Source organism: Rutidosis leptorrhynchoides, chromosome 1 (assembly GCF_046630445.1).
Source record: "Rutidosis leptorrhynchoides isolate AG116_Rl617_1_P2 chromosome 1, CSIRO_AGI_Rlap_v1, whole genome shotgun sequence".
Classification (NCBI taxonomy): Eukaryota; Viridiplantae; Streptophyta; class Magnoliopsida; order Asterales; family Asteraceae; genus Rutidosis; species Rutidosis leptorrhynchoides.
In genome coordinates, this window is record NC_092333.1 from 10,895,484 (window position 1) to 10,967,572 (window position 72,089).

Genomic DNA, 72,089 nt, shown 5'->3' on the forward strand with positions numbered 1-72,089 from the left:
TTCGAGTGATAATCTTACTTGAACTTGTTTTCGTGTCATGATTCTACTTCAAGAACTTTCAAGCCATCCAAGATCCTTTGAAGCTAGATCATTTCTTGTCACTTCCAGTAGGTTTACCTACTAAACTTGAGGTAGTAATGATGTTCATAACATCATTCGATTCATACATATAAAACTATCTTATTCGAAGATTTGAACATGTAATTACTAGAACATAGTTTAGTTAATTCTAAACATGTTCGCAAATAAAAGTTAATCCTTCTAACTTGACTTTTAAAATAAACTAAACACATGTTCTATATCTATATGATATGCTAACTTAATGATTTAAAACCGAAAAACACGAAAAACACCGTAAAACCGGATATACGCCGTCGTAGTAACACCGCGGGCTGTTTTGGGTTAGTTAATTAAAAACTATGATAAACTTTGATTTAAAAGTTGTTCTTCTGGGAAAATGATTTTTCTTATGAACATGAAACTATATCCAAAAATCATGGTTAAACTCAAAGTGGAAGTATATTTTCCAAAATGGTCATCAAGACGTCGTTCTTTCGACTGAAATGACTACCTCTTACAAAAATGACTTGTAAATTATATTTCCGACTATAAACCTATACTTTTTCTGTTTAGATTCATAAAATAGAGTTTAATATGAAACCATAGCAATTTGATTCACTCAAATCGGATTTAAAACGAAGAAGTTATGGGTAAAACAAGATTAGATATTTTTTGATTGTTGTAGCTACGGAAAATATTGTAACAATTCTATACAAATCATATCCTAGCTAACTTATATTGTATTATACATGTATTCTAATGTAATATTGGAATACCATAGACACGTACGCAAATGTTTTTACATATCATATCGACCTATGTATATATATTATTTGGAACAACCATAGACACTCTATATGCAGTAATGTTGGAGTTAGCTATACAGGGTTGAGGTTGATTCCAAAAATATATATACTTTGAGTTGTGATCTAGCCTGAGACGTATATACACTGGGTCGTGGATTGATTCAAGATAATATATATCGATTTATTTATGTACATCTAATTGTGGACAACTAGTTGTAGGTTACTAACGAGGACAGCTGACTTAATAAACTTAAAACATTAAAACGTATTAAAAATGGTGTAAATATATTTTGAACATACTTTGATATATATGTACATATTTGTTATAGGTTCGTGACTCGACCAGTGGCCAAGTCTTACTTCCCGACGAAGTAAAAATATGTGAAAGTGAGTTATAGTCCCACTTTTAAAATCTAATATTTTGGGATGAGAATACATGCAGTTTTATAAATGTTTTACGAAATAGACACAAGTAAATGAAACTACATTATATGGGTGAATGATCGAAGCCGAATATGCCCCTTTTGCTTGGTAGCCTAAGAATTTGTAAACCGATCTACTAATTGACGCGAATCCTAAAGATAGATCTATTGGGCCTAACGAACCCCATCCAAAGTACCGGATGCTTTAGTACTTCGAATTCGTTTTTATCATGTCCGAAGGATTTCTCGGAATGATAGGGGATATTATTATATGCATCTTGTTAATGTCGGTTACCAGGTGTTCACCATATGAATGATTTTTATCTCTATGTATGGGATGTATATTGAAATATGAAATCTTGTGGTCTATTACTATGATTTGATAATATATAGGTTAAACCTATAACTCACCAACATTTTTGTTGACGTTTTAAGCATGTTTATTCTCAGGTGATTATTAAGAGCTTCCGCTGTTGCATACTAAAATAAGGACAAGATTTGGAGTCCATGCTTGTATGATATTATGTAAAAACTGCATTCAAGAAACTTATTTTTGATGTAATATATTCTTATTGTAAACCATTATGTAATGGTTGTGTGTAAACGGTATATTTTAGATTATCATTATTTGATAATCTACGTAATGCTTTTTAAACCTTTATAGATAAAATAAAGGTTATGGTTGTTTTAAAAATGAATGCAGTCTTTGAAAAACGTCTCATATAGAGGTCAAAACCTCGCGACGAAATCAATTAATATGGAACGTTTATAATCAATATGAACGGGACATTTCAATGATGGCTCAAATAGAAACAAAAGGATTCGACCCAAGTCACTAGTTACGGCCCAAGATAGAATCGAAATGTGGCAGCCCAGCAGAAGGAAAGGAGACAGCCCAACAAAAGGAAAATGGATTCATGGATTTGTTTATCTGTAACCTGAATTGCGATTAGCAGAAACATAAAAAAATTCGCATAAACTCATCATGCTTTCATCATCATCCCTTCATCATCCATTATCCATTATCCTAATTATTTTAGACAGGTTTCCAGCGAATATGATAAGCTTTACAGCTCATTACATATCATCAACTTTTCTTTACTTAACACTATCATTATTCTTTATCATCATTCATGGTTTCTTAAAAGAAAACAAGCTTCAAAATAATGGATTATCTATCGATCTCTTTGATATCATCCACATCATCATATGTCATTTTCCACTAGTTTAACTAAACATACAAGTTACCGGTAATATAATATTACTTTGCATAAAATAATAAATAGATTGAAAGTATCGACTTTTATAACCTCACCATACAAACAACTATTCATCGTCATCATGAATAACTTTCACCATATTCGTTTAACGGTTTGGAAACAAAAGAAATGCAGCAGCAATAGTAATGGTTGTTGACTGTGTGCTCAGCGAATTAGAAGCAGGAAAAAAAATGAGAGATAGAGAAGAGATGGAAGGGTGGTGATGTCGTGGTGGTTGCTGTAGGTTTTATGGTGGTTATTCCGGGTTGACGATGGTGTCTTTTTGTGGGTTACGATTGAAACAGAAACAGAAATTAACTACGTGTATTGTAGCAGTTTTGATGGCTTTGCAGTGGTGTTGATCATCGAAGAGGAAGAAAGAAGAGGAGACAAGGTGGTGTTTTAGATGGGGTTTGGTTGCGGTAGTCAGCGGTGGACTATGGTGGTGACGGAGGAGATAGAAAGAAGAAGACCAGAGGTGAGGTTGATCAAAAGAAGAAAAAAAATATGGAAACTGTTACCGAGTAGATGGATTATGGTTTTGGGTTGATTTCCTGCCACACAACAATTGAAATGTAGAAGTAGACGCAAACGATTCTAGTAGTAGTAAAAAGATGAGTAGAAGAAGACTTAATGGTGGTTGTGAAGGTGGCGAATTTATTGGTGGTTTGTGTGGTGGTTGTTCATAAGGTGACCTTGGTTTGTGATGGTGGAAGTGGGTTTTAGTTGTCAACGGTTTGAAGGTGGGTACTCATGATGGTGGTGGTTGTTTAGGGAGTAGTAGTAAACTATAATTGGGTTTTTATCATCTAATATGAAATTGTAATTGTATGATCTATATATTCATATGGAGAAAGTTAAACACAGAGAAATAATAATATAATATAATAATAATAATAATCAAAGAATAATTAAACAATCAAAAACGTGTTTAACCAACAGTATAGCAGCCACTTAACTTGTTCTTTTCTACCGACACTTTTTCACGGACTATTATTTCGTACCCCGTTGATAATTAATGGCGGATAAAAGTATTCAGAAAAATCCCAAAATTTTACAGTAATTATATTAATTTATTTTAGTCGTTATGATATAAAATTTGGTCATTAACTATTAAATAAAAATTACATTAACTGTCCCTCTCATTTATGGGTGAAATATAAAAAGTGTTAAAATTAATTAATTAGATCATAAATATACTTTTAATAAGCCTACAACTTATATAACTCATTTTCGTATCACCGTTTATTTTAAAATTACATACGTTTGAATTTAACTTGCTTAATATCAATCGAAACTTCAAACGAGTATTACAATCATTTAATATTTATTTTTAATATACTTTTTTTTATATAGAGATATATTTTAAATAATAATCATTATAATATCCTATTTTTATTTTATTAATTTTTAATAACAACAACATATAATACTTCAAATTATATTTTGAGTTATTATTTATATGTACATACACATATATCTATTTACAATTAATTGTTCATGAATCGTCGAGAGCAGTCGAAGGTCAATTGAATATATGAAACAGTTCAAAAATTTTGAGACTCAACTTTACAGACTTTGCTTATCGTATCGAAACCATATACAGATTAAGTTTAAATTTGGTCGGAAATTCCCGGGTCGTCACACCCATTGCGAGGTTTGCCCTCTATATGATACGTTTTACAAGCATTGCATTCATTTCAAAAGACGCGCTTTCTATATAAGAAAGTTTTTAAATCTGTATACATTTTTAAAGCATGTACATAAATGTTTTCGACCTGTGGTGATTTCTACATATAGATAATCCCAATAAATGATAGTTCATAATAATACATCAGTTGACTAAACAGTCAAAACATAATACATATTAATGTTTGAATGCAAAGTTTTCTTGAAAAATATGCCATGTAAGACTCCATACACATAGCAGTTAAACAGCGGAAGCTTCTTTAATACCTGAGAATAAATAAGCTTTAAAGTGTCAACCAAAAAGGTTGGTGAGTTCATAGTTTTTTCATAAATAATGATTTTCAATAGTTGTAATAGACCACAAGATTTCAGTTTCATAAATAACCATACACTCGCAAGTGTATAAAAGCATTCTATAAGTTGTAGGCACCCGGTAACAAGCCTTAACGTTCATGTTTTACCCTCTGAAGTACACCAGATTAGGCGCGTTTAAATAACCTCGAAGTACTAAAGCATCCCATAGTCAGGATGTGGTTTGTCAGGCTCAATAGATCTATCTTTAGAATTCGCGCCTACCAGTCATACACCAGTAGTTATAGTTACCAAGCTAAGGGAATATTTATGGTTTAAACCCACGTAGAATTATTTTTAGTACTTGTGCCTATTTCGTAAAACAGTTATAAAATACGCATGTATTCTCAGCCCAAAAATATATAATGCAAAAGCATTTAAAAAGGGAGCTATGAAAACTCACATATCAATATTGTGGTTCAATATTGTAAGAAAAGTATGCAGACGCAACGGAAATGATAAATTTAAGGTTGGCCTTTGATTCACGAACAATACCCCCGATCATTATCCATAACCTCCATAGCTATAATCCATAATTTCCTTAGCTTTAACCCATCTGAAAACTCGTTTTGAAATCACCCGAACATAACCCCGTCGTAGTATTTTATGTATACATAACTAATATAAATAATTATGTAAGATTAATAATAATAATAATCTTAATAATAATAATAATAATACTCCATCCGTCCCATAATAAGTGTCATATTTTGACTTTTCAAAGTCAATATTTCGCAACTTTGACTTTAAATATATTTATTTGTATAATATAATATTTGATAAAAATTATATGAGTGGATTGAGTTTTAAATGTACTTTTTATTGGTATGAGTATCGCCAACTATTTTATAGCACAAATAAAGATATTAGAGGTCAAAGTTGAAAAGAATTGACTTTGAAAAGTCAATACAGGACACTTATTATGGGACGGAGGGAGTAATGAATATGATACGGAGTAATATGTGAAGTTTTTATGAATGTCTTCGCAGATGATCGAACATATATATAGATAATAAATATAATAATATAATAAAGTAATAATATAATAATAAAATAATAATATAATAATAAAATGAATCAAACGTGTGTAATCTTAGCCGCCCCATTTTTGTTAGTTTATGCCGACAGTTTTCACGGACCGGTATTTCGTACTCTGTTGCTAATAATTGACGGGTAAAAATATGGATAAAAATTCCACTTTTTATATTTGAATATATATATATATATATATATATATATATATATATATATATATATATATATATATATATATATATATATATGTTTTGGTCTTTAGCTTTATAAAATTAGTTGTAAAAAAGTTCGTTTATAAAGTTTATAAGCGTAATATGTGTTTTCCTAGTTTTTGACTGGACAAAGATATATAATATAATATAAATTTTAATATAATAATATAATATAATAATATAATATAATAAATATAATAATATAATCATATTGAAATAAAATATAATAATAAATTTTAGAATCAAATTTAAAAAGTCGTATTTATTAAATACTTCAGGGTATATTATGTAACTTATAATTAATAATTTTTATTCATGTGAATAGTAAATTAATTAATTTCGTTTCATTTACTATTCATATGAATAGTAAATGAATTAATTTCGATTCAACTATTTAAGCTACACGTTGTTGTACGTTGTGCTTTACAAATTGTACATTTTTAATTTAACTTCGTTTCTTAAAAAAAATTACAAAAATTATATCATAAAAATAAAACGACTTAATACGTAAAATTTTTAATTTGAAATAGCATCGTTTAATAGTAATTTTTTATCGTTTCATATATAAATATTATAAAATTTAGTTTTCTAGAACTAATTATATTCAAAATCATTTTATTAAGAGGTTATAATAATAGAAATTATTATATCATAAAACGTATTCGTTTAAGAAAGTAAAATCATATATAAATCATGATTTTTTCGAGTTTTAAATTATAGGCTGCTCGTGAATCGTAGGGTAAAGTTCAATGGTTAATTAAATGTATGAAAAAATATATTTTAATGCAACACATCAATTTGCTTATCTTGTCAGAGTTATCAGAGTTTAAATTTGACCGAAATTTCCGGGTCATGACAATATGCAGGGAGCACCCAGTAACTAAGCTTAACGATGATAAGTACACTCTGTATATACACGTGGTCAAAGTGTATAAGTTACGAAGTATTAAAACGTCCGTTTTACTATTAGTGCGACTAACCCGTACGGAGTTTTGAAACTCGATAGATCTATCAATATGATTCCCGATTATCTAAACCAGTAATTAACCGTTTATGAGCTAAAGAGTTTTGTGACTGTTAACTCATGCGTATAGTAATTTAGTACTTGTGTCAAGTATGTAGAAACATAAAAGAGCATTCTTATCCAAGAAAAATATGAAAGTTCAAAAATGAGACTATAAACTTACATTTGGATGCGCAACAAAAGTTACACAATTAACATCGTAAACGTGTGACCATAGCACTCAACCTATAGTAGAGTATTCGATGCCAACTATTGTCTTTCCAAAAAAAAAAAATAGTAGAAAGGGTCGTTTATTGGTCATTCAATACTATGAATAATGTATCAATAAAGATGTCATAATCACAAAATTTAAAGATTTAAGTTCGAGTAGGACACCTGTTAAAGTTTTGTTTTCAAGAAAATTATGCCCGAGACACTTTACTATGATTACATACAATTCACTCAAAATAAACGAAAAGTCATCAGACTTTATAGTCTAAAAGGTTATTAAAAGAGCTTTTCGAAAAGTCTCGTCTTGCTATCTAGTTCATCATGAATTTTTAGTTGTATGCGTTTCACTCAGCTGCGTTCCAAAAACTAAATACTGACTTTTAAAATTCATTACTGGATTATTGTATGCGGACAACATAGGTTTTTGGGATGTATCAGAAATCCTTTTAGAGAGTTGGGATTAATTAAAGATTTCAGTTAATACTCCATTGTGATGACCGAATAATCTGTCCAAGACAGTAATCCCAATTAAATTCCAAGTAAACAGGCCTCAAGTCTTTAAATGCCCATTCCAGCCCATATTATCTGCCAGTCTCTGTCATCGTCCTGTTAGTTTCCCCAAAACAAACAAGGGAACATATCCGATTCGATCTGTTGTATACGAATTCGTTTCATTTCCATTTCAATTCAATTTCAATTTCAATTTCAGTTCGTTCTGTTTCTTTGTCTTCCACTTTTACACACAAACATCAAAGAACGCACACGCAGGAAAGTCATAACATACATGATGACAATTGCTATCTTTTGTTCACTTCAAATTCAAATGCAATTTCCATCTGGTTGTCAACAAGAAGCTCTCACAATCATGGATCAAATCTCTTTAAGGTTTCCAATCTTCCCTATACACCCTCAAAGTTACATACTTATTGATTGTTAAAAGAATTAGGGTTTCTTTTCCTTTTATATGAAACTAAGGTTTTGAGTTCGTTGTTTCTAGTTTTATATATTCAATGTCGGGAAATTAAAAAGAATTAGGGTTTCTTTATCTGCTATTTGAAAATTAGGGTTATATTAAATTGAAAATGGCTGGAAATTGTAAGGAATTAGGGTTTTTTTTTCCTTCTTAAATTAGGGTTCGAGGTACTTGATTAGGTTAGAAAAGATAAGAAATGGAGGGAAACGGTAAGGAGTTAGGTTTTAGTAAAAATAATATTTGTCGTGTTAGTAGTTTGAAAGAACAGTTGGCTAGAAAGACGTTACGTAATGTGAGATCGAAAGGTCATGTTTACATCGAACTGAGGGAAGATAAGAAGAAGCCTATATTCTTTTGCGTACTCTGTTTGTCTCCGTGTCATAGTGATTCGGTGTTGAATGATCATCTACGAGGGCATCTTCATAAGAAGATGTATGAAGCTGCTAAATCAACTTTGTTGAAGGACAATCCTTGGCCGTTTAATGATGGAATGCTTTTCTTTCATACACAATGTGACGAAAATGAAAATGAAAATGGCCGTTTAACGACATCAAATGCTAAAGTTGGAAGTAATTTGTTGGATGATGAGAAAAGTCTTGCGATTGTTGCTATGGAAACAAATGAGACGACATCTGATGATGATCAGACTGTAGATGTTGAAGATAACAGTCATAAGTTGATTATTCCTGATGTTTTATATAAAGACAGCGTTTCTGATTTAGAAGTGAGTTTAGTTGGTCTTGGTAAAATTGCTGTTAGGTATTATGTGAAGGACGGGGTTACAAAGAGAATAGGTAGAATCTGGTGTGAATGGCTTGGAGGAAATTGTGATCAAAACATGGAAGATGTAATCCCACAACATGACTTTGCTATTGTGTTATTTGCGTTTAACTATGATATGGGGAGGAAAGGGTTACTTGAAAATATGTTGTTAATGCCTTCAACAAATAGTAGGCCACCATTAGAGAAGAAAAGGAAGTCATTTTCTGATCCCGAAGATGTTAGTGAATCGTTTACTGATCAAACGGAAACTTCCAGGGAAGAATACCCGGCGTCTGCTTGCTCTAGTTCGAAAGATATTGTAAGTGGATATGGTGAAAGTTCACTGCAATTGAAACTTATACCAAACAGAAGTGTGAGAAAAGAGTTGAGGGTACATCGACGTTTAGCTTCTGAAAGATTGTGTGACATATGTCAACATAAGATGCTTCCTGGTAAAGATGTGGGCACACTTGTTAATATGAAAACTGGTAGAATTGTTTGCAGCAGTAGAAATTTGAATGGGGTACGTGTTTCTTCTCATTCTTTGTTTCATCTCATTGAAATATATATATTTATCTTGTTGTAAAGTCTTATAATAAGGGTTCTGTATGTGTTGTTATTTGTAGGCGTTTCATGTATTTCACATTTCATGCCTCATTCACTGGGTACTTTTTTGTGAGTATGAGGTTTGTATGAAACAAATAGTTGGTCCTACAGTAAAAAAGCCATGCAGAAGGAAGAAAGGTGTTGCTAAAGTTACTGAACCTGAAGAGGAGGTAAAAAAGCAAATATATTCACCTTTTTGTCCAGAATGTCAGGGGACTGGAGTAGACATTGATGGAGATGAGCTTGAGAAACCGACAGTAACTTTGTCTGAGGTTGGTAAAAGTACTAATTTGCTTCATTGCGTTACACGATTATATGTAGAGAGGGATAGGAGTAAATAACAACCTAAATATAAGTAAGAACTGTAAGAGCTAAATTTTGACCAATCATTTACAGATGCACAGGTGACATTTAGATGAAATGCATGTGAGTTTGATTCATATGTATTGAGGAGAGTGATTGACTATTAGTTAAAGTGCCAAAAATATTTCACATTAGTGAAAAAATTGTAGATTCTTGAAGACAAGGTCATAATCTTCTTCATATAGTTCTATGATCATTGCATTATCAGTTTTTTCTTTGCTTCATAACTCACAATTGAACGGAACATTGTAAATTTTTAATTTTGTGGAGTTTTTAAAATGCTTGTTAGTGCTGTAATTTTCATGGGACAGAGAAAATAGGTTTAAGTAGAACTTGATTATATTGTGATTCGTTGTATTGGTTTTTAAAGCTTCTTCCATTTGTTTTAGATGTTCAAGTATAAGATGAAAGCCAGTGATGGACATAGAGAATATATGAAGAATCCTGAAATGTTAGAAAATTGCTCAACCGGCTTTTATTTCCCTCCTCAGTCTGAAGAAACTTTGCAGGTTCTACATTTTTTTTGTTTTTTTGCTTTAATGCTGTTGAGGGTTTTCTAGTACTGAGTTAAAAACGATTTGGAATTATGAACATATGCTTATGCATGTCTATTCTTAGATGTTGCAGTTTTGAGTCATTTGTATATAAATGGGTTGATTCAGATTACGTGTGTCTAAGAATGTGTCAAATGGGTTGAATGGGTCACCAAAATGTACTTAATAGTGCTTACAAGATACAACCTTCTGAAACACTTCTATTCACAAATTTTGATTTTTTTTCTTCTACTAATTTTTTATAATTAACCTTAGCAAGTTAAGTTTCATATGTCCCTAAAATGTACAGTACTTCATTGTGGGTCATCCGGACCCGACCAATATATACTTAATTGCTCACACTTAAAGGTTGCATATTTGAATCCAAACCTAGTTTGACCAGTTACCATCGCTATGACCCACCCATTGTGCAATCTAGTCATGTTTATCGTTTATAATAAATAATAAGTGATGATTTTGGGTTACCTTATTGTAGGAAAATGTTTCACCACTGAAGACAATTCGCTTCTATCGTGCTGCTGAGTAGAGTTTGATCAGCAGATCAGATGTAAACCATCTTGTACAAAGAAAGATTCTGTAACAGTTTACATTGTATGTCTAGGTATTAGACTATTAGCTTCTTGTAAATATCATGCTTCTTACATATATGCATATTACTTGGAGTAGAGATTGAACATACACTTGTAGGGTATTTTTGCTTTATATGGTTATCATTGTTGTTTAACATTTTTTATTGCCTCCATTTTATATAACAAATCAATTGAACAAATGACTACAAAACTTTGAGCTTCTGTTAAGATAAAACACAAAATGTCTATTAAGTTTTCACTTTATATCTATATAATCTTATAAAGTATTCAGTTATCACTTTATATCTATATAAACTACAAAATGTATTCTGTTCGAAAAAAATCACTTTATATATATGTCATGCTCATGGGTTGTGGGTTTTAGCTGTATCCGTTCTATCCCCACTACTTGAACTTATACTTGTGTTTGCAACCTTGGATATACGGTTGTATGCAACTAGCAATAAAAGGTCTTTGCTAAGGGAAAACGTAAGGTGCAAGAAGGACAGAAAAAAAAAGGGTGTCAGGCGCATTAAAAAAAAATAATGAAGTTAATTACTAATATGCCCTTAAGGAACAGTGATGGGCCAATCCACAATCCCATGTGAAGGAATGAATATCAAATCCACAAAACAACAATCACATGTGAAGGAACGAATCTCAAAACAACAAACAAAACTTACTGTATAATTTGAAAGCCGATCCACACAGTTTGGTTATTTAAATGTAATGGCCTAATGGTTGCTGATCTTGATTTCGTTCGGTGTTATGTTTCGAAGATTGTTGTGTAACTCTTGTATTCTGCACGCCCCTTGGGTGCCTTTGTTAATATATTATTGTTTTCATTAATTAGTGTTCCATGGATAAAAGATGAAAATTTATACGTCATAGTATTGTTTTTTATTCATAAATAAAACTTTATTACGAGTAGTATTTTATTTAGAAAATGCATTTATTTATTTATTTATTTATTTATTACAAATGTGAAGTTATTTTTTACTCCGTCTTTAATTAAAGTAAACCCTAATACATCCCCTGAATCCTCAGAGCTCATCTCTATTAAAAATGGCACCTTTGCGATTGTTCAAGCCTTATACGTCTAGCAATTCATTACTATTATCAAAATATAGTCCAATTTATAGGGTTTTATTCAACTCCTCAGTTTCCACACAAATTCATGAAGTTCCGAATAAGAAGGTTTCACCGGCGCTAATAAAATGCATGACGATACTTGATCAATGGCGAAATAAAGGAAATGAAATCAGTGATATGAATGTCGATGAGCTTAAAAACATGATTAAAGTTTTCAGGAATCACAACGAATATTCACAAGCTATTCAGGTTAGCAAGACAATAGTCTATCTATGTATATGTATCTATTCTATTTTCTGTATTAAAAAGAGTATAAGAAATGCTGTAAGCCCCTGAATACATTGTATGCAAATTTCATCTCCTTTTGATCTTGTTCAAGTTAAAAATGAATATTACCCCAATCAACCCATATTGAGTAAATGGGTCAAAATTGCCACTCCCAGCTTGTTATGTGAGGGGGTTTAATTAAGTAAATGAGTCAAAAAGCTTCTATGTGTTACCTTTTTATCCTGAATTTAAGATTATATGTTCTTATGATTTCAGCTCTCTGAACTTATAACTGACAAAACACCTGGAAACATTGCTGTTCACTTGGATTTAACTGCAAGAGTTTATGGTCTACAACAGGCTGAGTATTACTTCGATTCCATCCCAGATTCTTTAAAGAATTACAAGGTTTATGGAACTCTATTAAACTGTTATGCTTTCAACCTATCATTGGAAAAAGCAGAATCCACTATGGAAAAGATGAAACAATTAGGATACATGACGTCACATTCGTACCACAGTATGCTAAGTCTATACACTAAAACCAGAAACCATAAGAGGTTAGTCAAACTTGTGGATGAAATGCTTAAAACAGGGGTTCGTTATCACAGAACAACATATTACATGCATTTAACTGCGTATGGTACTTTTGACATAGAGGCAATGGAAAAGCTTCTTGGTTACATGGAAACGAATCCCGATATCACTCTCGATTGGCGTGTTTATCTCATTGCTGCAAAAGGGTACTTAAATTTTGATCAAAAGATAAAATCTTTAGAAATGTTGAAGAAATCAGAAGCATTTGTTTATCAGAATACAGACGGGATTGCTTATGAGTCCCTGATCACCATGTACGCAAATCTTGGTGAAAAGGAAGATGTTTATCGTATATGGGATTTGTATAAAAAAACATGGAGGAAAGTAAGTAATACAGGTTATCATCATATGGTAAGCGCGTTAGTTAAATTAGATGATTTGGAAGGAGCTGAGAAGATTTTGACCGAATGGGAATCTTCAACAAATAATTTTGACTTTTGGGTAGTCAACGTTTTGGTCAATGGGTATAGTAAGAAGGGTTACTGGAAGAAAGCTGAAAGTTATGTTGAAAGATTAGTGGGTATGGGAATGAAACCTCCTACAAGCACGTGGAATTGTTTGGCTACTGCGTTTTGTAATTCTAAAGAGATGGAGAAGGCTGTGATTGCAATGAAGAATGCGATTTTAAGTTATGATAATCGATGGAAATTAAATCAAGTTACTTTGAAATCATGTATCAAGTACCTTCAAGAGAAGGGTGATACAGAAGTAGCAAATGAGTTTGCAGCTGCAATTGAGGGGCATAATGAAAAGAAACCTGTAAGTGTTTAAGCATATGCATCTGTTACTAATAATCTAATTTTTGATTCTTCAAGCACTTGAAAATCATGTCTTTATCAGTTGTCACATCTTAATGGCGTTTAATTAGAGATGACTAGTTTGACCACACAATTTATGAATGGGTGGATTTGGTGTATGAGTATCATAGGTTGTCTAAGCTAAAGATGGAACGGGCCAAAAGGGTTGAAAGTTGCCAAAGTACATTTTTTGGTGCAGAAACCCTTTTTTTATGGTATCATTGTAGTAATTTAGTTTTTGTATATTATGTTACAGTAGTTGATTACTCTTTTATATGATCAAAGACTGCACTCATATATAGGTTAGTATATATAGTGGGGGGATTGGGAATGAAACCAGTCTGCCCATTTTGACCCGTGTGAAGATTTTACATCTGTCATCTTGAGCCCATTTGACCATGTTACTAAACCCATCTATTCGCCACACCACCTTTATAAGTAATAAATAATCATTGGTTTAAAATAGCATTTTATCTGGTTGGCAGAAAATAGAAGGCGCAATGCGACATGTGACGGTGACTTCTGACCAATAGAATTTGAGGTTAAAATACATACGAGTATTTCTCTACATAAAGTGACTCAAAAGGTGATTTGTAGTCCAAAAAGTTGATACACCAAAATTGTACTGTGATGCTCAATCCTAAATGCTGTGGTACACCATACATCGGCATACAACATGCATTTTGATGTTGGCATTGATATGGACCTGCATAAAAGACATGCTGCCAAAGATTTTAGCCTCAAATCTTTGACCCATCAGGATTGCAATCTTGCATCTTCTAAGTTGTAACTTTAACTTGTATTACACCCTGCGTGTATCGTTTAGTTAATATTGTGGGAATTCAATTAGTTCTTTGGTATTTGTATTCAACGTGTGGGGTTTTGCTAACGATAGTTAGAGACCAATAAGTTTTGACATGCATAAACTATTTATTACTAAAATCAGTAGGGACTTTGTTATTGTTGAGATGCAAGTAATTATGTATGTTTGAAGGCATTAAAGGCAGCCTGTAAATTTCCTAAATTTATAGTTGGTATCAATAACTGCTCTTTAAACACAATTAGTAGCATTTTGGTGCTTCATCTGTTGGAACATTAAACACCCACTAGCAGGGGAGGATCTGTTAAGGGGCAACCGGAGTCAGCCACCCCCAATGACCTAATTTTTTAGTGTAGCTATATTTAAAATTCGATGTTTAGTGTATTTTTTGTGTGTTAAATTTTGCTATTTTGGCCCCTTCATTTTGTTTTCTACAAGTTTTCAACGTTTAGCACTCGTCGAAAGAAACTCCTGGATCCACCACCACTACTGCCACTAGCGATAAAAATTACATACTTTTAGGTATGTGTAATATATTTATTTGAATATTTGAATATACAATATTAATTTTATCTTATAAATGCACACATTTTTGGAGAGAATGAAGCAAGTCCATAATAAAAAAACAAGTTAAATAATTCAGATGTTCACAAGGATCTAATCTATTCAAAGACCATTTCACCAATGCATATTAAAAAACACTTTGAACTTAACAAACCAGCATCTAAAACCATTAAGTCATTACTGAAAATGTGTTGTGTGTGAATTGTATTCTTCACCTATATAATTCTGAGCTGGAACTTGCTCAATAGATGACACAATCTCCCCCCTTCTTACTCTGCAGTTTCTTTCTCGACTTTGGTTCTATGGTAGGTCTTGTTATTGGTAACAAAATTAACTTCAGCAATATCCCTCGTAAGGTCTTCATAAAGGATATGAATGAGTACAACGGCCTTGGTAAGAAATCCAAAGGTGTAATGATAAGAAGAGTGGTTAAGAAGTGTCGGATTAATTTTAAGGTGTAAGACAAATCGGTTTGGGTTGGAGCGACCCGCAAACAGCTTTGGGTAGTTTTTAAGGAAGCTAAGACATGGTTACAATTTTTTTTTTTAACATGAATGATATATAATGTTTAAAAAAATAACATAAAAAGCTGCATGTACTCCAAATATACTTTAGGTTACTTTTACCGAGTTTAACAAGCTAAATGTTTTGTATTGACCCATTTGGCATGTTTGAGATTATAAAGAAGACAACCTAAATTGACTTGTCATAAGTATATGGACATTGGACTCAATAAATTCTCCATCAATGTTGCAATCTCGAGTTGCCTGACCACAGTAGCTCGAACTACCTGTTGAACAAATAACAAGAAGCCAAGTTCAAGTCCACTTACATTTATATAACAAAGATCATTTGACAACAAAGAATAACTGCTAAATATTCTACACTCTTGGTTTTGTTAAGATAGATTCAATAGAATTGATCCTCAAAACAGCTATCTTTTTGCACTGGATAGTATCAAATCCGGGAAAAAATTATCCGATAAATTTTTTAATTTTATTACATAAAATCATCATTATATATAGTATAAGCAGATATCTAGATAACATATGTTATATATATGGATATGGATTCATTTGGCCCTGCTTATTCTTGCTCGTGCCAGATGATGAAACTGTAAGAATCCACCTATCCTGATAACAACTTAATGCTCATCTTTACAATTTTCTCATGAACAGTATAAACCATTGAACAAACACGAAGCCAGTAGACTTACCATCTCCTCGGCTAGAAGAAGACCATCCACAAATAAAATCTGGAACGTGTCTAAATATCAAGTACAAGAAAAGAGAAAACATTAATTATTGGAAATAGACTAACCACCTCATAAGTTTCCATAGGGACCCCGTTTAACAAGTTACACCATCAGCTTGCTCCTCGTTATTGAACTTCTCAGATATGTGTTTAGGAAGGATTCTAATGTCTACCACTAATGCACCTTCATGTGTCTTAGTATTGTTGTCAAGTTCAACAGCAGACTAACTTAACGTTATATTATAAATATAAAAAGCATTTAGAGCTGGAAAATCAGTTACACCATCATCCGCCATTTTTACACAAAATCATAGCAATTCCTTCATCAAATCGATTCATCTATGAGAGGAGAGCATCTCTGTTAGGTCTCTGATCGTTCCATATCTGTGTTGAATCCATGAATTCATCAAAACCTAGGAAGTCGACTCGTAAGGGCAAAGTTCCTGGTAAATTTGACAATTCAATCCATAATCTCAATAATAAGAACAAGGATCCAAAACAGAACATTGAATTGAAGAAACCTGGGGAATCAGTTGAATCAAATGAGGCTCCTGAGTGTTAATAAATGATATGGTGTTTACTGATTGATTGCATACGTACATAACACAAAGCCATATATATAGGCAAATAACCCTAACCAATCTAATTGGGCTGAGCCCATACAATACAAATAATATAGGTCATGGGCTAAATATCTAGTCTAACATCCCCCACAGTTTGAGCGGGAGTACTCCGGACGCTCAAGCTGGGTCTAAACTCGTCAAACAGTGCATACGGGAGTCCTTTGGTGAAGATGTCAGCAAACTGGTATCTGGACGGAACATGTAAGACCCGTACCTGTCCCTGAGCAACTAGATCACGAACAAAGTGAATATCGATCTCAATGTGCTTGGTTCGCTGATGTTGAACCGGATTAGTAGAGAGGTAGACGAAGCTGACATTATCACAGTAAACTAAGGTAGCAGAAGTAAGAGGACAATGAAGCTCGCACAAAAGATTACGAATCCAACAAGTCTCGGTAACGGCGTTGGCAACTCCCCGATATTCTGCCTCTGCACTGGAACGAGAAGGCGTGGGTTGCCTCTTAGAAGACCATGACAATAGATTGTTGTCGAGGAAAACACAATAGCCTGAGGTGGATCGTCTGGTGATGGGACAGCCTGCCCAGTCAGCGTTAGAATAAGCGACCAATGTGGTTGGAGAAGATGCATATAACTGTAGACCAAGGTCAGCGGTACCCTGAATGTAACGAATGATCCGCTTGAGAGCGTGCATGTGTTGCTCTCGAGGGTCATGCATGAAGAGACAAATCTGTTGAACAGCGTAAGAGATGTCTGGTCGAGTAAATGTAAGATACTGTAGTGCACCTGCAAGACTGCGATAGAGAGTGGGGTCCTTAACAGGGGGACCATGACTAGTAAGTTTGGCACCGGTTCGACCGGGGTCCTGCAAGGATGACATGAGGGCATACCAGCCCGCTCAATGATCTCGGAGGCGTACTGTTTCTGGGAGAGGAACATTCCAGAAGCGGTACGAGTAGCATGAATGCCAAGGAAGTAGTTCAGGGGGCCTAAATCAGTCATAGCAAATTCCTTATGTAAGGAAGCAATAATCCGTTGGACTAAGCATATAGAGGAGGCAGTCAACACAATATCATCAACATATAATAACAGGTATGCTGTATCCAAACCCTGGCGATAGATAAAAAGAGAAGTGTCACATCGACTCTGGTGAAAGCCAATCTGCTGAGCTGAGCATAACCTGCAAACCGCTGAAACCATGCACGGGGGGCCTGCTGTTGAGCCTGCTGCTGGGCTTGTTGTTGAGCCTGCTGTTGGGCTTGTTGTTGAGCCTGCTGTTGGGCTTGCTGTTGGTCAGATATCATCATTTGTTGGGCTTGTATGATATTTAATAACTGGGCCTCCAATTCAAGATTATATGCTACTGATCGGGTGCTACTTGTATCACATTTACTAACCATTTTTTTTAGGGCTTCAAAACAATACAAGTGGCGGCAGCAACTATGAGCAATAGATGCCTAATTCTAGCGAGGCCTAAATAATATACGGAGTAGTAAAGTAGCTAGAGATTGCAAGTCTCTTCAACAATAGAAAATAATTACTAATATAATATTTAGGAGTAAATAATCAAGAAGCAAAGCACATGATCTGTCAGACCTCTTCGGAGAAAATAATCAAGAAGGAAAAGTATACACGTATGAAGATTCCTTGGAGTTTTCAATATGTTTGACTTTTTGAGATTAACAACTAGGTGATTTGATCTTATACAGTAATAAAAAAGAAAATACCATCTACTCCGTAAAAGATAACGATGGCAGAAATTGAACGGCAACTATGATGCTTTTGTGCAGGCAATGGCCGAACGATATTTTATATTGAGAGTGTTACGGTTGTTGAAAGTGATGAAGCTATTCCAGAGCAAGTTGTTGGTGATTTTGGCAGTGTAAGTCAACCTTCAAATACTGATTCACCTGTCAAAACTGCATCTATTAGTAACAATACTTATGCTATTATTATCAATAAAAGTGTCTTTGATACAAAATTGGAGTATGTACCTACAAGTATTGATGATGCTGGTAATGAGTATGTTGTATTTGAGGATGCTTTTGTAGAGGAAAGTAGTAAACAGTGGCAGTCTACTGCTTGTGGATATACTCTAGGTTGTAATATGACCTATAATGCTCTAAGTTATAATTTGAGGAAAATGTGGAAATCATTTGGGCTACAGGACATCATAATGGATTGTAAGAACATTTGCTATTTCAAATTTGAAAATGAGCAGTGTATGAATAAGGTCATTAAAAACAGCCCTTGGATTGTGAATGGAAAACCACTGTTGGTTCAACAATGGAACCCTAACCTCACTATTGAAAAAATTGACCCAATCAAAGTGCCAATTTGGGTCAAATTTAAAGAAGTCCCATTAGAAGCATGGAATGTTAAGGGTTTAAGTGCCATTGCAAGTAGGGTTGGTAAGCCTATTTCAATGGACACTATAACTGCAAATATGTGCCATATAAAGGAAGTGGTAGAGCTGGATTTGCTAGAATAATGGTGGAGGCTGAAGCTAAAAAAGGTTTGGTTGATCAGGTTGAAATCCAGTATAAGGATAAAGAACAAAAGGTTAAGGAGATTAAGAAGGTGATGGTGGATTATGAATGGAAGCCCTCTATTTGTGAACACTGCAATGTTTTTTGTCATAACACTAAGGAGTATAAAGTTAGACCCAGAACTGAGGAAGAAATTAAAGTCATTAGTCAAAAAGCTGTGTATAATGACAAGGAGGGCTTTGTGGAGGTTAAAAAGAGGAACAATTTTGTCAAAAGTTTTAAACCTCAACAATCTAATACTGCTTTTGCATACAAGCCTAAATAAAATGCAAATAGATATGATGCATTCAATTTAGCTGGCATTGGTCAGAATGGTGATATGGGAAAGGTTGACCTATTCATAAAAAATAAGAAGCAGCCTAGTCTAAGTGAATCTAAGGACTGGACTAATGAAATATTTCTGTATTTTAAAAAGAAATGGGAACAATTACAGATCATTGAACCTGATGATTACAGTGAAGATGTGATTTTAAATGAGAAGGAAAGTGTATTAGAGAATGAATTGAAAGGAAGGATTGATGGCATTTTATTCCAAAATCAATGATGAATAAAGATTTCAAAATTGCAACATGGAATATTAGAGGTATGAGTACTTTGGATAAACAATCTGAAGTAAAGAATATTATAAAGGATGAAGGGTTGAGTATGTGTATAGTTCTTGAAACTCACCTTAAAAATAATAATATCCATAAAGTCTGCACTGTGTTTAATAATTGGAAATGGTATTCCAATATCAATTTCAGTTCTAATAGTTGTAGAATTATTGTAAAATGGGATGACAATAAAGTGAATGTTATGATTCATAGCTGCACTAAGCAAGCTATTTTCTGTTTGGTTGAGATAATAAGTACAAAACAAAAGATTTTTTACAGTTTTGTGTATGCATGTAATAAAGGGAAGGATAGGATTTCTCTTTGGAAAGACTTGGTGATTCAGAAAAGTATAACAAATAAATGCCCATGGTTATTATGGGTGATTTCAATGTGACTAGATATTTGAGTGAGCATTCTTCAGGAAGTTCTTTGTTGACTGATGACATGAAAGAGTTTAACTCTTGTATCTCTGAGCTTGAGGTGGAAGATATTTATAGTTCTGGTTTTCATTTCACTTGGACCAAATCCCTTAAAAACCCTAAATGTGGTAAACTGAAGACGTTAGACATAATTTTGATAAATGAGGAGGTCATGAATTCTATCCCTCAAGCAAATGGCATTTTCTTACCTTATGTGATTTCAGATCATAGTCCTGCCATATTGTGTTTACCACATTTTATGGTAGATAAACCTAAATCTTTTAGGTTTATGAACTTCATTGCTGATAAAAAAGAATTTTTGCCTACTGTTGAGAAGGGTTGGGAGGACAAGCATGTATGGTGTTCTATGTACTGTCTTCAAAAGAAGTTAAAAGGGCTTAAAAAGGAGTTAAGGAGGTTAAGTTGGTCTGATGGGAATATTTTTGATAAGGTAAAGCATCTAAAGCAGGAGTTAAAAACTTGTCAAGCTCAAATTGATATGGATCCTCACAATGCCAATTTAAGAGAAGCTGCAAGCAAGTTACTTGTTGATTATGAGGCTGCAAAACATGATGAATTCCTAATCCTGCAGCAGAAAACAAAAATCAAATGGTTAAGTGAAGGTGATAAGAATACTAAGGGCCTGTTTCTTTTTGACTTTTTGGGCTGGATTGAGTGAACACATTATTCGGTCACCAGAATGGCTGTTTACTTTTGGCTTAAAACCAAATGAAAGGCTGAATTGAATGATTATTGGTAAGCTAAAAAAGGGGTGTCCTCCCCATATAACCAAAATTGTTACTATTATACCCCCTCTTTCCTCTTTCATCTTTCAAATACCATCTTAGATCAAAAGTACTCAAAATCAGAAGAACCAAAATCAAATCCACCCCAAATTGAATTCCCATCTCATAAATCACATTTGTTCTTCATTTACACAAATCGTAGATCTTTCACAAGTAGTAGATCTTCCACGAATCGTAGCCACGACCACCACATGCTCATACGACGACGGTTGAAAATTGCAGATCTCAAAAGCCACCACCATTTTCTTCATGGTGGAACTCGAATTGAAACATCGCTACAAAATTATTTCATGAAATGAACATTTTTTAATTTAATTTTTGTTACACAATTGATGAAAATAAGATGAGTTGTCAATAAGCTTGAAAGAATAGGCAATCGATTTGAACGATGAAGTGCCATTGCAGTTTGAAGATGGAAACAATCATCATGCAATTCTTTTATATGTTAATGTTTTTGTGTTATTATTAATTATTAATTAATGTTTTCAACAAATGAATCTATTATGATTTTTTTTTTAATTTAGAATAATCCATTTTTACCTATTTTTGTTTATATAAGCTGTCATATTAATTTGATTATCGAAATAACATGTGGTTAAATAACATGAGTTTATTTTATTTCTAGCTTTGTTATTTTAATTTGATTTTGTTTAGGGATAAAATAGTCATTTTCATCATTTAGATGATTTATTCAGCGCAATAAGTAAACAAGATTACTAAATAACTGATTACTGCATATACCTATTCTATATCCATACTGTTATCTTTATCCATAAAGAACTTAATGAAAAGAAAAGTAAACAGCCCCTAAGTACTTTCATAATATTTTGAAGAGTAGGAAACAAAAATCAAGAGTTAAAAGTATTTGCAATGAAAGTGGTACTAGATATTTTGGGGATGAGGTTGTAGATCAATTTGTAAATCACTTTCAAAATTTTCTGGGGAAAACATATTCTGTCAGGCCTATTGATGAAGTGGGAGAAATTTTAGAAATTTTTTCTACAACTCTTGATGAATCTGAGACTAATGAAATGGTTGTGGAGGTCACTGATGAGGAGATAAAGGAGGACATCTTTGATATAGATAGTGATAAGGCTACTGGTCCATATGGATATACTTCACATTTCTTCAAAAAAGCATGGGAGATTGTGGGAGATGATGTGTGCAGGGCCATAAGAGAATTCTTTATCACTGGGGAGTTAATTGGTGGTATTAATTCTACATTGATAGCATTGATTCCCAAGTTTGAAACTCCCAATAAAGTCTCTGATTTCATACCAATAGCATGTTGCAATGTTTTATTCAAAGGGATTAGCAAGATTATAGTGAATAGAATGAAGAAAAGGCTTGGAAAGCTGGTTAATATAAATCAAAGTGCATTTATACCTGGTAGAGCTATTCAAGACAATATCCTTGTCACACAGGAGCTGTTGAAAGGGTACTGTAACGACCCGTCAAAATCGCTATTGACGCTGTACGTTATTCATTGATTTTACAGTGAGGTTTTGACCTCTATATGATACTTTTTGTAAACATTGCATTCTTTTGAAAAGGTACACTATCAATTGAATATATATATATCCAAGGTTTTCGACATTCGATGATTTCTACGTATAAACAATCACCGTAAATAATAGTTTTTAATAATATATCTGTTGACAATACAGTCAAAATAAGATACATGGTGATGATTTTGTGAATGCAAAGTTTTCTCGAATAAAGCATATATGACTCCATGCACATAGCTTGTATAATGTATAAGCAAACAGCGGAAGACTTCTAGGGACCTGAGAATAAACATGCTAAAAGTGTCAACACAAAGGTTGGTGAGTTCATAGTTTTAATATTATGCATAATCTGTATATAAAGACGGACCACAAGATTTTAGTTGTTTCATCCAAAACATTTATCAAAATATTCTACGAAATTGAGCACCTTGGTAACTAAACTTAACGTATATATAATAAGTACCCATGTTTTAACATACATGCAACCAACATGTACAATACACGCAAACCAACGTGTACTAAACTCAAATAGCATACGTCCGTTTTATAGTTCAAGTTAGGGCTTCTATCCTGGAACGGATGGGGATGTCAAGCCCTATGGATCCATATACAACTACTCGCACCCACCAGTTCTTATAACCGACAGTTACTAGTTACCAATGCTAAGGGATTTTTAGTTCAAACTCAATGTAGAATTAAGTATGTACTTATGTCCATTGCGTATAAAATAAAGTGCATGTATTCTCAGCTCAAAAATATTTAAAGCGTTAAAAAGGGGATCTATAAACTTACGGTTCAATATTGAGATTCAATATTGTAGGCAAATTGCGTAGACGTAATGATAGTGGATGATTGTATGGTTGGTATTGGATTCAAGAACAATAACCTTGTTTCCTTAGTTTTAACCGGTTTGAAGCCCGTTATAAAAACACCCGCGTATATACTTGTTGTAGTATATAACTATTAATTTTTGTAATTTAAACTAAAAACCTACGGAGTATATTTATGTTATGTGTGCTTTTGAAATAAAATTATGCGGAGTAATGAATTCGGTTCGCTGAACGAGTACATATATAGATATAATAATAATAATTTAAATAATATAATAATATAATATAATATTATAATAAATAATAAACGTGTTAAACAGTGAAGCCGCCTCCCATTTTGTTAGTTTATGACAACGAATTACACGAATTGTGTAAAGATTACAAATTCCGTACCGTAAATGAATTAATTCAATCGAATGAATTTTTAAAATTTTAAAAAATCGTATTTCTTAAATACTTTAGGGGTATGTTATGTAACTTATAATTAATAATTTCTATCATGTCGCTTTCATGTGAATAATAATTTAATTAATTTTGTTTCATTTACTATTCATATGAATAGTAAATGAATTAATTTCGATTCAACTATTTAAGTTACATTGTTGTACGTTGTGCTTTACAGCTTGTACATCTTTGATTTAATTGCGTTTCTTCTTATAAATTAAAAAATTTACATAATAAAAAAATTAAATGATTATATACGTAAAAATTTTAATTTGAAATTGCATCATTTAATATTAAATTTTTATTATTTCGTATATAAATATTATTCGCATGTTTCCGTACGTATATATATATATATATATATACATATACATATACATATACATATACATATACATATACATATACATATATGTAATTATCACAAGTTATGACGTTCATGAATCGTCGGTCAAACAGGGTGATCAACCGTTATATAAAAACTCATTTACAAAAGTTTTAAAACTTGTCAAAATTCATTGCTTATCATGACGAAAATATTAAATCATATAGAGAATTGGTTTAAATAAGTCGAAATTTTCCGGGTCATCACAGTACCTCCCCGTTAAAGAATATTTCGTCCCGAAATTTTGACAGAGGTCATCATGGTTGATCGTAAGAATATTTTTATGAAGAATATAAGTTGAAATTTAGATTTTTATCACCATTGAGTAATATGGATAAAACAATTCGATTACTCGAAGTGTATGAGAGGAGCTATCGCAAAAGAGTGAAATGATGAAATCAAAGATTCGTCTTAACTCTTGACGTAGTCACGGTTGATTTCCGAGATTTAAGGAAGCTAAACAAGATTTCCGTAATCTATATAAGATTTGATTAAGGAAATTAGGATCCTCTTTAATTAAATGCGGTAACCTGCCTCGATTGTTATGTCTGATGTTTCGCTATAAATTAACCTCTTCCGTTCCATTATTTTTCTCAACTCTTTTCTTCTCTTCCTCAATTCTTCTTCAAAAGATTGTGAAAATGCTAAATCAAGACGTCTCGGATTCGTGCTTTTTCAACTCTTTCATTCTTCTTTTTCAACATAGAAGAATGATATACAAACCGTGTATATCGGATTCGTAGAAATTACAACACGACAACAACATAGAAATTACAAACCGTGTATATCATTCGTAGAAGAATGATATAAACATGACGACAACATAGAAATTACAAACCGTGTATATCGGATTCGTTCCATTATTTTTCTTAACTCTTTCATTCTTCTTTTTCAACACAGAAATTTCATTCTTCTTTTTCAAAGATTCATGCTTTTGTTTTTCTTCCCGACTTTTATGTAAAGCGATCAAGACGTCTCGGATTCGTAGATTAGATCTTCGAATTTCGAATGAACATGACTAATGTTCTAAGAAAGAAATTGCAATAGCACGATCTGATTTATTAAATTACCAGAAAATCCGAAAAAGATAGAACCATCAAGAATTTATGTTCTTGATATGTTTAGAGGTTAAATAGAATGAAAGAGTTATGTAACATGATACATGATGAGGGTATGATCTGTGAACCATCATCACGTTCCATTAGAAACTCAGTATGACTTACTGGAATATAACCACGTTGGCCATACGTCATTATATTATGCTAACTCATGCTTCAATTCCCAACACTTCTCCAGAATACATTCATAATTTAAACTCGAAGGTTTCAGAAGTTTAGAAACTAAAACAGTTTCCTTTATGATGTAACACAGATAGCGCAAAGTGATAAATAATCTCGGACAATGATAGTTATGAAGATATTTAGAAATATCAAGGATATTTATACTGAAAGATACGATGATATTTTAGAATTTTAAAATATCTAGAATCAAAAGATGATGCCGAAAATTTGTCTGCAAAGGTTTAGAATATGTAAGGAGCAAGGTATTCGCTAAAGACTTCAGCAGATACTGAATCATCTGGATTCTTTGAAGGCAGATTTAGTCGTTGTGATTTGTCCACAGCCTCCTTCATGGTTTGCTTAATCCGTTTTTCAGTACCAAATTTTCTCATTTTCTGAGCTTTTTCAACACACTATTCTTTGTCATCAAACTTTCGACTGTTAAGATCATTTATAGTTTTTGCTGCTTCATCAGCTTTTTCAAAATTTCCGAGAACTGATTCGTAAACTGGGGTGCTTATTCAGAAATTCAGAATTGAAATATATAAGTCCAGGAGATAGACGTTATATATATATATATATATATATATATATATATATATATATATATATATATATATATATATATATATATATATATATATATATATATTACTGTTGATGTAGAAACGCTGCGTAATTCGAGAATAATGATTGAATCTTTCCCGGTATTTGGTATGGCAACTACCGTTACAAGATGCAGATGAGTACATGATAGGGTTTCAATGAATGAATATAGTGGTTTTTCGGAGAGACTTAAGTCAAAGAGTAATGAAGTTGTTGGTACGTTTACTGTTAATATGGTGGAATGTTTTCCCCGGTAACAATGACATACAGGCAACGTATATATCAAGGTTATAATAAGGCTAATCCGAGTGGAAATTTGAAGTTGACTTGTTGAAAGTGTGATAAAATGGACACTTTGAAAAGGGATTGTAAGGTTATTTTCAGTAATAACAACGCCAATGGATTACAGATTCGTGTTAAACTTCTACTTAGGTTCTGGGAGTTTTTCGGTGTATGACTATATGCATAAGTCTTTTTTTTCGTAGATAACGTGTGGTTGGATCATCCTTCGATTGTTTCTTAATTGAGGTGTTTTCAAGAATCATGAAGGGTTTGGACACAGATTGTAATCGTCAATATACATATGATGTTCTAGAATTTTGAATGATACAGATATTTTTCTGGGTTTTATGAATAGAAGTGATGTTCTAGCACAGTTTTGAAGTCAAAGTATAGATTTGGAAGATGTAGGGATCTAAGAGTGATGTCACTGGTTAAAGTTTTGACTCGAATTCTGTTATGTCAAAATCAGAATATGTAATTGAATTTGTATGAAAATGATTGTATATCGCTGTGAAGATAGTGAGCATAGTTAATTATTTTTGAATCAAAATTGAAGAATATACAGTGTAACATATTAATTGTGAACTTAAATATTTCTCGGGTATTATCTATCCGTTAAAAATTTCACAAGTAATATTTTTTATAAAAGAATTTTTATTACAGTCTTTATAAAAATATATGTATGTATATTTTCTTCAGATGTAATACAGATTTAATGAGTTAATATCATTTTAAGCTCATTTGATTTTCGGCTGGAATTAGAAATGAATAATCTCTAAAACATTTAGAGATTACATAATCTTTGCGGATTATTTTACTAATGTAATCAATACTTTATTATTTATTCTTATTGATATTCCTTGGTGAAGGATGTTGATGCTCGTGGAATTCTTGTGAACTTCGCAAGGTACGAATGATGTTTTCTCGAAAGTTTCGAGTACATCGAAGATGAAAGTGTAAAATCAAACATGTAATTGAATAATACACTTGGTTTATTATGAAATGGAATTCAGTGAGTTGAAACAGAGATTGTAGTTAACGATGGTTAAGTCGTTAATGAAGGATGTACATCATAGCATATTAGTAATATGAATTAACATAGTATTATCTACCATTTTTCAATTCATACATAATAGCTTAGTACGAAAAGATATATTATGGTTTTCAAAATTCATATATATATATATATATATATATATATATATATATATATATATATATATATATATATATATATATATATATATATATATATATAATATAATATAAATTCTTTGGAAATAATAAGTTAATACTCCATAACTCGTTATTTCAATATATCCATTGGTGATTGTGGTATCGATATCGTCGGTGATTATGGAGCTGGCGGAGCTTGTGGTGCTACAGGTGTTGCTGGTGTTGGTGATACTAATGATGATGCTGGTGGCGCTTGTATAACTAATCTAGCTTGTAAATCACGCACCATTCTTGTCAGGGTTTCTATTCTCCCCTCTATCATCTCTATCCATTCACTCATCTGATTTTCGATTAGAACTAGAATAAGTAATCTCTAAAACTTTTAGAAACTACATATTCTCTGCAGAATATTTCTTTAATGAAGTGATGAGTCAATACTTCATCGTTTGTTGTTGTTGGTACTCCTTGGTATCTATGGTGCGTATGATGTTGATGCTCAAGGTACAGATTGTGATGTTGAGGCGTGTGATGTGGATGTTGTTGGTGGTGGTAATGGTGCTGTAGGTGCTGATGCTGTTGGTGCTTGTAAATTTTGCACCATATACTCCAAAACCAATACTCGAGGGCGAAGCTCGTTGACTTCTTCTATTACTCCGGGATGTTGGCGGTTTGAACAAGGGGATAAATAAGATTTAGAATAGTAGATATTATGTAATCATTGCGAGCTATTCTGGAAATGAGGGTGAAAATGATGTTTCGGACTGGTTCGGCGGTAAGTGTAACACCCCATTTTCGTAACCGAAAACGGATGTCACATTAACGATGATCAATATGAGCAAAGTTCATCTAATTCAATCATAAGTCATTAAAATACACTAACTAACTGTGCGTTACATAATTAAATTCGAAACTAATAATTAAATCTTGAGCAAACTTTTCGACTTCCTTAGCTTCTCTAGAACTCCTTGTCTTGCGTTCCTTTAGTACCTGCCGCATGGAAAGAAAATGCGGCTGAGCAAAAGGCTCAGTGCGCGGATACAAATAAAATATATTTGTTTTATAAAAATGTTTTGTTCTTTATAAGATTTGAGCGGGGTGTTTTGAAAACTAACCACACAGATTTAAATAATATTTAGAACCATATGGAAATATTTTATAAAACAGTTTTCGACTAAACGATGTCTTTAGGATAAGCCAAACGAATCGATATCCAATGAATCAAAGAATCGATAGTCAATGGGATTCAAACAAATCCAGAGTCAATGGGATTTCTACGAATCCAGAGTCAATGGGGTACGACAATTCGAGCTCAATACAATATAATACTATACAATGGGACACGGACCTGCAGATCCAAATGTACCAAACAATGGTGAAGAAGGCATTGGGCACTACACCTCCATTCACAACAATACGATACAATACAATAACTATGGTTAACCAATACGCCTCCTAAAAATCCCATCACACCACAATGAGGAGACGCCATAAAAAATCACACCATTACGTAAGTGTCACGCCACTGGTGCCACAATGACATGCCTATGGTACCTCAATAGGTAGTTATGCTCGCATACCCAGAATAAAATCAATATCGCTAAACAAATATTTGGCTAACAATAAAGCAATGAGTCCAACTATTAGAAGCCAATAACGATGTTCAGAAGTCAATAATCGGAGGTCAATAAACGTACAGAGAATTTTCAAATGACAACAATAAGTCTTAATAAAAGTTTAGAGATCAATATTAGTTTAGAAATAGTCTATCCTTACGAAACAATATGAATTAAAAGTTTAAAACACTTTTAGTAGAATTTGAAGAATATGTACATATTATTCTACATACATAATTTTACGAAAGGAATTTTAAATGCAAAGTTAGAAGTAATCCCTACTAAAATTTTGTGAACCAATAAATAATAATAACCAAATCATATAGCCATATATTATTTTAGTAGAAAACTTATAGAGATATCCGTACCAGTCGATAAACGTTCAAAGTTCACAAGCTTGAAAAGAAACTTCACATTGCTCCTTAAGGTCTTTAAAGTGAAATAGAGTTTGAACCGTAGGTTGATGGGAGAAGATTTGTGAATCTAATAGTTTTGTGGTGTGGTTTATCTATAGATATATACTCGTAATATACACCTTAATATTTTATCATGGTACAGAATTTGACGAATTATAAGGCTATATTTATAAGGTTATGAGGTGTATCTCACTTTAGATTGATAAGGTTATATGAGGTGTATCCTAAAAATAAATAACGATAAATTAAAGTATATAAAACTATGGCCACTAGCCCACAAAGTGTCATCATGGAGAGTGTGAATCATTTTAATCAGTATTCCGTCAAGCCATTAGTTAAAATAATAAGGATATCGATAATGATGACTATGTTATGGTATTAGTAATAAGTTGTAGTGCTCATTTCCAATTTATTATTGATAGTGTACAGTCCTTTTTTTTTGGCCATCTAAAGCTTACCTACAATTCATTAGTGGATTAGTGCATATCCAAGGTATGTGATCTGTAAACATTAGTACTACGTCATAAATTTATTAGTTAGGTCATATAAATTTTACCAACTACTCAATCAGACCAACCTATTATCGCTATTATATTTCTTTTAATTAATCAATACCTTTACTAAGTTAATCATATACTTGATAATGCTAAAAACGAACATATATTTCATAGCATTATCCCTCAAGAAAGACAAGCTTTTAGTTGCAATTGTTCTATTTACAAGTGATATTCGTTTAAATAATAAAAGGTGAAGACAAAAGACAGATTCGACGAATTGAAGACGCAAACGACCAAAAAGCTCAAAAATACAAAATACAATCAATGAGGTTCCAATTATTGATAAGAAACGTCTCAAAATTACAAGAGTACAAGATTCAAAACGCAAAGTACAAGATATTAAATTATTCGCAAGGATGTTCGAAAATTCGAAACCGGGACCAGAGTCAACTCTCAACGCTCGACGCAACGGACTAAAAATTACAAGTCAACTATGCATATGAATATAATATAATATATAATTAATTCTTAAAATTAATATATATATTATATTATATTTAAATAAACGTCGGCAGAAGAAAACAACCAAATTTGGCTCTCCCCAGCTGGCCATGCGATCGCATGGCCTTGAAGGGTAAAGCTCATGCGATCGCATGAGCATCTTTTCTAGATCACAGGCCTATAAAAATCGAGCTTTGGTGTAACACAAAACACATCTTTTTCCTTCTTCATCATACGTAAATTATATATATATATATATATATTTATATTTTAATTTTAATTTTAATTTTAATTTCTAATAATAAGGGTATGTTAGCGAATGTTGTAAGGGTGTAAGTCAAAATTCTGTCCGTGTAACGCTACGCTATTTTTAATCATTGTAAGTTATGTTCAACCTTTTTAATGTAATGTCTCGTAGCTAAGTTATTATTATGCTTATTTAATCCGAAGTAATCATGATGTTGGGCTAATTATTAAAATTGGGTAATTGGGCTTTGTACCATAATTGGGGTTTGGACAAAAGAACGACACTTGTGGAAATTAGACTATGGGCTATTAATGGGCTTTATATTTGTTTAACTAAATGATAATTTGTTAATGTTAATATAAAAATTTACAATTGGACGTCCCTATAAATAACCATATACACTCGATCGGATACGATGGGCAGGGTATTTATATGTACGAATAATCGTTCATTTAACCGGACACGGAAATGGATTAATAACCACTAGAATTATTAAAACAGGGGTGAAATTATGTACAAGGACACTTGGCATAATTGATAACAAAGTATTAAAACCTTGGGTTACACGCAGTCGACATCCTGGTGTAATTATTAAACAAAGTATTAAAACCTTGTTACAGTTTAAGTCCCCAATTAGTTGGAATATTTAACTTCGGGTATAAGGATAATTTGACGAGGACACTCGCACTTTATATTTATGACTGATGGACTGTTATGGACAAAAACCAGACGGACATATTAAATAATCCAGGACAAAGGACAATTAACCCATGGGCATAAAACTAAAATCAACACGTCAAACATCATGATTACGGAAGTTTAAATAAGCATAATTCTTTTATTTCATATTTAATTTCCTTTATTTTATATTTAATTGCACTTCTAATTATCGCACTTTTATTTATTGTTATTGTATTTAATTGCACTTTTAATTATCGTACTTTTTAATTATCGCAAGTTTATTTTATCGCACTTTTATTTATCGCAATTTCATTATCGTTATTTACTTTACGCTTTAAATTAAGTCTTTTATTTATTTAATATTTTTACATTTTGTTTTAACTGCAACTAAAGTTTTAAAATCGACAAACCGGTCATTAAACGGTAAAAACCCCCCTTTATAATAATAATATTACTTATATATATATATTTGTATTTTTATAAATTTAAACTAATATAGCGTTAAGCTTTGTTTAAAGATCTTCCCTGTGGAACGAACATAACTTACTAAAAACTACACTACTGTACGATTAGGTACACTGCCTATAAGTGTTGTAGCAAGGTTTAAGTATATCCATTCTATAAATAAATAAATATCTTGTGTAAAATTGTATCATATTTAATAGTATTTCCTAGTAAAATTAATAGTATTTTATACCCCTTAGCTTTAAAAACAAGTATTTTTGGCGCCGCTGCCGGGGACAATCTAGCTTAAAAGCCGGAAGCGCAACGCTAATATATATAAAAAAAATATATTAAAACTTGAGTCCGGTACTGTAGCAGCCCACTCTGTGGCCCGAAACCCTAGCCCATGTGATCGCATGGCCGGGTAGCTTAGGACTCATGCGATCGCATGAGCCCGTCTGACACGCCACAGTTGGCTGCAGCCAGCATTTATTACGGGTAATTATTATTATTATTAAACAAACCCTAATTAGGGTTGTATTATTATAATATTTAAGTTTTAATTTTACTATTTTGTATTATTTTTATTTAATTAGTTTAATTAATTTATAAAATTAATAGTTTTATAAAATAAATAATATAAAAATAATATTTTTATATAAATTGTAATTTTTACAACTTTTAGTATATTTTTATATTTTGTCCCTTTTTAATTGTTTTAGCGTAATATTTGTATTTTTCGCTCGTATTTAGTTATTAATTCATAGTTTTTGCCATAGTTATTTTTTTTTATTTAGATTTTTAGGCTTTGCCGTAAAATCTCTTAAGTGCTTTTTATTTAGACTAAGATTAAAGTGCTTTAGAATTTTGCGACGTCTTTTTAAGTTTTAGTACCTTTTTAAGTTATTTCCATTTGGGATATAGTTTTACTTGTAAGCTTTGATATTTTTAGACACATTTTACCTATGTATCAATTATCATTCCAATTAGTAATCTCAATTTGCGATTATAATTTTAAGTTAGTGGTAGTAATAAGGTTGGGTTAGTCGAGTGTTTTAAAGTTTTATAAGTCACTCTTTTTCTTTATTATTTTTTGACGCCTTTTATTTTTCAACTCTTTTCTTTTTCTTCCTTATTTCTCGACGCGCTCATTTTCTTTCTTATTTCTCGCCATTCTAGTTTTAGGACATATATTTTTATTCTACTTCTTATCTAAATTTCTTAAAATTACGAAAATTTATTTTAAGTGGTTAAATTGATAGACACCAAAATTTTCTGGTTCGTAGTAATAGTTGGATTTGTACGTGGACCGGGTTATTGGAGCCAAACAGTACTCAATTATATTGAGACCAAACGAATCATGCCCCTCTGCTGCATCTTTTGGCTATTCGAAACGTGGGCAAAATCAGAAAAGTCTATTAATTGGATAACTTATATAATTTTTCTTTCCTTTTAAAAACTAATAGGATATTTAGTGAATGCACCGAGCAAAACGTTCACCACCTTTTGTACGTTCACCACCTGTAACTAGATCAAGACATCTAGCTAATATTGTCACCGTTGATAATCCATTTTTTGAACCCGACCTCACAATTGAGAATCCGGAGAATATTCAGGGACAATTCGTAGATCCTGAACCATTAATTTTTCCTCCGGAACCACCAATCATTCAAACAGAGATTGTTGAGGAACGAACCATTAAATCAGAATCCTCTAGTGATTCCGATTCAACAAATTCAATTATGGAAAATCTGGAACCTTTAAGTATGGAAGACCGAATGAGAGCTAAATGCACTGGCCAAGGTCACGCAATTACTCATCCAGAAATTAATGCGCCAGATTATGAAATCAAAGGACAAATTCTACACATGGTGACTAATCAATGCCAATTTAGTGGTGCGCCGAAGGAAGATCCAAATGAACATCTTCGTACCTTTAATAGGATCTGCACACTATTTAAAATCCGAGAAGTGGAAGATGAACAGATATATCTCATGTTATTTCCCTGGACTTTAAAGGGAGAAGCCAAAGATTGGTTGGAATCGTTACCTGAAGGGGCGATTGATACATGGGATGTTTTAGTTGAAAAATTTCTTAAACAATTCTTTTCGGCATCTAAAGCCGTAAGACTTCAAGGAGAAATTGTTACGTTCACACAGAAACCGAATGAAACTCTATATGAGGCGTGGACTAGATTTGGAAAGTTATTAAGAGGATGTCCGCAACATGGTTTAGACACCTGTCAAATAGTACAAATATTCTACCAAGGATGCGACATCACTATAAGGAAAGACATCGACATAGCAGTTGGTGGTTCTATTATGAAGAAAACCGAAACTGATGCTTATAAAATTATTGATAACACTGCTTCCCACTCACATGAGTGGCACCAAGAAAAAGATATCGTTAGATCATCTAAAGCAGCTAGAGCCGATTCTAGCAATGACTTAGATTCCATTTCCGCAAAGATAAATGCTGTCGAGAGACGAATGGAAAAGATGACTAAAGATATCCACTCATACGAATTAGTTGTGAGCAGTGTGGAGGACCACATTTGACAAAAGATTGTCATAGTATTGAACTAACAATGGAACAAAGAGAGAATGTTTCATATCTAAACCAAAGGCCTGGAAATAATTATCAGAATAATTATCAACCGCCAAGACCAATTTACAATCAAAACCAGAATTATAACCGAAATGTTCCATACAACAACCAACAAGGTCCTAGCAATCAACAAGTATCCAACAATACTTACAACCAGCAAAGACCTAATTTTCAAAACAAACCACCACAAACCGATGATAAAAAGCCGAATTTAGAAGATATGATGACGAAGCTAGTTGAAACTCAAATGCAGTTTTTCACATCGCAGAAACAAACGAATGAACAAAATGCTCAAGCATTTAGAAATCAACAAGCTTCTATTCAAAACTTGGAACAAGAAGTAAGTAACCTAGCAAGGTTAATAGGTGAAAGAAAACCGGGAAGTCTACCTAGTGATACAAATGCTAACCCCCGGAATGAAACAGCTAAAGCCATTACCACAAGAAGTGGTACAACACTTAAACCACCTGAAATACCTGTAACTTCTGATGAAACTATTCCTACTCCACAAGAACCACAACCTGATCAAGATAAGGAAAAAGAACCGGTAGTTGAAAAGGTTAATGAAGATAACACAGTTAAGGCTAAACCTTATGTTAAACTATACCAACCACCACTTCCTTACCCGAGTAAAATGAAAAAAGAGAAACTTGAAGCCGAGCAATCCAAATTCTTGGATATGTTTAAATAGATAAATGTAAATCTTCCTTTCATTGATGTTATTTCAGGAATGCCTAGATATGCTAAATTCTTGAAAGATCTAATCACGAATAGAAAGAAAATGGAAGAACTCTCGGCAGTTACTATGAATGCTAATTGTTCAGCAGTGCTGTTGAATAAGATACCAAAAAAATTATCTGATCCAGGAAGTTTCACAATTCCATGTTTTCTGGGAAGTCTTAGTTTAATAGAAGCATTAGCAGGCTTAGGTGCTAGTTTAAATTTAATGCCGTATTCACTATACGCTAAACTAGACCTTGGAGAATTGAAACCAACAAGAATAAGTATACAACTAGCCGATCGATCAATAAAATATCCTAGAGGGATAATGGAGAACATGCTAGTCAAAGTTGGTACTTTAGTATTTCCAGTAGATTTTGTTGTTCTGGACATGGAAGAAGATTCTCAAGTTCCTCTCATATTAGGAAGACCATTCTTAAACACGGCTAAAGCAATGATAGACGTGTTTGGTAAGAAACTGACCCTAAGTATAGAGGACGAGAGTGTTACCTTTTCAGTTGATAGAGCTATGCAACAACCGCAATCTGCAGATGATACATGTTATTATATTCAAACTATAAATTCACATGCAGAATTGTTAGAAGAATTTCCAGAATTACAAGGAACAGGAGAATGTTCTTTAGGAGAAGGTAATGAACCAATTGATGAAGCTGAAATGTTAGCTACACTAATAGCTAATGGATATGAACCAACAACAGAAGAAATTCAAATGCTAAAAGAAGAAGACAGACATCGATACAAATCATCGATAGAAGAACCTCCGACATTAGAGTTAAAGCCACTTCCAAACCATTTAGAATACGCTTATTTACATGGTGAATCTGAATTACCTGTAATAATATCGTCTTCTCTTACTAAAAATGAGAAATCACAACTCATTTCTGTGTTGAAAGCTCATAAACCAGCTATTGCATGGAAGATTCATGATATTAAAGGAATAAGTCCTTCGTATTGCACACATAAAATCCTTATGGAAGAAGGTCATAAAACTTATGTGCAACGCCAACGAAGACTAAATCCTAATATGCAAGATGTTGTTAAAAAAGAAATTATTAAACTGCTAGATGCAGGTTTAATTTATCCAATTTCTGATAGTCCATGGGTAAGCCCAGTTCAATGCGTGCCTAAGAAGGGTGGCATAACTGTCATTACGAATGAGAAAAATGAGCTTGTTCCTACTAGGACTGTAACAGGATGGCGTGTGTGTATTGATTATAGAAAATTAAATGACGCCACCAGAAAAGATCACTTTCCCTTACCTTTTATTGATCAAATGTTGGAAAGATTAGCCGGAAATAGTTACTATTGTTTTCTAGATGGATTTTCCGGATATTTTCAAATTCCAATAGCACCCGAGGACCAAGAGAAAACCACATTCACGTGCCCTTATGGTACTTTTGCTTAAAAACGCAAGCCATTTGGACTTTGCAACGCCCCTGCAACCTTTCAAAGGTGCATGATGGCGATTTTTCACGACATGATAGAAGAATGCATGGAAGTTTTCATGGATGACTTTTCAGTCTTCGGTGATACATTTGAATCATGTCTAGTTAATCTGGAACGAATGCTTATTAGATGCGAACAATCAAATCTAGTACTTAATTGGGAGAAATGCCATTTCATGGTTAAAGAAGGCATCGTTCTTGGTCATAAAATTTCAAAGGAAGGAATTGAAGTGGATAGAGCTAAAGTAGATGTAATTGCTAAACTTCCACATCCCACCAATGTTAGAGGAGTTAGGAGTTTTCTAGGGCATGCCGGTTTTTACCGACGTTTCATAAAAGATTTTTCTAAAATTGCCACTCCTATGAATAAACTCCTAGAAAAGGATGCTCCATTCATATTTTCAGATGAATGCATCAAATATTTTAATATTCTTAAAGAGAAACTCACTAATGCACCGATCATGATAACACCAAATTGGAATCTACCGTTTGAATTAATGTGCGATGCAAGTGATTTTGCAATGGGAGCCGTTTTAGGACAAAGGATTGAAAAACGATTTCAACCTATATATTATGCTAGTAAGACGTTACAAGGAGCACAAACGAATTACACAACTACTGAAAAAGAACTCCTTGCTATTGTCTTTGCTTTTGACAAATTTCGTTCATATCTCGTTCTAGCAAAAACGGTGGTCTATACCGACCATTCTGCTCTTAGATACCTATTTTCGAAACAAGATGCTAAACTAAGATTAATCCGTTGGATCTTACTCTTACAAGAGTTTGATATTGAAATCTCGCCGCTGATCATCTTTCTCGTCTTGAAAATCCCGAATTAGAAGTTCTAAATGAATCGGCCATACAAGACAACTTTCCTGATGAATATCTATTGAAGATAGATTATAATGAAATTCCATGGTTTGCAGACTATGCAAACTATTTAGTATGTGGATTCCTTGAAAAAGGATTATCGTACCAAAAACGAAAGAAATTCTTCAGTGATATAAAACACTATTTCTGGGAAGATCCACATCTGTTTAAAAGTTGTCCCGATGGAATAATACGCCGATGTGTATTCGGAAATGAAGCTAGTAAAAATTTAAACCATTGTCACACAGGACCAACAGGAGGGCATTATGGGCCTCAACTAACAGCAAGAAAAGTTTATGATGCTGGATTCTATTGGCCTACAATTTACAAAGACGCACACCTTCTTTGCAAATCCTGTAATGCTTGTCAAAGGGCCGAAAAAATAAGTCAACGTGATGAAATGCCACAAAATGTCATTCAAGTATGTGAAGTATTTGACATTTGGGGTATTGACTTTATAGGTCCATTTCCAAAATCTCATAATAATCTATATATTCTCGTAGCCATTGATTATGTATCTAAATGGGCGGAAGCACAAGCTCTCCCAACTAACGATGCACGAGTTGTAGTCAACTTTTTAAAACGTCTTTTTGCAAGGTTTGGAACACCGAAAGCTTTAATAAGTGATCGGGGAACTCATTTTTGTAATAATCAACTTGGGAAAGTTCTTAAAAGATATGGAGTAACTCATAAAATCTCCACCGCATATCATCCACAAACAAGTGGACAAGTTGAAAATACCAACCGAGCTTTAAAACGTATTCTAGAAAAAACCGTAGGATCAAATCCAAAGGAATGGTCCATTAAGTTGGAGGATGCACTCTGGGCTTTTAGAACAGCCTACAAAACTCCAATTGGAACCACACCTTTTAGACTCGTTTATGGAAAAGCATGTCATCTTCCAGTACAAATTGAACACAAAGCATTTTGGGCTTTGAAGACATGTAATCTTGATTTACATGAAGCTGGACGTCTACGGTTAAGTCAACTAAACGAATTAGAAGAATTAAGACATGAAGCATACGAAACTTCATTAATCTATAAAGAAAGAACGAAGAAATGGCATGATAAAAGAATCAGAAGTTTAAAAGAATTTAAAGAAGGAGACAGAGTTCTTCTTTTCAATTCACGATTCAAGCTATTTCCTGGAAAATTGAAATCAAGATGGTCTGGACCATTCATAGTCAAAAGAGTTTTCCCATATGGAACAGTAGAGTTAATAAATTCAAATGAGATTGAATTTAAAGTTAATGGTCACAGAGTTAAACATTACATAGATAGTCCGATGGAAGTTGACAACGAAGTTAATCACAATTTCGATACCACAGCTAACTAAGTGTGGGGAGAATCAAGTCTTTTAAAGGATAATATGTATTTCTGTTAGAGTTAGATTTTCTGTTTTCGTGTAGTTCTCGAAAATGGAACCCGAATGGTCTTTCCCTAGCAGACCCTAAAGAACTAGTCTTCTCCCCCCATTCTGAATTTTTATTTTTTTTAGGTTTTTACGAAATGAAGACTTCCTGTGAACTAAACCATGGTCTAATGCTACACGCTTTGATCACTAAACGTAATAATGACACACTTCCGGGTGAACTAGTATCAGTAATCAGAGAAAGATTGGACAGAGTAAGAAAAGAATCCAGATGCGAAGATAATAAGTTACAATTTGGTAAAGGAAAATCAAAATCCGCAGCGAAAAGAAGAGCACGACACCTAGAAAGATGTCACAAATGCGGAAAATGGTCACATGGAGGTAAATGTTCAAATAATCAAACCTATTCAAACACCGAATTTGTTACTTTATGCAGAGACGGACCGTTCATATGTTTAGAAGAAAAAACACTGAATGCTCGAGGTTACGCCTATGTAGCCATGGAAAATCAATTAAACCGACTATCTTATGAATGGGATAGATCATATCACTAAGAATACTATCTCACAAGTAAGTCTGTACAGTTTTTATTTTTTATTTTTATTTTTAACCTTTTGATAATAAACGCTAATTTGTTCGCTATAAAGTATTAAATTGGTATTGAATAAAATTAGGTTTGGCGACCGAAATTATTGATATCATACAAAAATTTATTACATCACTGCGAAATTTAACGTTTATTCTTAAGGTATAAATATCTTTAATCAATCAACACAAAATATTTCAAAAATTCGTCATGAGTTAAATTAGGTCATGGAACCGAAATTACTTTACCGAAAAGAGGGGCGCATATTTTTGATAATATTTGATTGATTAAAGTGAGATAAATGCCAAAAAGATTTTTAATTTTATTTTTACTTTGTTTTTAAAATTAGTATTAAAAAAAATATTATTGTAAACTTTTTAAATCAATATATTTAAAATTGTAAATATTTGAAAAAATTAATATTTTTAATATAAGTTTGTATGTATAAAAATAAAAATATAATATAAGTTTGGTGTAAATTTATAATATGAATTTTTAATTAAGTTTAATATGAATTTTTAATTTTATGCATTTTAAATTTAAGTTTGGTGTGAATTTAAAAACAAAAATTTACTTTATTTCGCTAAGTTAAAAATATGATTTTTAAAATTCGTCGTGAGTTGAAGACTAGGTCGTTGAACTGAAATTGCTTTACCCGAGGGAGGGACGAGAACTTTTATTATCATTATTTTTAATCTTATTGAATTAAAGTATGCCAAAAACATTAAAAAACCTAAAAATCTTTACTTTTAAAACCACGCTTTGAATTGACAAATTTTAAAATTTTGTCGAGGGACGGACTAGGACATCGATCCGAAACACCCTCGCTCCTAAAGGAAAACAAATTTTTAAAATTTAATTAATTATAAGTTTTATAAAGTATAAGGTTTTATAAAAAAAAAAAAAAAAAAAAAAAAGGTCAAAACACTGTAGCCGGGTACCCATGCGATCGCATGGGAATCACCTTATACCTCCATGCGATCGCATGGAGGCAAAAATCTGGCCTGATACATACAGACAGCGAGTCTGTCTTCCTCACCACAACACACACACAAACACGAAACTCTCTCAAATCTTCACCAAATTTCATCATTTTTTCACCGTAATTCGTCATTTTTCTTGCTCTAATCATGTCTAGATTCTCATTCTTCAGCAAAATGGTAAAAATTACACCCCTAAACTCTATAAATTTCTAGTTTTTGTGATAATTACCAATATTTTACCTAATGCAATTTTGTTAATTTCTAGTGTAATTAGTGTTAAATTGTTAGTATTTTATGCATGTATAACCTAGATTGATGCTATTTAACATGATTTGAAGCCAAAAACTTCAAAAATTTTAAAAATTTAGGGTTTGTGTTCTTGAGCAATTTGGGGCTTTTTGATATAAACAGGTTATGGCCAATTTTTGTCATGAATTATTGTTAAATTGAGTAGTGTAACATGTTTAGATAGTTAAATGATTCAAACATTGATCCTAAACATGATTTTTAGAGATTAAAGTGGACTTTTTAAGTCCAAAATTCATGAACTTGATTAATTTGATATATTTGCCATTTGAGACTTGTTTAATTATTAGTAATGACTATTTTGACATGTTATTTGAGTTAAATGCTTATGAACTTTGTATACATTTTCATATGTGCTTATTTGAAAAGTGTAGAATTGTAAAAAATTGTGAAAATGTGTATAAGTTTAATTTTGATTTAACATGTTATAGTGATTGTTTTAAGTTGTTATTTTGCTAACACTAATGCATATTTGGATGCACAAATTTTGTGTTTAATGTGTTTTGCAGAAAGCTGATACTGGAGGTTCAGGAGCATCATCATTTAGACGACCAGCACCAGCACCAGAATCAGAAATGCAACACGAACAAGAACCACAACAAGAACCACAATAAGAACCACAACAACAGCCTGATCAGCACATACCTTATTATGATCCGGTACAGTTTGTTGATGAATTCATAGTATTCCCAATGAGGCCGCCAGTAGAATTCCCAACGATTCCTGAGCACACTCTGCATCCTAATCTGAGATTTGATAGGAGATGGAGAGATTACGAGACATATCAAAGGAACAAATTCAAATTGGTAACAAAAAATGTAGAGGTGCCAAGGGTAATCGATTGGGCCCCTTTGGAAACGGTCCATCTAGATGACCGTGTTAGAAAGCTTTTAGTTCAAAGGTATGGTAGTTCTTCTTTTACAGATTGGGAACGTCTTTTCACCATTCGTAGACCTGTATATAAGGAATGGTGTGTTGAGTTGATGAGTACTGTATCACTTGATACAAATATAGTTAGAATAGATGATAGAAGATTTCTTAGGTTTATCCTTGGCGGTAGGATGTACAGAATGTCCATGCTGGACATGGCCAGGGCTTTACAGATATATACTCCTGGTGAGTTGCTACTACCCGATTGTACAAACTTGATTCATTATGGTGAAAGGGTAGATAGCAACTTTGACGCTGACGCCATTTGGAGGCGTATGTCACATTTTGATGTTTTTACACGAGCAGGAGGACACTCCTATACACATATTGACAGAGCCGAGTGTAGTGACCCGAACTTTTCCATGTTTATATATATTAATTGAGATTGATATTTACATGATTAAATGTTTCCAACATGTTAAGCAATCAAACTTGTTAAGACTTGATTAATTGAAATATGTTTCATATAGACAATTGACCACCCAAGTTGACCGGTGATTCACGAACGTTAAAACTTGTAAAAACTATACGATGACATATATATGGTTATATATATAGTTAACATGTTTTTATTATAATTATGTATCTCATTAGGTATTTTAACAATGAGTTATATACATAAAAATGAGACTATTAATTTAAGAAACTCGAAAACGATATATATAACGATTATCGTTATAACAACGTCTTACTAGGTACATATGAATCATATTAAGATATTGATACACTTGGTTAATTATGTTAAATGATAAGTAAATATATTATTAAGTGTATTAACAATGAAATACATATGTAAAAATAAGACTACTAACTTAATGATTTCGAAACGAGACATATATGTAACGATTATCGTTGTAACGACATTTAACTGTATATACATCATACTGAGATATATTATATATCATAATATCATGATAATATAACAATTTAACATCTCATTTGTTATAATAAACAATGGGTTAACAACATTCAACAAGATCATTAACCTAAAGGTTTCAAAACAACATTTACATGTAACGACTAACGATGACTTAACGACTCAGTTAAAATGTATATACATGTAGTGTTTTAATATGTATTCATACACTTTTGAAAGACTTCAAGACACTTATCAAAATACTTCTACTTAACAAAAATGCTTACAATTACATCCTCGTTCAGTTTCATCAACAATTCTACTCGTATGCACCCGTATTCGTACTCGTACAATACACAGCTTTTAGATGTATGTACTATTGGTATATACACTCCAATGATCAGCTCTTAGCAGCCCATGTGAGTCACCTAACACATGTGGGAACCATCATTTGGCAACTAGCATGAAATATCTCATAAAATTACAAAAATATGAGTAATCATTCATGACTTATTTACATGAAAACAAAATTACATATCCTTTATATCTAATCCATACACCAACGACCAAAAACACCTACAAACACTTTCATTCTTCAATTTTCTTCATCTAATTGATCTCTCTCAAGTTCTATCTTCAAGTTCTAAGTGTTCTTCATATATTTTACAAGTTCTAGTTACATAAAATCAAGAATACTTTCAAGTTTGCTAGCTCACTTCCAATCCTGTAAGGTGATCATCCAACCTCAATAAATCTTTGTTTCTTACAGTAGGTTATCATTCTAATACAAGGTAATAATCATATTCAAACTTTGGTTCAATTTCTATAACTATAACAATCTTATTTCAAGTGATGATCTTACTTGAACTTGTTTTCGTGTCATGATTCTGCTTCAAGAACTTCGAGCCATCCAAGGATCCTTTGAAGCTAGATCCATTTTTCTCTTTTCCAGTAGGTTTATCCAAGGAACTTAAGGTAGTAATGATGTTCATAACATCATTCGATTCATACATATAAAGCTATCTTATTCGAAGGTTTAAACTCGTAATCACTAGAACATAGTTTAGTTAATTCTAAACTTGTTTGCAAACAAAAGTTAATCCTTCTAACTTGACTTTTAAAATTAACTACACACATGTTCTATATCTATATGATATGCTAACTTAATGATTTAAAACCTGGAAACACGAAAAACACCGTAAAATCGGATTTACGCCGTCGTAGTAACACCGCGGGCTGTTTTGGGTTAGTTAATTAAAAACTATGATAAAATTTTAAAGTTGTTATTATGAGAAAATGATTTTTATTATGAACATGAAACTATATCCAAAAATTATGATTAAACTCAAAGTGGAAGTATGTTTTCTAAAATGGTCATCTAGACGTCGTTCTTTCGACTGAAATGACTACCTTTACAAAAACGACTTGTAACTTATTTTTCCGACTATAAACCTATACTTTTCTGTTTAGATTCATAAAATAGAGTTCAATATGAAACCATAGCAATTTGATTCACTCAAAACAGATTTAAAATGAAGAAGTTATGGGTAAAACAAGATTGGATAATTTTTCTCATTTTAGTTACGTGAAAATTGGTAACAAATCTATTCCAACTATAACTTAATCAACTTGTATTGTATATTATGTAATCTTGAGATACCATAGACACGTATACAATGTTTCGACCTATCATGTCGGCACATCTATATATATTTCGGAACAACCATAGACACTCTATATGTGAATGTTGGAGTTAGCTATACAGGGTTGAGGTTGATTCCAAAATATATATAGTTTGAGTTGTGATCAATACTGAGATACGTATACACTGGGTCGTGGATTGATTCAAGATAATATTTATCGATTTATTTCTGTACATCTAACTGTGGACAACTAGTTGTAGGTTACTAACGAGGACAGCTGACTTAATAAACTTAAAACATCAAAATATATTAAAAGTGTTGTAAATATATTTTGAACATACTTTGATATATATGTATATATTGTTATAGGTTCGTGAATCAACCAGTGGCCAAGTCTTACTTCCCGACGAAGTAAAAATCTGTGAAAGTGAGTTATAGTCCCACTTTTAAAATCTAATATTTTTGGGATGAGAATACATGCAGGTTTTATAAATGATTTACAAAATAGACACAAGTACGTGAAACTACATTCTATGGTTGAATTATTGAAATCGAATATGCCCCTTTTTATTAAGTCTGGTAATCTATGAATTAGGGAACAGACACCCTAATTGACGCGAATCCTAAAGATAGATCTATTGGGCCTAACAAACCCCATCCAAAGAACCGGATGCTTTAGTACTTCGAAATTTATATCATATCCGAAGGGTGTCCCGGAATGATGGGGATATTCTTATATATGCATCTTGTTAATGTCGGTTACCAGGTGTTCACCATATGAATGATTTTTATCTCTATGTATGGGATGTGTATTGAAATATGAAATCTTGTGGTCTATTATTATGATTTGATATATATAGGTTAAACCTATAACTCACCAACATTTTTGTTGACGTTTTAAGCATGTTTATTCTCAGGTGATTATTAAGAGCTTCCGCTGTCGCATACTTAAATAAGGACGAGATTTGGAGTCCATACTTGTATGATATTGTGTAAAAACTGCATTCAAGAAACTTATTTTGTTGTAAGATATTTGTATTGTAAACCATTATGTAATGGTCGTGTGTAAACAGGATATTTTAGATTATCATTATTTGATAATCTACGTAAAGCTTTTTAAAACCTTTATCTATGAAATAAAGGTTATGGTTTGTTTTAAAAATGAATGCAGTCTTTGAAAAATGTCTCATATAGAGGTCAAAACCTCGCAACGAAATCAATTAATATGGAACGTTTTTAATCAATAAGAACGGGACATTTCAGTTGGTATCAGAGCGTTGGTCTTAGAGAACCAGAAAATTTGCATTAGTGTGTCTTATCGAGTTTGTTAGGATGCATTAGTGAGTCTGGACTTCGACCGTGTTTACTTGAAAAATGATTGCTTAACAAATTTTGTTGGAAACTATATATTTTTAACATGTGAATATTATGTGATATATTAATCTCTTAACGCGTTTGATATTATGTGATAGATGTCTACCTCTAGAACAAGTCCCATTGACTCACCTAATAATAATGAAGAGTCAAATGTAAATTGGAATGATTCGTGGACTGATTCACAAGTTCCCGAAGAGGAACCGGAAGAAGAGTCGGAACCGGAAGAAGAATCGGAACCGGAAGAAGAATCGGAACCGGATGAAGAAATAGAACCGGTGGGGGAAATAATAAAACGGTTAAGTAAAAGAAAATCCTCAACCAACCGACCAAGGTTAATTATGGTCAATGGTGTTTCCGCCAAGGAAGCAAAATATTGGGAGGATTACCAATTCTCCGATGAATCAGATTCCGACAAGAATTCCGATGATGTTATAGAAATTACCTCAACTGAATTTAAAATGGCAAAAGAAAATAATAAGGGAAAGGGCATAAAAATAGAGAAATCTAATTCTAACCCCGATGAACTTTATATGTATCGTCAACCCCCGAAGTCCTTAAGTTTTAACAATGACCCGGGAACCTCTAAACCACCGGGTTTTTCTAAACCAATGTGGAAAATTACGGCTCGTATTAGGGGAACATCATATATCCCTAGAAACTTGGCAAAACAAACCAAAACTGAAGAAGAAGAAACGAGCGAGTCGGAATAAGATAGTTGTATTCGTGTGGTGTAATATATGTAATATAGTGTTCTTATGCTTTATGATATATGTAAAAATTGCTTGTATTAATAAGTATTTTTTTATGAATCTAACTCTTGTCTATTTTACAGTTTAAAAACACAAAATGGATAGACAACCCAATATTTTAAGAGACCTACCCGGAGACATGATTGATGAAATCTTGTCTAGAGTCGGCCAGAATTCCTCGGCACAACTATTTAAGGCGAGATCAGTTTGTAAGACATTCGAAGAACGTTCCAAGAATGTCTTGGTTTATAAGAGACTTTCGTTTGAAAGATGGGGGATATCACATTGGGAAACCCATAAGTTACGATGTGTTTACTTTGACGCATATATTGCGGGGAACCCAAATGCTATTTTACGCAACGGGTTAAGAAATTATTTTGACTCAATATATCCGAATATTGGACTTCGTGATTTAGAAAAAGCGGCTAACATACAACATAAAGAAGCATGTTATGCTTACGGATTAGTAATGTTCGCTTCTCACCAAAGTGAGAACAAGAACATCGGGCTACAACTATTAAACAAAACATTTCCACAAGTGACGGAGTCGGTAATTGGGGTAAGAAATGAGGTTTTTAGATTATTACGGGACTGTTGGACATTACGTAACCCTCGTCCCTTTGACGACGTTACAACACGCTGTCTTATAAACGGCCATAACGGTTATGTTGCACAAAACCAAGGATGGGAAGTAGTCCTAGTAAAACCAGAATGCATGACTTGTTTCTGGACGTATGAATTACGTGTCTTTATTGCCTTTGCTGAACGACTTGTGTACTAGCTAGAATTATCTTCACAACTATCTTGTATCTAAGTTATTGTGTGCTATATTTCAAGCTTTATGTAAAATAAGCGGTATTGTAAGTTTGTAAAATATTGTATAAAAGTTTGAACGCGAAATATTATTATAATCAGTTTTTCATATAGAATTGTAGTAGTTGAATTGTATATTAGCTACTAAGTATGAACTTAACGGGTAGGTACTACCCGAATTTAAACTTATAAAACGCTAATATGAAGAAAAAGCTTTTATAAATGAGTTCATATTATGCTACGAAATACTATTAACTACTCTTAATATTCTGTATGATTAACTTGTTCCATTTGAGTATTTTGAAGGAAATGGCACCGACTACTCGACACACCGTGAATATGAATGAAGAGGAATTCCGTACTTTTCTAGCTTCAAACATAGCCGCAGTACAGGCTGCGCTACATACCAACAATAACCTTGGATCTAGCAGTACAGGAAATCGTGTAGGATGCACCTACAAAGAATTCACTGCCTGCAAACCTTTGGAATTTGATGGAACCGAAGGACCGATCGGATTGAAACGGTGGACCGAGAAGGTCGAATCGGTGTTTGCCATAAGTAAGTGTACTGAAGAGGACAAAGTGAAGTACGCTACGCATACCTTCACAGGTTCTGCGTTAACATGGTGGAATACCTATCAAGAGCAAGTGGGACAAGACGATGCGTACGCACTACCGTGGTCAGCATTCAAGCACTTGATGAACGAGAAGTACCGTCCCAGAACCGAGGTCAATAAGCTCAAGACAGAACTTAGAGGGTAACGAACCCAAGGATTTGATATTACCACGTACGAAAGACGATTCACAGAATTGTGCCTATTGTGTCCGAGAGCATTCGAAGATGAGGAAGAGAAGATCGACGCATTTGTGAAAGGATTACCGGAAAGAATCCAAGAAGATATAAGTTCACACGAGCCCGCCTCTATACAACATGCATGTAGAATGGCTCACAAACTAGTGAACCAGATTGAAGAAAGAATTAAAGAACAGACTGCTGAAGAGGCCAATGTGAAGCAAGTCAAAATAAAGTGGGAGGAAAACGGTGATAAGAATCACCAATACAACAACAGCAGCAATTACAACAATAATCGCAACAATTATCCCACCAATCGCAACATCAATCGCAACTACAACAAACGGCCCAACAATAACAACAACAACAACAACAGCAGCAACAGCAACTACAACAATCATCCCAACAACAATAATAACCGCAACAACAACAACAATCAGAAGCAGCTATGCCAAAGGTGTGAAAAGTATCACTCGGGGTTCTGCACCAAATTTTGCAACAAGTGTAAAAGAAATGGTCATAGCGCGGCGAAGTGTGAGGTCTACGGACCAGGGGTTAATAGAACGAAAGGAACAAATGGTATCGGAACGAGTAATGGCGGAGCAAGTAGTGTCGGAGCAAGTTATGCCAATGTAGTTTGTTATAAATGTGGAAAACCGGGCCACATTATTAGAAATTGCCCGAACCAGGAGAACACGAATGGACAAGGCCGCGGAAGAGTTTTCAATATTAATGCGGCAGAGGCACAGGAAGACCCGGAGCTTGTTACGGGTACGTTTCTTATTGACAATAAATCTGCTTACATTTTATTTGATTCGGGTGCGGATAGAAGCTATATGAGTAGAGATTTTTGTGCTAAATTAAGTTGTCCATTGACGCCTTTGGATAGTAAATTTTTACTCGAATTAGCAAATGGTAAATTAATTTCAGCAGATAATATATGCCGGAATCGAGAAATTAAACTGGTTAGCGAAACATTTAAGATTGATTTGATACCAGTAGAGTTAGGGAGTTTTGATGTGATAATCGGTATGGACTGGTTGAAAGAAGTGAAAGCAGAGATCGTTTGTTACAAAAATGCAATTCGCATTATACGAGAAAAAGGAAAACCCTTAATGGTGTACGGAGAAAAGGGCAACACGAAGCTACATCTTATTAGTAATTTGAAGGCACAAAAACTAATAAGAAAAGGTTGCTATGCTGTTCTAGCACACGTCGAGAAAGTACAAACTGAAGAAAAGAGCATCAATGATGTTCCCATTGCAAAAGAATTTCCCGATGTATTTCCGAAAGAATTACCGGGATTACCCCCACATCGATCCGTTGAATTTCAAATAGATCTTGTACCAGGAGCTGCACCAATAGCTCGTGCTCCTTACAGACTCGCACCCAGCGAGATGAAAGAACTGCAAAGCCAATTACAAGAACTTTTATAGCATGGTTTCATTCGACCAAGCACATCACCGTGGGGAGCTCCTGTTTTGTTTGTCAAGAAGAAAGATGGTACATTCAGGTTGTGTATCGACTACCGAGAGTTGAACAAACTTACCATCAAGAACCGCTACCCACTACCGAGAATCGACGACTTATTTGATCAACTACAAGGCTCGTCTGTTTATTCAAAGATTGACTTACGTTCCGGGTATCATCAAATGCGGGTGAAAGAAGATGATATTCCAAAGACTGCTTTCAGAACACGTTACGGTCATTACGAGTTTATGGTCATGCCGTTTGGTTTAACTAATGCACCAGCTGTGTTCATGGACCTTATGAACCGAGTGTGTGGACCATACCTTGACAAGTTTGTCATTGTTTTCATTGATGACATACTTATTTACTCAAAGAATGACCAAGAACACGGTGAACATTTGAGAAAGGTGTTAGAAGTATTGAGGAAGGAAGAATTGTATGCTAAGTTTTCAAAGTGTGCATTTTGGTTGGAAGAAGTTCAATTCCTCGGTCACATAGTGAACAAAGAAGGTATTAAGGTGGATCCGGCAAAGATAGAAACTGTTGAAAAGTGGGAAACCCCGAAAACTCCGAAACACATACGCCAGTTTTTAGGACTAGCTGGTTACTACAGAAGGTTCATCCAAGACTTTTCCAGAATAGCAAAACCCTTGACTGTATTAACGCATAAAGGGAAGAAATTTGAATGGAATGATGAACAAGAGAAAGCGTTTCAGTTATTGAAGAAAAAGCTAACTATGGCACCTATATTGTCATTGCCTGAAGGTGAATGATGATTTTGTGATTTATTGTGATGCATCAAAGCAAGGTCTCGGTTGTGTATTAATGCAACGAACGAAGGTGATTGCTTTTGCGTCTAGACAATTAAAGATTCACGAACAAAATTATACGACGCATGATTTGGAATTAGGCGCGGTTGTTTTTGCATTAAAGACTTGGAGGCACTACTTATATGGGGTCAAAAGTATTATATATACCGACCACAAAAGTCTTCAACACATATTTAATCAGAAACAACTGAATATGAGGCAGCGTAGGTGGATTGAATTATTGAATGATTACGACTTTGAGATTCGTTACCACCCGGGGAAGGCAAATGTGGTAGCCGATGCCTTGAGCAGGAAGGACAGAGAACCCATTCGAGTAAAATCTATGAATATAATGATTCATAATAACCTTACTACTCAAATAAAGGAGGCGCAACAAGGAGTTTTAAAAGAGGAAAATTTAAAGGATAAAATACCCAAAGGATCGGAGAAGCATCTTAATATTCGGGAAGACGGAACCCGGTATAGGGCTGAAAGGATTTGGGTACCAAAATTTGGAGATATGAGAGAAATGGTACTTAGAGAAGCTCATAAAACTAGATACTCAATACATCCTGGAACGGGGAAGATGTACAAGGATCTCAAGAAACATTTTTGGTGGCCGGGTATGAAAGCCGATGTTGCTAAATACGTAGGAGAATGTTTGACGTGTTCTAAGGTCAAAGCTGAGCATCAGAAACCATCAGGTCTACTTCAACAACCCGAAATCCCGGAATGGAAATGGGAAAACATTACCATGGATTTCATCACTAAATTGCCAAGGACTGCAAATGGTTTTGATACTATTTGGGTAATAGTTGATCGTCTCACCAAATCAGCACACTTCCTGCCAATAAGAGAAGATGATAAGATGGAGAAGTTAGCACGACTGTATTTGAAGGAAGTCGTCTCCAGACATGGAATACCAATCTCTATTATCTCTGATAGGGATGGTAGATTTATTTCAAGATTCTGGCAGACATTACAGCAAGCATTAGGAACTCGTCTAGACATGAGTACTGCCTATCATCCACAAACTGATGGGCAGAGTGAAAGGATGATACAAACGCTTGAAGACATGCTACGAGCATGTGTTATTGATTTCGGAAACAGTTGGGATCGACATCTACCATTAGCAGAATTTTCCTACAACAACAGCTACCATTCAAGCATTGAGATGGCGCCGTTTGAAGCACTTTATGGTAGAAAGTGCAGGTCTCCAATTTGTTGGAGTGAAGTGGGGGATAGACAGATTACGGGTCCGGAGATTATACAAGAAACTACCGAGAAGATCATCCAAATTCAACAACGGTTGAAAACCGCCCAAAGTCGACAAAAGAGCTATGCTGACATTAAAAGAAAAGATATAGAATTTGAAATTGGAGAGATGGTCATGCTTAAAGTTGCACCTTGGAAAGGCGTTGTTCGATTTGGTAAACGAGGAAAATTAAATCCAAGGTATATTGGACCATTCAAGATTATTGATCGTGTCGGACCAGTAGCTTACCGACTTGAGTTACCTCAACAACTCGCGGCTGTACATAACACTTTCCACGTCTCGAATTTGAAGAAATGTTTTGCTAAAGAAGATCTCACTATTCCGTTAGATGAAATCCAAATCAACGAAAAACTTCAATTCATCGAAGAACCCGTCGAAATAATGGATCGTGAGGTTAAAAGACTTAAGCAAAAAAAGATACCAATTGTTAAGGTTCGATGGAATGCTCGTAGAGGACCCGAGTTCACCTGGGAGCGTGAAGATCAGATGAAGAAGAAATACCCGCATCTATTTCCAGAAGATTCGTCAACACCTTCAACAGCTTAAAATTTCGGGACGAAATTTATTTAACGGGTAGGTACTGTAGTGACCCAAACTTTTACATGTTTATATATATTAATTGAGATTGATATTTACATGATTAAATGTTTCCAACATGTTAAGCAATCAAACTTGTTAAGACTTGATTAATTGAAATATGTTTCATATAGACAATTGACCACCCAAGTTGACCGGTGATTCACGAACGTTAAAACTTGTAAAAACTATACGATGACATATATATGGTTATATATATAGTTAACATGTTTTTATTATAAGTATGTATCTCATTAGGTATTTTAACAATGAGTTATATACATAAAAATGAGACTATTAATTTAAGAAACTCGAAAACGATATATATAACGATTATCGTTATAACAACGTCTTACTAGGTACATATGAATCATATTAAGATATTGATACACTTGGTTAATTATGTTAAATGATAAGTAAATATATTATTAAGTGTATTAACAATGAAATACATATGTAAAAATAAGACTACTAACTTAATGATTTCGAAACGAGACATATATGTAACGATTATCGTTGTAACGACATTTAACTCTATATACATCATACTGAGATATATTATATATCATAATATCATGATAATATAACAATTTAACATCTCATTTGTTATAATAAACAATGGGTTAACAACATTCAACAAGATCATTAACCTAAAGGTTTCAAAACAACATTTACATGTAACGACTAACGATGACTTAACGACTCAGTTAAAATGTATATACATGTAGTATTTTAATATGTATTCATACACTTTTGAAAGACTTCAAGACACTTATCAAAATACTTCTACTTAACAAAAATGCTTACAATTACATCCTCGTTCAGTTTCATCAACAATTCTACTCGTATGCACCCGTATTCGTACTCGTACAATACACAGCTTTTAGATGTATGTACTATTGGTATATACACTCCAATGATCAGCTCTTAGCAGCCCATGTGAGTCACCTAACACATGTGGGAACCATCATTTGGCAACTAGCATGAAATATCTCATAAAATTACAAAAATATGAGTAATCATTCATGACTTATTTACATGAAAACAAAATTACATATCCTTTATATCTAATCCATACACCAACGACCAAAAACACCTACAAACACTTTCATTCTTCAATTTTCTTCATCTAATTGATCTCTCTCAAGTTCTATCTTCAAGTTCTAAGTGTTCTTCATATATTTTACAAGTTCTAGTTACATAAAATCAAGAATACTTTCAAGTTTGCTAGCTCACTTCCAATCTTGTAAGGTGATCATCCAACCTCAAGAAATCTTTGTTTCTTACAGTAGGTTATCATTCTAATACAAGGTAATAATCATATTCAAACTTTGGTTCAATTTCTATAACTATAACAATCTTATTTCAAGTGATGATCTTACTTGAACTTGTTTTCGTGTCATGATTCTGCTTCAAGAACTTCGAGCCATCCAAGGATCCGTTGAAGCTAGATCCATTTTTCTCTTTTCCAGTAGGTTTATCCAAGGAACTTAAGGTAGTAATGATGTTCATAACATCATTCGATTCATACATATAAAGCTATCTTATTCGAAGGTTTAAACTCGTAATCACTAGAACATAGTTTAGTTAATTCTAAACTTGTTCGCAAACAAAAGTTAATCCTTCTAACTTGACTTTTAAAATTAACTACACACATGTTCTATATCTATATGATATGCTAACTTAATGATTTAAAACCTGGAAACACGAAAAACACCGTAAAATCGGATTTACGCCGTCGTAGTAACACCGCGGGCTGTTTTGGGTTAGTTAATTAAAAACTATGATAAACTTTGATTTTAAAGTTGTTATTCTGAGAAAATGATTTTTATTATGAACATGAAACTATATCCAAAAATTATGATTAAACTCAAAGTGGAAGTATGTTTTCTAAAATGGTCATCTAGACGTCGTTCTTTCGACTGAAATGACTACCTTTACAAAAACGACTTGTAACTTATTTTTCCGACTATAAACCTATACTTTTCTGTTTATATTCATAAAATAGAGTTCAATATGAAACCATAGCAATTTGATTCACTCAAAACGGATTTAAAATGAAGAAGTTATGGGTAAAACAAGATTGGATAATTTTTCTCATTTTAGCTACGTGAAAATTGGTAACAAATCTATTCCAACCATAACTTAATCAACTTGTATTGTATATTATGTAATCTTGAGATACCATAGACACGTATACAATGTTTCGACCTATCATGTCGGCACATCTATATATATTTCGGAACAACCATAGACACTCTATATGTGAATGTTGGAGTTAGCTATACAGGGTTGAGGTTGATTCCAAAATATAGATAGTTTGAGTTGTGATCAATACTGAGATACGTATACACTGGGTCGTGGATTGATTCAAGATAATATTTATCGATTTATTTCTGTACATCTAACTGTGGACAACTAGTTGTAGGTTACTAACGAGGACAGCTGACTTAATAAACTTAAAACATCAAAATATATTAAAAGTGTTGTAAATATATTTTGAACATACTTTGATATATATGTATATATTGTTATAGGTTCGTGAATCAACCAGTGGCCAAGTCTTACTTCCCGACGAAGTAAAAATCTGTGAAAGTGAGTTATAGTCCCACTTTTAAAATCTAATATTTTTGGGATGAGAATACATGCAGGTTTTATAAATGATTTACAAAATAGACACAAGTACGTGAAACTACATTCTATGGTTGAATTATCGAAATCGAATATGCCCCTTTTTATTAAGTCTGGTAATCTATGAATTAGGGAACAGACATCCTAATTGACGCGAATCCTAAAGATAGATCTATTGGGCCTAACAAACCCCATCCAAAGAACCTGATGCTTTAGTACTTCGAAATTTATATCATATCCGAAGGGTGTCCCGGAATGATGGGGATATTCTTATATATGCATCTTGTTAATGTCGGTTACCAGGTGTTCACCATATGAATGATTTTTATCTCTATGTATGGGATGTGTATTGAAATATGAAATCTTGTGGTCTATTATTATGATTTGATATATATAGGTTAAACCTATAACTCACCAACATTTTTGTTGACGTTTTAAGCATGTTTATTCTCAGGTGATTATTAAGAGCTTCCGCTGTCGCATACTTAAATAAGGACGAGATTTGGAGTCCATACTTGTATGATATTGTGTAAAAACTGCATTCAAGAAACTTATTTTGTTGTAACATATTTGTATTGTAAACCATTATGTAATGGTCGTGTGTAAACAGGATATTTTAGATTATCATTATTTGATAATCTACGTAAAGCTTTTTAAAACCTTTATCTATGAAATAAAGGTTATGGTTTGTTTTAAAAATGAATGCAGTCTTTGAAAAATGTCTCATATAGAGGTCAAAACCTCGCAACGAAATCAATTAATATGGAACGTTTTTAATCAATAAGAACGGGACATTTCACCGAGCTTCGTATTATTCATTGATTTTTGGCTAACTCGATTACACAGAGAGGTCATAATAAAGAAAAAATTACCTTACATGATTTATTCTACCTAAAGTGTATTCGGGATCCTAGAAGCTTTGTCAATATCCCTTACTGTGTTGCTTTTTATTTATCTAAAATGGTAGAGGGAATGCAGGACGGGAGTATAATAGGAGGAGGTATTTTTGTTACTCTCATTGGAGAGTATTTAGGTGTTGATAGGAACCAAGGGGGTCCATTACAGCTTTGTAGAGAACAGGTTGAGCCCTTAGGATTGAAAGTTTACGTGGGTGCTAAGGTATTGAAAAGTAGACGTAACCAGGCAGTACCCTATGAGGGATCTCATCCTCAGGTAGAGAGAGGCTCAGACGAGGAAATGGAGAAGGCGGAAGACATTAGGGATGTATTTCGAGATGCTATTCTCGACGTCCACGTTCGTATAGATGAGGAAGCAATGACGAACGCTGCCAGACATAGTATGTATGAGCAGTGGAACTCCGAGCGAGTATACGAGGATTATAGGCGACGCCAACACGATAGCTGGTTAGTTCATCAGCACCAAATCATGAGCCAGCTATCATATCAGGTATCAAATAACTATGTACCTACTCGACCTGCTCATTTTCCGCCACACAGCCCCGATATCCGACCACCCTTTAACCGGTATGACTATAACCAAGCCTATCAGAACACCTATAACCAACAATGGAACCCACCTGACGAGATGAACTGGAACCCATATCCAGACTGATTTAGTTCCATTTGGTTATTTATATGATTTTTATATTTTTATCTTTTTACTTATTCATGTTTACACTTATGTTATTGAATATACTTATGTAATCTTTATCATTTTTATTATTATTGTGTACTAATATTTCACATTTAGGATTTGAAAGTGGGATATTAAGTCCCATTTCAAATTGCCATACATGTTTATATTTGTATGTATGTATATTGTAAATTGTACAAAACAGGGTAAAACAGCGCATTTTCAAAGACTGGCATTAAGTTCAGCAAAAGCAACTAATTTTGACCACAAGATGCAAAATAAATGTGATATAACAACAAGACGGAATGAACAAATGATATGCACCATTTATCATTCGGCAAACAAACACCAATATGTTTGGAAACTTTGGTAAAATTTAATCATTTCTACGCTAATCACCCTCAATAATTTAAATTGTTACTGATTTCTTGCAAATGAGGGCATTGCAAGATCTTAAGTGTGGGAAGGGGTTAAATTCTTTCGGATTTTTAAAATTTTTAACTTTATACACTTGGTTACCATTAGAAATACTAGTAAAGTAGTAGTTGTATTAGAATCTAGTGCTCTCTGATAATAAAGAACAGCCATAGTCTTATATACTGACTACCCAATTCTAGTAAAAATTTTCAAAATTTTCAATTAAATGAACTCAAAATCATGTTTATACATATTTATGAACGATAAAACTAGGTGTTAACACCGAAATTATTGTTACCTTGGAAAGGACATAAATTGAGAAACAAACCAAAATGTTAGAATTCATTTAAGAATGGAATAGAGGAGAACAAAAAGGAAAATAAAAGCCAAGTGTGGGAAATTTTCACCGAGTTATTCAAAATATATATCACATATTTTTGTACAAATAATTGAAAATACTTTTGTTTTGGACGATAATTAACTGTTTTACCCGATGAAAGAAAAGAAAAGATGGATCTACACGATGAATTAATTCCATCATTAAAAGGAAGTAAAGTCTTCCGAAAAAGACACGCGCTTCTTGATTTAGGTCATGAAGTTGTCGTCCAGACCAGCTGTAGGTTGACGAAAAACCTAGAAAAGTCATCACTAAAATCAGCAGGAAATCCACGGACCTCAGCATAAAACAGGGTCACCAAGTGGTCAGATTTATCCTAACCATGAGAAGGATTTATCTCGTACAATGGGGGGGCACCGTGCAAATTAGCTTGATAAGACTAATGAATCAGACCCCCAGAAAGAATAATCTCCTTAAAAGATCAAAAATCAGCTTTTAAGCCCGATATTACTCAATCCTAGAGATTGACCTTAAAGATTGAGAATTACAAACTCATGGAATTCAATGATATCTAAACTCGAGCTTGAACGAGAAAATATTTTGATCAAAATTACAAACCGATTTGTTTTCTGAAAACCCATTTTCAATGCGTACATTACCATTGAACGTAAAATCCTAGGAATTCATCTAGAATTCATTAGGTCACCTGAACCAAATCGGGTGTCAACCGTAAGAACGGTGGTTGCATAGCATGGTCAAAGACAGGACCTTGTGCCAGACCGGAAAATTATAAGGGTGAGCTTTACTATTGCCCCTACAAAGGATAGTAATTGCGTCTGACACGTTATAGACCATAATTAAAAGCATGTCAGGGGACATTGCCTTAACAGTTGCTTGTTCAACGCTTTCCTTTACAACCGGACGGTAGTTTATCGAAAGGTAATATTCGGAGCAAGTATACTGGATGTGTTGCTTTCCTAATACAAGGTTAGCAAGTGGGTGACACAAAACCATAAGTTTTGAGCTAAAATTTTCAAATCTAAAACCCACCAAACCCACAAAAAGAATTTGCAAACACCGGTGAAGGGTTATTCCGGAAAACTTATCTAGGGTAAAAACTAGATTTAATTTTCAAAAGATCAAATGTTTTCATAAAGATCCAATTTCCTTAATGAATCTAAATTTTTATAGTCATGTGGGACTGTAAACCATATCATTACTTCCATTGTTTATACCGCCTTATTGAAATCACTGATGTACAAAGTGTGAAGAATAAAGAAGTGATTCTAGTATTTCAAGACTATATTGCTTGAGGACAAGCAACGCTCAAGTGTGGGAATATTTGATAATGCTAAAAACGAACATATATTTCATAGCATTATCCCTCAAGAAAGACAAGCTTTTATTTGCAATTGTTCTATTTACAAGTTATATTCGTTTAAATAATAAAAGGTGAAGACAAAAGACAGATTCGACGAATTGAAGACGCAAACGACCAAAAAGCTCAAAAGTACAAAATACAATCAATGAGGTTCCAATTATTGATAAGAAACATCTCAAAATTACAAGAGTACAAGATTCAAAACGCAAAGTACAAGATATTAAATTATTCGCAAGGACGTTCGAAAATCCGGAACCGGGACCAGAGTCAACTCTCAACGCTCGACGCAACGGACTAAAAATTACAAGTCAACTATGCATATGAATATAATATAATATATAATTAATTCTTAAAATTAATATATATATTATATTATATTTAAATAAATGTCGGCAGAAGAAAACAACCAAATTTGGCTCTCCCCAGCTGGCCATGTGATCGCATGGCCTTGAAGGGTAAAGCTCATGCGATCGCATGAGCATCTTTTCTAGATCACAGGCCTATAAAAATCGAGCTTTGGTGTAACACAAAACACATCTTTTTCCTTATTCATCATACGTAAATTATATATATATATATATATATATATATATATATATATATATATATATATATATATATATATATATATATATATATATATATATATATATATTTATATTTATATTTTAATTTTAATTTTAATTTCTAATAATAAGGGTATGTTAGCGAATGTTGTAAGGGTGTAAGTCGAAATTCTGTCCGTGTAACGCTACGCTATTTTTAATTATTGTAAGTTATGTTCAACCTTTTTAATTTAATGTCTCGTAGCTAAGTTATTATTATGCTTATTTAATCCGAAGTAATCATGATGTTGGGCTAATTATTAAAATTGAGTAATTGGGCTTTGTACCATAATTGGGGTTTGGACAAAAGAACGACACTTGTGGAAATTAGACTATGGGCTATTAATGGGCTTTATATTTGTTTAACTAAATGATAATTTGTTAATGTTAATATAAAGATTTACAATTGGACGTCCCTATAAATAACCATATACACTCGATCGGATACGATGGGCTGGGTATTTATATGTACGAATAATCGTTCATTTAACCGGACACGGGATTGGATTAATAACCACTAGAATTATTAAAACAGGGGTGAAATTATGTACAAGAACACTTGGCATAATTGATAACAAAGTATTAAAACCTTGGGTTACACGCAGTCGACATCCTGGTGTAATTATTAAACAAAGTATTAAAACCTTGTTACAGTTTAAGTCCCCAATTAGTTGAAATATTTAACTTCGGGTATAAGGATAATTTGACGAGGACACTCGCACTTTATATTTATGACTGATGGACTATTATGGACAAAAACCAGACGGACATATTAAATAATCCAGGACAAAGGACAATTAACCCATGGGCATAAAACTAAAATCAACACGTCAAACATCATGATTACGGAAGTTTAAATAAGCATAATTCTTTTATTTCATATTTAATTTCCTTTATTTTATATTTAATTGCACTTCTAATTATCGCACTTTTATTTATTGTTATTGTATTTAATTGCACTTTTAATTATCGTACTTTTTAATTATCGCAAGTTTATTTTATCGCACTTTTATTTATCGCAATTTCATTATCGTTATTTACTTTACGCTTTAAATTAAGTCTTTTATTTATTTAATATTTTTACATTTTGTTTTAACTGCAACTAAAGTTTTAAAATCGACAAACCGGTCATTAAACGGTAAAAACCCCCCTTTATAATAATAATATTACTTATATATATATATTTTTATTTTTATAAATTTAAACTAATATAGCGTTAAGCTTTGTTTAAAGATTTTTCATGTGGAACGAACCGGACTTACTAAAAACTACACTACTGTACGATTAGGTACACTGCCTATAAGTGTTGTAGCAAGGTTTAAGTATATCCATTCTATAAATAAATAAATATCTTGTGTAAAATTGTATCATATTTAATAGTATTTCCTAGTAAAATTAATAGTATTTTATACCCCTTAGCTTTAACAACAATACTAGTATTATATATTTTTACTATATATTTAACTTTACATATTATACATTTAGAATTCATTGTTCTTACGAGCAATGTATTGGTTCCATCTTTTACTAATTATAACATAATAATATAATATTTAACGTTTTATTAATAATATTAATTTTTTAAAATTGCGGGTATTACAACTCTACCCCTCTTAAAAGTAATTTCGTCCTCGAAATTAAAGTTTATAACTAATAACTAATATCTAATTCAGTATCCCTATTGTAACAAATTTTAAAGGGTATTCTAAAACTCAAAATCTAAGAAGTTTTAACAAATCTAGTGTCATGTAGCTATTTATTTATTAGAACCTTTAGAACTATTAGTGACGTCTACTGAGATTTCATTCGATGTTTGATAAATCAGAGATAAAGCAAAATTACTAAAAAGGACATTTTTATAATTTAATGAAATATTTAAAGACAGTATGTAATAACCCATTTTTAATCAATTTGCATAAATCATTCATCAAATATAATACATAGAAGTAGAAATCCATTATACAATATTAAATAAATTAATAAACATAAAAATCCAGTATTATATCTAACCCTAAACATATTACGGAGTAATATTAAATAATAAATAAATTAAATTAAACATGAATATTAAATAGATATGTAAAAGAATGATAATATCAAAATATACAGTATAAGTTAATGATCTTCGGAGTACAAAATATGTTGACTAACCAATGCATGAAGTGGAAGGGTGCGTTTGTAAATTTGACACCATATCCTTAAATTTGAGAATCACATTTTTAAGCAGTAGCTCCCCCATCAATTCTTCAAAATTGCGTTATTATGGTCTCAAAAATATTACAGTATTAAATTTCTTATCCAGATACTACAAATAATTTATTTACGTTTTCAAAACGTAATAGATAGAAGAAAAAAAATTCATTCTCATAGGCTTGCGATATAGTCTTGCGATATAGGCTTGCGATGACGAGTAGTCCTTTGAACATTGTGAGAGTTGCTTTTCCAAATGCCATGAAATGATGGAGATATAAGAAATCAAAGAGTAAGGAATCAAAATGCTGATAAGGATATCGAAAAGAAATGAATGGAACGTTGTCGAAAAATAGCGGAATGGTAACTCGGGCTCACAGGTCAACACCGGTCGGGTTTTCAACAAGAAAGAACCTAATGCTCTGATACCATAACTGTAACACCCCATTTTCGTAACCGAAAACGGATGTCACATTAACGATGATCAATATGAGCAAAGTTCGTCTAATTCAATCATAAGTCATTAAAATACACTAACTAACTGTGCGTTACATAATTATATTCGAAACTAATAATTAAATCTTGAGCAAACTTTTTGACTTCCTTAGCTTCTCTAGAACTCCTTGTCTTGCGTTCCTTTAGTACCTGCCGCATGGAAAGAAAATGCGACTGAGCAAAAGGCTCAGTGCGCGGATACAAATAAAATATATTTGTTTTATAAAAATGTTTTGTTCTTTATAAGATTTGAGGGTGTTTTGAAAACTAACCACACAGATTTAAATAATATTTAGAACCATATGGAAATATTTTATAAAACAGTTTTCAATTAAACGATGTCTTTAGGATAAGCCAAACGAATCGATATCCAATGAATCAAAGAAGTGATAGTCAATGGGATTCAAACGAATCCAGAGTCAATGGGATTTCTACGAATCCAGAGTCAATGGGGTACGACAATCCGAGCTCAATACAATATAATACAAAACAATGGGACACGAACCTGCAGATCCAAATGTACCAAACAATGGTGAAGAAGGCATTGGGCACTACACCTCCATTCACAACAATACGATACAATACAATAACTATGGTTAACCAATACGCCTCCTAAAAATCCCATCACACCACAATGAGGAGACGCCGTAACAAATCACACCATTACGTAAGTGTCACACCACTGGTGCCACAATGACATGCCTATGGTACCTCCATAGGTAGTTATGCTCGCATACCCAGAATAAAATCAATATCGCTAAACAAATATTTGGCTAACAATAAAGCAATGAGTCCAACTATTAGAAGCCAATAACGATGTTCAGAAGTCAATAATAGGAGGTCAATAAACGTATAGAGAATTTTCAAATGACAACAATAAGTTTTAATAAAAGTTTAGAGATCAATATTAGTTTAGAAATAGTCTATCCGTACGAAACAATATGAATTAAAAGTTTAAAACACTTTTAGTAGAATTTGAAGAATATGTACATATTATTCTACATACATAATTTTACGAAAGGAATTTTAAATGCAAAGTTAGAAGTAATCCCTACTAAAATTTTGTGAACCAATAAATAATAATAACCAAATCATATAGCCATATATTATTTTAGTAGAAAACTTATAGAGATATCCGTACCAGTCGATAAACGTTCAAAGTTCACAAGCTTGAAAAGAAACTTCACATTGCTCCTTAAGGTCTTTAAAATGAAATAGAGTTTGAACCGTAGGTTGATAGGAGAAGATTTGTGAATCTAATAGTTTTTTGGTGTGGTTTATCTATAGATATATACTCGTAATATACACCGTAATATTTTATTATGGTACAGAATTTGACGAATTATAAGTCTATATTTATAAGGTTATGAGGTGTATCCCACTTTAGATTGATAAGGTTATATGAGGTGTATCCTAAAAATAAATAACGATAAATTAAAGTATATAAAACTATGGCCACTAGCCCACAAAGTGTCATCATGGAGAGTGTGAATCATTTTAATCAGTATTTCGTCAAGCCATTAGTTAAAATAATAAGGATATCGATAATGATGACTATGTTATGGTATTAGTAATAAGTTGTAGTGCTCATTTCCAATTTATTATTGATAGTGTAGAGTCCTTTTTTTTTTGTCCATCTAAAGCTTACCTACAATTCATTAGTGGATTAGTGGATATCCAAGGTATGTGATCTGTAAACATTAGTACTACATCATAAATTTATTAGTTAGGTCATATAAATTTTACCAACTACTCAATCAGTCCAACCTATTATCGCTATTATATTTCTTTTAATTAATCAATACTTTTACTAAGTTAATCATATACTAGTATTATATATTTTTACTATATATTTAACTTTACATATTATACATTTAGAATTCATTGTTCTTACGAGCAATGTATTGGTTCCATCTTTTACTAATTATAATATAATAATATAATATTTAACGTTTTATTAATAATATTAATTATTTAAAATTGCGGGTATTACAACTCTACCCCTCTTAAAAGAAATTTCGTCCTCGAAATTAAAGTTTATAACTAATAACTAATTCAGTATCCCTATTGTAACAAATTTTAAAGGGTATTCTAAAACTCAAAATCTAAGAAGTTTTAACAAATCTAGTGTCATGTAGCTATTTATTTATTAGAACCATTAGAACTATTAAGTGACGTCTACTGAGATTTCATTCGATGTTTGATAAATCAGAGATAAAGCAAAATTACTAAAAAGGACATTTTTATAATTTAATGAAATATTTAAAGACAGTATGTAATAACCCATTTTTAATCAATTTGCATAAATCATTCATCAAATATAATACATAGAAGTAGAAATCCATTATACAGTATTAAATAAATTAATAAACATAAAAATCAAGTATTATATCTAACCCTAAACATATTACGAAGTAATATTAAATAATAAATAAATTAAATTAAACATGAATATTAAATAGATATGTAAAAGAATGATAACATCAAAATATATAGTATAAGTTAATGATCTTCGGAGTACAAAATATGAACCAATGCATGAAGTGGAAGGGTGCGTTTGTAAATTTGACACCATATCCTTAAATTTGAGAATCACGTTTTTAAGCAGTAGACCCCCCATCAATTGTTCAAAATTGCGTTATTATGGTCTCAAAAATATTACAGTATTAAATTTCTTATCCAGATACTACAAATAAATTATTTACGTTTTCAAAACGTAATAGATAGAAGAAAAAAAAAATTCATTCTCATAGGCTTGCGATGACGAGTAGTCCTTTGAACATCGTGAGAGTTGCTTTTCCAAATGCCATGAAATGATGGAGATATAAGAAATCAAAGAGTAAGGAATCAAAATGCTGATAAGGATATCAAAAAGAAATGAATGGAATGCTGTCGAAAAATAGCGGAATGGTAACTCGGGCTCACAGGTCAACACCGTTCGGGTTTTCAACAAGAAAGAACCTAATGCTCTGATACCATAACTGTAACACCCCATTTTCGTAACCAAAAACGGATATCACATTAACGATGATCAATATGAGCAAAGTTCATCTAATTCAATCATAAGTCATTAAAATACACTAACTAACTGTGCGTTACATAATTAAATTCGAAACTAATAATTAAATCTTGAGCAAACTTTTCAACTTCCTTAGCTTCTCTAGAACTCCTTGTCTTGCGTTCCTTTAGTACCTGCCGCATGGAAAGAAAATGCGGCTGAGCAAAAGGCTTAGTGCGCGGATACAAATAAAATATATTTGTTTTATAAAAATGTTTTGTTCTTTATAAGATTTGAGCGGGGTGTTTTGAAAACTAACCACATAGATTTAAATAATATTTAGAACCATATGGAAATATTTTATAAAACAGTTTTCGATTAAACGATGTCTTTAGGATAAGCTAAACGAATCGATATCCAATGAATCAAAGAAGTGATAGTCAATGGGATTCAAACGAATCCAGAGTCAATGGGATTTCTACGAATCCAGAGTCAATGGGGTACGACAATTCGAGCTCAATACAATATAATACAATACAATGGGACACGGACCTGCAGATCCAAATGTATCAAATAATGGTGAAGAAGGCATTGGGCACTACACCTCCATTCACAACAATACGATACAATACAATAACTATGGTTAACCAATACGCCTCCTAAAAATCCCATCACACCACAATGAGGAGACGCCGTAACAAATCACACCATTACGTAAGTGTCACGCCACTGGTGCCATAATGACATGCTCATGGTACCTCCATAGGTAGTTATGCTTGCATACTCAGAATAAAATCAATATCGCTAAACAAATATTTGGCTAACAATAAAGCAATGAGTCCAACTATTAGAAGCCAATAACGATGTTCTGAAGTCAATAATAGGAGGTCAATAAACGTACATAGAATTTTCAAATGACAACAATAAGTTTTAATAAAAGTTTAGAGATCAATATTAGTTTAGAAATAGTCTATCCGTACGAAACAATATGAATTAAAAGTTTAAAACACTTTTAGTAGAATTTGAAGAATATGTACATATTATTCTACATACATAATTTTACGAAAGGAATTTTAAATGCAAAGTTAGAAGTAATCCCTACTAAAATTTTGTGAACCAATAAATAATAATAACCAAATCATATAGCCATATATTATTTTAGTAGAAAACTTATAGAGATATCCGTACCAGTCGATAAACGTTCAAAGTTCACAAGCTTGAAAAGAAACTTCACATTGCTCCTTAAGATCTTTAAAATGAAATAGAGTTTGAACCGTAGGTTGATAGGAGAAGATTTGTGAATCTAATAGTTTTGTGGTGTGTTTTATCTATAGATATATACTCGTAATATACACCATAATATTTTATTATGGTACATAATTTGACGAATTATAAGGCTATATTTATAAGGTTATGAGGTGTATCCCACTTTAGATTGATAAGGTTATATGAGGTGTATCCTAAAAATAAATAACGATAAATTAAAGTATATAAAACTATGGCCACTAGCCCACAAAGTGTCATCATGGAGAGTGTGAATCATTTTAATCAGTATTCCGTCAAGCCATTAGTTAAAATAATAAGGATATCGATAATGATGACTATGTTATTGTATTAGTAATAAGTTGTAGTGCTCATTTCCAATTTATTATTGATAGTGTAGAGTCCTTTTTTTTTTGGCCATCTAAAGCTTACCTACAATTCATTAGTGGATTAGTGCATATCCAAGGTATGTGATCTATAAACATTAGTACTACATCATAAATTTATTAATTAGGTCATATAAAGTTTACCAACTACTCAATCAGTCCAACCTATTATCGCTATTATCTTTCTTTTAATTAATTAATACTTTTACTAAGTTAATCATATACTAGTATTATATTTTTTTTACTATATATTTAACTTTACATATTATACATTTAGAATTCATTGTTCTTACGAGCAATATATTGGTTCCATCTTTTACTAATTATAATATAATGATATAATATTTAACGTTTTATTAATAATATTAATTATTTAAAATTGCAGGTATTAGTGCTTCAGGTTCTTCGCCAAGAGGAAAATTTGGTGGATGGAAGGGATCACCTTCTTCTCTTCTCCATTGATTAAGTCGACTACAAACCCATCCCCATTTCATCCAGAATAGATGATGGCTAATTGGTTGATCCATTTCGGTTACGCTGCTTTCGGAGCTCAGGTAGAAATCCATATCGGAAGAGCTATCGGAATCTGAGGAACTCGAACAAGATGCGGGATCCATCTTGTATAATCAGAGAAATGATTTTTGATATGAAATAGATTATAGAAATTAGATTGGTATTCTTCAATACATAATTTACATATGTATATGTAATACCAAACTCCCATAAATTACGGAGGAATCTTCGGAAGATGTCAAACAAAGTTTACAGTAACAGATATGCTAAGATATGAATTCGTCTGTACACTATCTATGCAATAAATGTAGGAAAACGTGTCTAGACTTAAGAATGATAAGTATGTAATTTCTGAATAGAAATGATAAGCAAAAATCGGTAAAAACAGATACAGTCATAGTCCAGACTCACTAATGCATCCTAACAATCGCTATTGACGCGGTACGTTATTCATTGATTTCACAGTGAGGTTTTGACCTCTATATGATATGTTTTGTAAACATTGCATTCTTTTGAAAAGGTACACTATTAATTGAATATATATATCTAAGGTTTTCGACATTCGATGATTTCTACTTATAAACAATAACCGTAAATAATAGTTTTTAAAAATACATCCGTTGACAATACAGTCAAAATAAGATACATGGTGATAATTTTGTGAATGCAAAGTTTTCTCGAATAAAGCATGTATGACTCCATGCACATAGCTTGTATAATGTATAAGAAAACAACATAAGAGTTCTAGGGATCTGAGAATAAACATGCTAAAAGTGTCAACACAAAGGTTGTTGAGTTCATAGTTTTAATATTGCGCATAATCTGTATATAAAGGTGGACCACAAGATTTTAGTTATTTCATCCAAAACATTTATCAAAATATTCTACGAAATTGAACACCTTGGTAACTAAACTTAACGTATATATAATAAGTACCAATGTTTTAACATACATGCAACTAACATGTACAATACACGCAAACCAACGTGTACTAAACTCAAATAGCATACGTCCGTTTTATAGTTCGGGTTAGGGCTTCTAACCTGGAACGAACGGGGATGTCAAGCCCTATGGATCCATATACAACTACTCGCGCCCACCAGTTCTTATAACCGGCAGTTACTAGTTACCAATGCTAAGGGATTTTCGGTTCAAACTTAGTGTAGAATTAAGCATGTACTTGTGTCCATTGCGTATAAAATAAAGTGCATGTATTCTCAGCTCAAAAGTATTTAAAGATTTAAAAATGGGATCTATAAACTCACGGTTCAATATTGAGATTCAATATTGTAGGCAAATTTCGTAGACGTAATGATAGTGGATGATTGTATGGTTGGTCTTGGATTCACGAACAATACCCTTGTTTCCTTAGTTTTAACCGGTTTGAAACCCGTTATAAAAACACCCGCGTATACACTCGTTGTAGTATATAACTGTTAATTATTGGAATTTAAACTAAAAACCTACAGAGTATATTTATGTTATGTGTGCTTTTAAAATAAAATTATGCGGATTAATGAATTCGGTTCGCTGAACGAGTACATATATAGATATAATAATAATAATAATTTAAATAATATAATAATATAATATAATATTATAATTGTGATGACCCGTCCTAATCCACCTGGACGAAGTCATCAACATCTGGTCCCATTGCGAGGTACTGACCTAAATATGCCATGAATAACTCCAAGTAATATCTTGAAAATGAGCAAATACACAGCGGAAGATTTCTTTCATACCTGAGAATAAACATGCTTAAAAATGTCAACCAAAAGGTTGGTGAGTTCATAGGTTTATCATAACACTCATTTCAATATTTTAATAGACCACAAGATTTTCGTTTATATATATGTACACTCGCAAGTGTATTAAAGTATTCTATAAGTTGTTGAGCCCTTCGGTAAACATACTTAACAATTAATGTGGCATATTCCCTTTATTATGAAATCTCCCTACACTGTACCAAGTGTAGTAAAAACGAAGTACTATGCAATCGTTTACGATACTAGAGCGACTAGCCCGGTTGGGGTGGTCAAACCCGATAGAACTATTAATAGGATTCGTGCTTACATGTTCTTACAACATGTAAATATTAGTTACCAAGCTATTAGGGAAGATATGCAAGGTGGTACAACTCAACGTAGAATATATTTTAAGTACTTATGTCTATTTCGTCAAACATAAAAGTAGTGCATGTATTCTCAGCCCAAAAATATATATTGCAAAAGCAATTAAAAAGGGAGCAAATGAAACTCACAATCTAATATTTTGTAGTAAAAATATTCATACGACAGAACTGAACAATGCAATGTTGGCCTCGGTTTCACGAACCTATATAATTTATATATATATATATATATATATATATATATATATATATATATATATATATATATATATATATATATATTAACACATATAATATTAATCAACTAATTTTATATATAGGATATATAATTTAATTAACGTTATAATAATAATATATTAGTTAAGATATAAAAACATAGTAACTTGTAATATTAGTTATACTTATGTTATATGTAATAATTATAAATCATATTTGTTGTAAAGATAATAATACTATTAGTAATTTTAGTAATACTCAATAATGATAATAATAATAATAATGTTAAAAATGATAATAATAATAATAATAATAATAATAATAATAATATTAATGATAGTAATAATATAAATGTTAACAATAGTATTAATAATAATAATAATAATACTTATTCAAACAATAATAATAATAATAATAATAATAATAATAATAATAATAATAATAATAATAATAATAATAATAATAATAATAATAATAATAATAATAATAAGAGATGTATTACTACCTTAAAAGCTTTTCCAAAAATAAATACCCCAAACCGGGCTCGAACCCGAGACCTCTCGGTTAACCACAACAACGCCAAACCATTCAACTGCCATTACATTTCTTATTTATATCACAGAAATAATTTATTTGACCTTTTTATTTCTGTTTTCATCTTCACCACTTAGCATCATCATTATTGTGATCATAATAAACTAGTCAACTAAACATCATCATTTTAGTCATCATATTAATCTCGTCATCTCCGTTTATCATCACCATTCTTCATTATTATTATTTTCATCCAAAAAAAAAGATAAAAAATCTAATATCAAGCGGCAGTAGCAAGTCAGCGTACATATTGGGCTTCGGCTCAAGTTATATCAAAAGCCCAATTCTCAATCATGGACTCTTAATCCTTCTTGACCAACAACAGTCCAATTTAATTTTTGCATCCCAAGATGATTTGATTTATAAATGGCCCGTTATAAAAATAATAGCCTAAACTAACTAAACAATCCCTTACAGCAATCGGTCCCCCTTTTTTTTTTATTCCAAATAGTGGTAGTAGCCACTTGACAAGTGGGGTTTGTTTAGTGATTAATATTTGTCGGGCAAAAGAAAAAGGGAAGATAAATTATCATGTTTAACAGTAACATGAAGATGTAGCGGTTGCAGTTGGAACGAAGAAACAAAAAATGAAACAACAACTGTAGCAGTGGCGGGTTGTTGATTATTGGTGTTCGAGAGTGGTGTTTATTATGGTGGGTGTGGTGTTTGAACGTGGAGAGAAAGACAGCAGCAGGAGTATTACTTTCATGGTGGTTTTAAGATGATGAGGGTGACGGGTTGTGATGGTTTTAAATAGCGGTTTACAAGATGGTGGTGGTTTCAACGGCTGAAATAGTAGCAGAAGTCCAGCAGTTTTCGTGGGGTTTGTAGGTGGTTCATCGAGCAAAATAAATTAGGAAACGATGGTGGTGTGCAGTGGTGGTCTTCTATCAACAAAAAAAAAATTAAGAAAGAGAGAGAGAGAGAGATTGAGAGAGATTGAGATAGTGATAGTCAATAGTGGTGGTTTGTGGTGGATTGAGGGGTGTTAACAGCTGCAGAGATAGCAGCAAAAAGGGTGGCGTGTGGTTGAGGTGATGGTGATTTCAAGGTGGTGATCGAAGGTTGTTTAAAGGTGATGAGGATGGTGGTGGTAATGGATTTCTTGGTTGTTGAATTGATACAGAAAATGATATATATATATATATATATATATATATATATATATATATATATATATATACATACATATAGATGAAAAGAGATGACATGGTTAATAGGCTGCCGTAATCAAAAAGAAGAATACTTGATGTTTATTAAGAAGAAGAAAAGAATTCATCATGTGTATGTGTATATCATGTATCCCATATCTATATATATTCTTATTAATTAGCTTAGGATTAAAAGTGAAAACAGTGGCCTCGTAACCAACTCACGTGATTAATAACTATTTATCTGCCGACACTATTATCTTGTGGATGATTTCGTGTTTCGTTGTTAATCAGGGGCGGATAAAATCTCTCAGAAAAATTCCATATTTTTAAATTAAATATCTTTATTTATTTTGGTCATTATGGTATAAAATTCGATCATTAATTTATTAAATAAAAATTACATCAACTGTCCCTCTCAATTCTGGGTAAAATATAAAAAGTGTTGAAATTTATTAATTAGCTTCTAAATATATTCTTAGTAAGCCTAAAATTTATATAGCTCATTTTCGGATCACCGTTTATTTTAAAATCACATAAGTTCGTTTTTAACTTGATTAATAACTATCAAGATGACAAACGAGTGCTAGGAGCGTTTATTAATTAAATACTAAATCACACACACACACACACACACATATATATATATATATATATATATCCAATATACTTTTCATATATATATATATATATATATATATATATATATATATATATATATATATATATAGATTTATAGTAATATCATATATCATTTCAAATTAATATATATATTTAAATATATATGTATTTATTTACAGATAGTGGTTCTTGAATCATCGGGAATAGTCGATGGTCAA

At 32.6% G+C, this 72,089-nt stretch overlaps 3 protein-coding genes across 3 annotated transcripts; all 3 read left to right on the forward strand.

The window, feature by feature from the left end:
* Window positions 1–7,673: 7,673 nt before the first annotated feature.
* Window positions 7,674–11,010, forward strand: LOC139856371 (uncharacterized). The gene is made up of 4 exons (XM_071845472.1): window positions 7,674–9,326; window positions 9,430–9,681; window positions 10,162–10,281; window positions 10,802–11,010. The coding sequence occupies exons 1-4, from the start codon at window positions 8,238–8,240 to the stop codon at window positions 10,850–10,852; spliced, it is 1,512 nt and encodes a 503-aa protein (XP_071701573.1). The 5' UTR covers window positions 7,674–8,237; the 3' UTR covers window positions 10,853–11,010.
* A 910-nt stretch (window positions 11,011–11,920) lies between these two features.
* On the forward strand, window positions 11,921–14,647 carry LOC139856388 (pentatricopeptide repeat-containing protein At2g20710, mitochondrial-like). The gene is made up of 3 exons (XM_071845474.1): window positions 11,921–12,236; window positions 12,531–13,610; window positions 14,134–14,647. The coding sequence occupies exons 1-3, from the start codon at window positions 11,961–11,963 to the stop codon at window positions 14,179–14,181; spliced, it is 1,404 nt and encodes a 467-aa protein (XP_071701575.1). The 5' UTR covers window positions 11,921–11,960; the 3' UTR covers window positions 14,182–14,647.
* Window positions 14,648–20,369: 5,722 nt separating this feature from the next.
* LOC139903435 (uncharacterized) lies at window positions 20,370–21,107 on the forward strand. Its single transcript, XM_071885812.1, has one exon. The coding sequence runs from the start codon at window positions 20,370–20,372 to the stop codon at window positions 21,105–21,107; it is 738 nt and encodes a 245-aa protein (XP_071741913.1).
* The last annotated feature ends 50,982 nt before the right edge of the window (window positions 21,108–72,089 follow it).

Coding starts and splice junctions, on each gene's coding strand:
- LOC139856388 (XM_071845474.1), top strand. CDS start 11,961: ATGGCACCTTTGCGATTGTTCAAGCCTTATACGTCTAGCAATTCATTA. Junction 12,237..12,530: donor AATATTCACAAGCTATTCAG/GTTAGCAAGACA, acceptor TTATGATTTCAG/CTCTCTGAACTTATAACTGA. Junction 13,611..14,133: donor GGCATAATGAAAAGAAACCT/GTAAGTGTTTAA, acceptor TCTGGTTGGCAG/AAAATAGAAGGCGCAATGCG.
- LOC139856371 (XM_071845472.1), top strand. CDS start 8,238: ATGGAGGGAAACGGTAAGGAGTTAGGTTTTAGTAAAAATAATATTTGT. Junction 9,327..9,429: donor GCAGTAGAAATTTGAATGGG/GTACGTGTTTCT, acceptor TGTTATTTGTAG/GCGTTTCATGTATTTCACAT. Junction 10,282..10,801: donor AGTCTGAAGAAACTTTGCAG/GTTCTACATTTT, acceptor ACCTTATTGTAG/GAAAATGTTTCACCACTGAA.
- LOC139903435 (XM_071885812.1), top strand. CDS start 20,370: ATGCCCATGGTTATTATGGGTGATTTCAATGTGACTAGATATTTGAGT.